General features: G+C 42.4%; 6 protein-coding genes and 1 long non-coding RNA gene across 9 annotated transcripts in view; 1 reads left to right on the top strand and 6 right to left on the bottom strand.

Moving 5' to 3' along the window:
• Positions 1–909: 909 nt before the first annotated feature.
• On the bottom strand, positions 910–9,072 carry LOC124038233 (sphingolipid delta(4)-desaturase DES1-like). Of its 2 annotated transcripts, none has more exons than XM_046353830.1 (3): positions 8,784–9,072; positions 3,636–4,378; positions 910–2,032 (listed from the first exon to the last, which is right to left on the bottom strand). In XM_046353830.1, exons 1-3 carry the CDS (start codon positions 8,863–8,865, stop codon positions 1,886–1,888), a joined length of 972 nt encoding a protein of 323 aa, XP_046209786.1. In that variant the 5' UTR covers positions 8,866–9,072; the 3' UTR covers positions 910–1,885. The 2 variants fall into 2 exon arrangements, with proteins under 2 accessions (XP_046209786.1, XP_046209788.1); XM_046353832.1 differs by lacking the exon at positions 8,784–9,072 and adding an exon at positions 5,243–5,267.
• Positions 9,073–11,779: 2,707 nt separating this feature from the next.
• Positions 11,780–27,658, bottom strand: LOC124038234 (F-box only protein 28-like). Its single transcript, XM_046353833.1, has 5 exons — positions 27,312–27,658; positions 23,172–23,281; positions 16,120–16,258; positions 15,535–15,730; positions 11,780–15,365 (listed from the first exon to the last, which is right to left on the bottom strand). Exons 1-5 carry the CDS (start codon positions 27,498–27,500, stop codon positions 14,887–14,889), a joined length of 1,113 nt encoding a protein of 370 aa, XP_046209789.1. The 5' UTR covers positions 27,501–27,658; the 3' UTR covers positions 11,780–14,886.
• A 408-nt stretch (positions 27,659–28,066) lies between these two features.
• On the bottom strand, positions 28,067–35,759 carry LOC124038235 (DNA-directed RNA polymerases I and III subunit RPAC1-like). 2 transcript variants are annotated; one of them, XM_046353835.1, is made up of 9 exons: positions 35,531–35,759; positions 32,688–32,759; positions 32,465–32,572; positions 32,210–32,342; positions 31,966–32,085; positions 31,383–31,535; positions 30,900–31,049; positions 30,672–30,788; positions 28,067–28,672 (listed from the first exon to the last, which is right to left on the bottom strand). In XM_046353835.1, exons 3-9 carry the CDS (start codon positions 32,546–32,548, stop codon positions 28,554–28,556), a joined length of 876 nt encoding a protein of 291 aa, XP_046209791.1. In that variant the 5' UTR covers positions 32,549–32,572; positions 32,688–32,759; positions 35,531–35,759; the 3' UTR covers positions 28,067–28,553. The 2 variants fall into 2 exon arrangements, with proteins under 2 accessions (XP_046209791.1, XP_046209790.1); XM_046353834.1 differs by lacking the exon at positions 35,531–35,759 and adding an exon at positions 33,041–33,347.
• Positions 33,119–35,560, top strand: LOC124038236 (dual specificity protein phosphatase 13-like). The gene is made up of 3 exons (XM_046353836.1): positions 33,119–33,847; positions 34,059–34,273; positions 34,380–35,560. The coding sequence occupies exons 1-3, from the start codon at positions 33,624–33,626 to the stop codon at positions 34,577–34,579; spliced, it is 639 nt and encodes a 212-aa protein (XP_046209792.1). The 5' UTR covers positions 33,119–33,623; the 3' UTR covers positions 34,580–35,560.
• Positions 35,760–43,510: 7,751 nt separating the features above from the next.
• On the bottom strand, positions 43,511–47,691 carry LOC124038724. Its single transcript, XM_046354804.1, has 2 exons — positions 47,029–47,691; positions 43,511–45,094 (listed from the first exon to the last, which is right to left on the bottom strand). Exon 2 carries the CDS (start codon positions 45,083–45,085, stop codon positions 43,511–43,513), a length of 1,575 nt encoding a protein of 524 aa, XP_046210760.1. The 5' UTR covers positions 45,086–45,094; positions 47,029–47,691.
• Positions 47,692–47,831: 140 nt separating this feature from the next.
• On the bottom strand, positions 47,832–56,186 carry LOC124038237. The gene is made up of 4 exons (XR_006839332.1): positions 56,142–56,186; positions 55,770–56,048; positions 54,406–55,331; positions 47,832–48,014 (listed from the first exon to the last, which is right to left on the bottom strand). It is a non-coding gene; the product is annotated as an uncharacterized LOC124038237 (long non-coding RNA).
• A 5,187-nt stretch (positions 56,187–61,373) lies between these two features.
• LOC124038238 (rap1 GTPase-GDP dissociation stimulator 1-like) overlaps positions 61,374–70,661 on the bottom strand; it is a 15,669-nt gene continuing 6,381 nt past the window's right edge. Inside the window, exons 8-14 of the mRNA XM_046353837.1 lie at positions 67,466–67,597; positions 67,111–67,245; positions 66,629–66,754; positions 64,427–64,566; positions 64,170–64,296; positions 63,161–63,289; positions 61,374–62,981 (exon numbers count right to left, since the gene is read on the bottom strand). Coding sequence (XP_046209793.1) covers positions 62,854–62,981; positions 63,161–63,289; positions 64,170–64,296; positions 64,427–64,566; positions 66,629–66,754; positions 67,111–67,245; positions 67,466–67,597 — 917 coding nt within the window. The 3' untranslated portion in view covers positions 61,374–62,853. The remainder of the gene's footprint in view (positions 62,982–63,160; positions 63,290–64,169; positions 64,297–64,426; positions 64,567–66,628; positions 66,755–67,110; positions 67,246–67,465; positions 67,598–70,661) is intronic.

Here is a 70,661-nt window from a genome sequence, read left to right on the forward strand (position 1 = left end):
TGTGTTTAATACAGATGTAGATGGAACAAACAGCTCCTTTACCCTGTTTTAGAAGCCATTGAATCCCAAATCAACCCCTAGCCACATCTATTTTAGATAAGTATAGGGGGTTGATTCAATCCGTATCGTGGAAGATCTGCTTCAAAAATGTAAAGGTAATTTACGATTGAGTAGACATATGAGGCGTCTACCATGAATGCAATCTCTGCCAACGCGGGAACATTGCCTTTAAAGATACATCTTCCATATTAGTTCTGCGGTAGATTGAATCCAGCCCTAAGTCTACTCAATACTGCAAATCTCCCTCCAAGCCAATCAGATGGCAAGATGGAGCTATTACCATACTGCTAAGGTTCATTCCAGATCTACATGGAGTGTCTAGGGTTAAGGGTCAATTTCTGATTCAGCACTGCTGTCAGCAAGCTTCCATTCTACCTCGGACAATATTCATCCGCATTATGGTTTGCATAATGTGACGCATCAATTGGGTTCCACTACCTCATTGGTAGCTACTTTAAAGTGAAACATTTGAGTAGCTTTCGGACTCTAGGATTAAGGGGGCACTGCTCTGTTCTTGAGGTCAATCACTGCTAAAGAAAGCCATTTTGTTTTCTCTCACATTAATTAGGCTACTTACGGCATTGCATACTGCTTTGAAAAATGTTAAGGACACAATCGGAAATAATCTTTCAGAATCAAGTGAAAGTGTTAAAGAAAAAAATATGAAAGCATACAGTATATGAACAAAATGAAATTTGGTTTCAATTCATTTGGCCCTCGATTGGGCTTCCATAAGAAACTCAATATAGCTACTGTCAAAAGACTTCACTAGTCTAAAATCTAAATGAGCTTTAACATGCAGTATATTTCTAAGATTTAGTATTAATTATAGAAGGAGAACCCGTGAAATAAGTCTGGAAAAGTTTATGTTCATCAGACAAAATATGATTCTTCTCCATTACAATAATTTATACATTTAAGGCCGCATTTGGTCTTTCCGTTAAAGCTCAACGAAACAAAACAAAGACAACGTTTGACCTTGGCTGAGATTCAAATCTGCATTGTCTCCAACCCATGATCGATTGAATCCCGGCCCTTGTCTTACCTAACCTTGCTTTGAACTAGCTTTCTCCCCATTGTATCAAAAATGACATTTAGCGAAGAGCAAATTAACTTGGTGCTTCAGGCTATCTGGATCAGTTATTGGACTGAGGTGTTGGCAAAAATCACAATACAAAATGGCACTTGGATCAAAATGGGCTAAACTAAAGCTAAAGCTCAGAACATAAGTCAATATGTCCACACACACAGTCATGTGCTAAGTGCCGTCTACATGGAATGAAAGGGACATTTTACGATTGAGTGAGGAGAGATCAAACTATCCACAGCAAATGCAGATCAGTAGCATTGAAATGGTTAACTGCATATTGCTATACAGCCTCTCAAGAGATGAAATAAAACCGGAGTGATCATAATAATAAACTATAATAAAAAAACAGGATCTAATATATTCTACACGTGCAGAAACAGGCGCAAAACTCAAATCTAAAGATGTCAATTATACATATAAATTAATTCTGGAATCAAATTTGACTGGAAAAAAATTGTCTACATTACAAGTTTCTAAAATGACCACAAGTGCAAAAAAAATGGGAGAAATGACAACTGTAATTGTGTGTAATGACTAGTTGAATAATTATTTTGTTTGTAAGGACTGACTGAACAAATTCTTACATGTCGCACATGTCCTGTCCACACATTCTCTTCACATTCAGTGCAAATGTGTATTAATATGCAAAAGCTGTAAAAAGTCTTGGTGGCGAGTTGGGGCTGGTGTCAGGTGCGTCAGTGTCGTTTTGTTAGAGAGTAGGAGAGCGGGAAGGATTTATTCCTGCTTGACATCTCCCTTCAGCCTCCTCTTCACACGAGAGTAGGGGCTGAGCTGGTCGTCCATAATGAAGTCATACAGGACCTTCACCCACGATGTGTAGTGGGGCAGGTCATCATAGAACTCTGATGCTATTTTCTTCACCTAGGTTTAGCGGAAGAAAATTAAAAAACATTAGTCTAGTTTGCTACAATCAAAGATGATTATAACTAACCCAAGATAGGACATACGTTGTTGACCCTGGGAACCAATTATACACAGTGGTCAGAACAAACAAGAAGGTGGGCAGAGCCAAGCACAAGCTAGCGAGATCCTGGCATGTTTTAACATTATTTGCATATTTCCATGAGGGAACACATATTTCCAGAAGTGCCCGTGTGCAATAACTCAATTCACCCTTGCACTCCTTCTCAACGATATAATTTTTTTATACTTTGGCAAAGGGTCAATTCTACAAAACGTAGTGCACTAACAGATTATTGTTTAGGGAACCAAAAACTAAGAGATTGGATGTTTAATCGATGATCAAATAAGCAGAACGTTAGCCCAGCTTCATCTTTCCCCTCTGCCTGCCACTGGACTTCCACTCATCACCATATCTGGTAGGACTGTGACAATACCAGTCTCGCAATGTTTTTCCCATGGCAAAAAATAAAACACAAAGCAGGCTAAACTTATTGGTAATTTAAAAACCTACTGTATGTAAAATATTGTATGCTAAAGCTTAAAATTTGTTTATATTTTTTTTATAAAACGCAACAACATAATGATGTTGGTTTCCAACATTAAGACTTTTCTAAAAAAGTTTCCTTGACACGGACAAGCATCGCAGTACTAGTATCGTCCAAGCCCTAATATTAGGCGGTGAGTGGAAGTTCTAACCGGAAGCTTCAGGTTTTTACCCCATGTGACATATCTGGTATTCCCCTTTCACCTCTCAGTACCAATCAGGGGAACTACAAGAGATAAAGTGAAAAAAGTCCTGAATCATATAAGAATACTCATGATGCAACACATTTACCCATAAACCAACATATAGACATTCTTTGCACAATGGTGTATCATGCTTTAAATCATTTACGTCTCCAAACACAGAATGTTCTGCGAAATAGAGCTTACGGTCAAAGCCTTCCTGTGTCTGTGGAAGTCAAGTGCTTTTCTTATGAATGAGCCTGGACAGTCTGCCTAAACATATTTGAAGGAATATGGTTGTCTTTCTTTTTCTTTTTAACATTTTTTATTACCCTCGTGTTGTATTACTTATCCGGTTTCATCGCGATAAGCAAGCAAATGCAAATAGTAAGTAAATAAAGATAATTATCACCTGAATCAATAAGGGGCTCAGGTGGTGAGCATGGCAATGGGCACTGTCAGCCAGAGAAATGGGGATTTTTAAGCAAATTTCCTGCAATTATACTAATTTCCCCTTGGAGCCAAGAGAAAATGTTGCAGTTTTAAAGCTAATTTCCTACAATTCTATGCATTTTGCCATGGCTAATGCTGTGTCCTTTTGCTGAAACATAATAAAATAAATACTGCTAAATTGTTTTTGGAATTTTTAATTCTCCCTGACTGTCTAGCTTTTATGTTAGTGATTGTCAAATATAATATTATTTAAAATATATAGGTCAATTATATTTTCTACATACTTTTGTGTGTTTACTGGATGACAACAGTTATAATGCTACATTGGTCTGTCTTCCCTCTCCATACAGTCACCCCCCAATGTTGTTTTCAACATCCATACCATAGGTAGCCTACGTCCTGGAATGCTGGGGAAGTCGTGGTGCTCGTTGTGGTAGCCCACATTGAAGGTGAGCAGGTTGAGGGAGCCATAGTAGGAGTAGGTCTCATGGCCCTTGAGAAACATGTAGTGCTCAGCGATAAAGTGTCCAGAGATGGGGTGCAGGCCCATTCCCAGCAAGGAGCCCGCCATCATGTACACCACAGGCTTGGCTCCACACAACCAGTAGAGGGCCACGTTGAAGGACAGCTGCACGGCCACGTTGGCCAGCTCCAGGCCGGTGATGGGCTTGGGGTTGATGCAGAGAGGGCGGATGGCGTAGAACAGAGGCTGGAGGATGATCCAGACAAACTTGCGGAAGCGTGTGCAGAAGAACCAGCCCTCAAAATCAGTAGGGATGTCTACGTCTATACCGTCTCCTCCCAGGTAGCGGTGGTGGTCCAGGTGGTAGCGCTTAAAGGAGGCAGAATACGGCAGCCCGATGGGCAGGTTGGCAAACATGGCAAACCAGCGGTTCCACATGGCCCTGTTGTTGCCAAATGCAGTGTTGTGGGAGATCTCGTGGATGGCCAGGGTCATAGAGTGGTTGATGCAGCTGCCAAAGGCATAAGTCCAGAACAGGACCCATTTCCAGTCCAGGTCTTTGACCAGGTAGAACGCTAAGAACTGGATGATTACCATCATGCAAACAATCCACTTCAGCCTGGGATCAGGCCCCATGAGTGTCTTTATTTCTGGGTACTTTGCTGTAAGAGAAGAGAAAGAATACAAGTTTGGTTAATTTTCAAATTTGGCAAAGCACTAATCAAGACTTCATAAAACACTGATACACAACTCCTTTCTTGTAATGTCATTCCAATTCAGAACTTTAATTGCTACAAACCAATCAGCCATTTCCTACAAATTGTAATCTTTGTAACTGTTTGCAGGACCTCAAGCCCTGGAGTATTGCATCTTTGCTACTTCAGTCAAATGGCCCCCTAAAGCCCAGACAGGACTGGCCCAGAGATCCCAAACTGTCAACTACAAAACACAATTTATAAAAGGTGCCTGCAGGAACAGTCTGGCAATTGCATTTCAGAACTACTCTAAATATACCAGTATCTTATTTGGCTAGCAGCCACACCAGGATATGAGACCACAATGAAACAAGTACTTTCAAAGAATAAGGGCGATGTAAACAAGGTTACCAAATCCACCCCCCCACTTGCAAATAAAGCAGTCTGCCAGTCTCAACTTACATTTTGTGACAATAAAGTCATATCACTGAGAATGAATCTTATCGCTCCTGACTAAAAAGTAACCTAATGTGCACAAAGGGTGGTTTCAGATTAGGCCTACGCCTGCAACCACGAGGGCCCAGACGATGATTGACAAAAGAAAAGCACTGAGGGTTCAGCTTACTACAGCAGCGGTTCCCAAACTATGGGGTGAGGGGTCCACCCCTCAAAAAAAAAAAAGTCATGTTCATGAGAACAAATTATACAGGAGGTCAAGACTGGGACATGGGTGGTTACAGAGGGCGGAGGGTTTTAGATGCAGGCCTATCAGTTTACACCACATAACAGGTAAAGGGAAGCAACACCAAACAGAAACAGACTTATCCTTACTGTCTTGATTTCACAGCTGATGGAGAATGGGTGAAATGTAGAACTTGAAGAACTCTCCATAAACACCCGTTTGAAAAGTTTTGAACAAAAACACATACATGTGAGTTATGTACAAAGGAATAGGGAAACATTTTCAGCAGGTAGGGAGAAGTTATTCTAATGATGAATGTGGTGATACTTCCTAATCCACTCACAATTTCTGAGACCTAAACATCACCAGCTTGTAGTACCTACTTAAAAAAAAATGTTTTAAGTGTTAGTAGCACCTACTACAGTGGACAAAAGTTAAGATTATTTTGTGCGTATGCGTTGGCCTAGCCTACATTATCACATGGATTTATTTAACTAGGCTATAAACTAGAAAGTGAAAGACGAGCCACACTGACCTTGAGTTTACTGTGCTACTTTATAATGGATGTGTGGACAGACAGGACTGTTCAGCCTACTCACTGCAGTGCTTCTTGATGAATGAACTTTCAACTTCGTAACAATGGGGAATGGTGGTGTTTATCAAGGCAAAGATATAACTAGTGATGGGGAGGAAAAAAACTTGACAGTTACACATTGGGATATTATTTTTCACAATATATATCGTATTGTTTTGACAATGTCGCTACATTATTTTTGTGCTAGTTGGTTGTACCTGCACCAAAACGTTTCCATCTTTTTAAATAGGTACCTAATGCTTTTCAGCACTTGTTTCCATAACCGATCAAAACTTGTTTTCTCACAACTCTTGCATGTCCATCAGCAAAGGACAGACATATGGTGAGCAATATGTTTGGGACATTAAATCGCAATAAAAATCACAGTATCGAACTGCAATACATCGTGAGAATCACAATACATATCGTATCGGCTCCTAAGTACAGTGCTAATATCATATCGCAAGGTCCCTGGCAATTCCCAGCTCTAGTTATAACCAAAATCGTACTCAACAATTTAAGTTACATTGTTGGCTTTCTGGGCAGTGTCCCATCACAAGGTAACACACTTCGGTTGGTTTCCTCAGTAGTACTGAATGATAAGGATGATAAAGGCTGACAGAGACCAGAAAAACTCAGGTGGAAGGTGGAAGGTGGCTAGCTGACAATAGTCCAGTGATCCTATCCAATTTCACTTCTTATCACTTTGTGGAGTGATCAAAATAATAGTTTGATTGGATTTTGGTGTGATGTCTGGACTAATTATTCTAAAGGTCAGATTTACCACTTCTGGAAACTGACAATTCCTCTGGGATGAAAGAATCTGTGAGAAATCTTAGAATTCAGATAAGTCTCCAAGATATAACAGAGCCACCTTTGCATAATGGTTTTCAAAATATTTACGTTACTTCCTGACCACATCGCCTGCGTTGCATGTGCGAGCATTGCAAAATAAATGTAGACATGCACGTTATTCAATAATTTAATCCCAACTGCTTGCGCACGCCAGCGCACGTCAACGAGCGTCTGCGTAGCTAGGCGCTAAAATAGAACGTGGTTCTATTTTATAGTCCTGTCTCTCCCATCTCCTCATTGGTTTTTAGGAGCATATACCCACTAGTGTAACCTGCATATTTTAGTAAGCTGTTCTAGTGGTCAATCAGAACATGTCCTCCCCCATTGTTTTTGTTTCTATTACTTTTAGTTTCTTTCCTATTTAATTTACTTTTATATATGCTTTGGTGGGTGGGTGGAGGGTGGGAGTGGAAGAATGAGGGGTTGGTGGTTGTACTGTTTTTTGTTGTTATATCTGAAAATCTAGAAATAAAGTTGTAAATAGATTTTGTTTTTGTTTTTAAATCATAGTGTTTTTATTCATATTTCAAGAGTGCTTATGTTTTTTGTTTGTTTAATAGGCTACTGAGAAAGAGAGGCCATGATGATTGTAGTTAATCTAGGGTACAAGTCCATGCAAAGAAATGCCACTTCCTGTGTAGGCTACATTGGTCTGTGTTTCGTCAAGGGGCTGTGTGGTGGGAGAGGCCTGAGGCATGTGTGATCACTGATCATGTGATTAGCATAAGCCTTTACATGCTTGATTCAATGTGATGAGTTCAGAAAGGGTCTAAATACCTTACATGGGCTGTCCTACAGTAAACTACACTGAGATAAAAAGTTAAAAGCCATCACCAGACTGAAATAGTAGCCCGTAGCCACCCTGTTTCTATGATAGAAACTATCTGTGTCCCTCTGTGTCTCCTGGTGCTGCTGTACTCCCAGGGCATACAATGAATTATTCAGACAGGATATGTTTCCTTTTTCAATGAGTTCTTTATGACATCGACAGAGCCCAGACTCAGCACAAACGGATGTTTTGCAAGTCAGCAATCAAGTTTCAAAATACAGTAATACTGCTGGTATAATGCGCTATATCAACATTGGACCCAGTGATCAGTAATCTAACTAACAATTCCAAAAGTCCCACTGAAAAACAGAGCCATACAGTAGAATCATCCATGACCATGATCATCCAAGACCATGCATTATATACAGTTTAAAAGACCACCATTATTAAATGGCTGGAGTTGTCTCATTACAGTGGTGGGGTCCTGTTTTTCTTCTCGGTCCCCTTTGATCAAAAGAAGGCCACGGGTGGTTGATGTGATGATCTTTATGGCCAAGGGACTACAGGTACCACACCCACAAGGCTTTGCCCGGCACACTAGCCCTAGAGATCAGCTGTGCCAGTGCCTCTGGCTTACGTCTGGCAACGCTGCCTTTCTAATTGTACGTGCTGCCCCCGCCCCTTTGTTCTCAGTTACAATTGTGTCACTCCACTCACATGACAATGCTCAACAGGCGAAATGGCAAACAAAATACATATCATTATTTGTAGCTAACTAGTTTCATGATTTTATATTTTACTAGCTTATGCCAACGGTATTTTTCTCCTGAATATTTACCATCGTGTAATCTCCAAATAGCTTAACGTTACAGGCTGACGAGTTAACTGTTCACTTTCAGGGAGTGGCGCAGTCAGTGAGTCTAGGGCCCGAGTCATGGCAGGGACTTTGTTGTAACGGTTTCCAGTTTGTGCTTAATTGGAGAAATAGCTAACTAGGCAATATTTAGCAACACCACACCCGTACACAGAAATCTTTACACCGAATAATTGGCCTGGCTAGCGAGACGACAAAATGTTAACTACTTGTTGGCAACAGTTATTGTTGAAACTAGATTAGCTGCTAGCCAACACCCCTCTCCCTGTCTGGCTAACAAAGTAAGTAACTAGCCAATGTTCGCTAAATAGCTAATTTACTGACGCTAGCTAATTAGCTAACCATGAATCCGTGGCTGCAATGACCTACTGCTAGCTACATAGCTAGCAAACTGTACCACACAGAAGATGAAGAGGGTTTCCGTTATTTACTAGTAGTTAGCAGCCAGCTAGCTGTGACGCAAGACAAGATAAACATTCGCTAAATTGATTCATGAGCTTGCTAAGCAAACCACATGTGGTTTCTACATTAACAAGTTAGATATCAGGTCTAGTTGTTTAAAAAAATACACATGCTAATGTTAGCTTCTAACGTTACTGGGGTGTGGAGATTGCTCACCCAAAATGTCTTTCCTCCTGTCGGCATGTGGCTGATCTGTATAAACCCATTCGTAATCCTCACGAGCGACACGGTTACCCATATCTTTTTGTTGGTGTAAGTAACAGAAAATGAACGTCTCAAAACATTTGCTTTACTAAAAGTGTCAAGTTCACTCCCTGGTTACCTAACGGACTCACACCACCCTCTCCGGCCCTGTGGGAGTGCGCAGTAATGACGATTGGTCGTTTGCGAACAAACAGCTATTTTTGGTGAACGTCGGGAACCGAATCGCATTTGTGAGTGACTCACTGAAAAGACTCCGAATGCAGATCACGCAGTGCGCCGTTCTTCTTCTTTGAGAGTGGTTTGGTGGATCGCATTCAACTTTTAAGATGCATACACTGCCACCTACTGTACTGGAGTGTGAGGCCAGTTACGACCTACGTACATTCAATTCTCTTCATTAGTCCTGTTCCTCTAAGGCAAAATAGAGCCCTAGACACCACTTCCCTCCCCCCGCTACCCCAACCCTATCCAGCCTCCTAACCCTTTCACACAATCTCAATTTTCAATTCAATTCAATTCAAGGGCTTTATTGGCATGGGAAACATGTGTTAACATTGCCAAAGCAAGTGAGGTAGATAATATATAAAGTGAGTATATAAAGTGAAATAAACAATAAAAATCAACAGTAAACATTACACATACAGAAGTTTCAAAACAATACAGACATTACAAATGTCATATAATATATATACAGTGTTTTAACAATGTACAAATGGTAAAGGACACAAGATAAAATAAATATGGGTTGTATTTACAATGGTGTGTGTTCTTCACTGGTTGCCCTTTTCTCATGACAACAGGTCACAAATCTTGCTGCTGTGATGGCACACTGTGGAATTTCACCCAGTAGATATGGGAGTTTATCCCCAAAAAATCTCTCTCTCTACATCATACAGTGCAGTGCATGGTTTCTGGTAATTTAGCCTATTTGATTGAGGGCTGGGACTTGCCTGCCCGTCCACTTTTTCTTTCTTTCAATAAAAAATTCAGTTTACACTCCTCCAACTTGAGAAGAGTGCAATTGGGTCGCCTTTGAGAGACAGGTGGAGAAGAGGACCGGGGTAAGGTTGTTAAATTGGAGAGTCGGAAATGGTAGCGAGTAGTGCGGATGAAATGGAGGAAATTCAGAAAAAGTTGGTGAAGCAAAGGCTGTGCTGTAATGTGAATAATATGTGTGTCAGTTCTGATGGTATGGGAGGATGAGGGGCAAGGACTGGAATGGTCAGTAATGGAAAGACATAGGAGGTAGGTGAAGTCAAATTAGCTTGGTTCAATTGGAAATGGTAGATTGCTCATATGTTGTGGTAGCCAGGCTCAGCAAGAGAAGATTCTGAAAATGGAAAAGCTTAATGGGAAGAAGATTAAAAGCCATGTCCCTGGTGCTTACACTAGATTGAGGAGAGTCATCACTGGGGTCCCAATATCTATGTCCACAGTAGATATTAAAGAACATTTGAAGGGAGTAAGAGTGATGATATCATAGAAGAAGAAGAAGAAGGGTGCAATTGCAGGATCAGAAGTGTCCGGTGTGAGAGAGGCAGGTTGAAGTGGTCAGAGTAGTGCAGAAGGTGTCGTATGCTGAGTCAGTGAAGAAAGTAGAGGATGGTTCAAGCATGAGGGATCCTGAGATGATCCCAATGAGTAGATTTGTGCCAGCACAGAGGGATAGGCCAACGAGTGATTTATGCTTCAGTAAGGTTGGCTTCTTAGATTTCATAGCAATGGTTATCAACTACCACAGAAATGGAACATACATCTCAGAAAATAGATGTTACGATGGCAGATGCATAGAAGTATTTGAGTATATATTTGGTATACGAAACTTGACTTCAGAAGAGTCACAGGGTGTGTTGAGGAGTGGTGTCCCGCCCTCCCAGGCCATTGGCATGGTGCAGGAGCAGATAGGGTCAAAGTAGTGGAATGGGTTTGTTATTTCATTTGTCATTTGTTATTTTCTGATTATATAAATGCTTCAAAATTCACAAGTGATATTAGCTGATGATTATCTCAGAACAAATGTTTACCACAGACTTTATTTTTACCGTTTAGCTAAAGACTATTAGTGTTTAAATACTGGAGAGTCGAGACCAAATCACGGGCGCTGGACAGAGTGGATTTCAGTTGTAACAAAAGGCAGTTTTATTGAGTCAAAAGATATCTTGTCCCGCAGTTTTACATGCACGGATCTAGTTCATATAACTCGGTAAGGAGTCAGGTGAAAAAGAGGCTTATACAAAGGTACAGTCATTTTTATACATAGAATAAAGTAGGTAGAGTCTTGTCGCCTTCTGAATGGTCCCGTAGGGTTGGAGGCGGACCTGCTCTAGCCAGAGCAGGAGCCCCATTGGTGCACAGCAGAGTCTTGTTCTGAGCACCCGACCAGTAGAGGGGGGTGAGATGTGTGTTTATACAAGGAGATATTTGTGTCAGGGGTTCGTGAGGTAGAGAACTGAGAGGGGCAGTTTTTATGGCTGGGTGTATGTGTTCGTGCGATGGAATGTCTTTGTTTCCTGGGGTCGTGAGACAACAGAGCTGAGGGGGTAGTTTTAGGGGGGTAGTTTTATTGCTGGCTGTGTGAGCTAGTTCCTGTTTTAGCAGGGGTACGTAAGAAGACTTGAGTCAGGCGGGTTTGGCTTGGCGCTGTATAATATATGAGCTATGTATATGAATGTTTACATATATGACAAATCCAAACAAAATTCATTAATTTCCCCATTGGCTTTGTCCAACGAAGTTAGCGTCATTACTATTGCGGTCTTGAACAGGACATTTCCCCTCTCCACTCAGTTCTAGCTAAATTATTTGCTTGAGAAATAGCCCGTTGCCAAGAAGCTATTTTTTTGCATTTTATTTTATTTTTTTAAATCACAGTAAGGTACTTTGTTAGCCATAAATCATAACTATATATTTTGTAGGCTGCGTTGAACATTTAAAGTATGCCAGAATGGTGGCAATAGCATTATTTTTTTATTACAACAATTGAATAGTGGTCGATACAAATGTTTACACCTAGCGCAAGTAAATACAGAATGACGAATTCACAAAATGCTCACAGCATGCATCACATAAGTAAACATAAAAACAAATATATGCACTGCAGTAAATATATGCACTGCAGTTGTAAATATATGCACTGCAGTTTCTAGCTGCTGTTCTTAACGATCATGTTTTTCTTTCGGACGTAATCCAGTCTGCCATCGAAGGACTCACTTTTGCAGTGTGGAAGCAACATTTCCCGTTTTATCCAAAAGGAAACGGAGGATACGTGACCAAATATAATTAAGATACGGGTAAGCAAATACCCACAGGGTTGCTAAACCAACACACAGCACTTTTTCTTATCGCAATGTAAATTCCTTCGAATTCTGTAACAGGAACTTGCTCTGGCATGTAAATTCATCTATGTTGCTGTTACACCAGGCTCTATAGTAGTTGCACAGCAGAGTTTAAAAGAGCAAAGTGCAGAAGACCATGTCCTCTTGAAACAATCCACTGATCAGCTACTGTAAAAAGTATAAACATTGGCATTCTAATACAAAGTATGTATTATAAAAGCTATTCTGTTAAACAATAAATACATAATCAGCCAAGGCATTTCAAGTTGTGACATTTTTCCTCAATCATACCCACAGCAGGACAGACATCTCCTTTCATGCAGTCTTTTCTATTGATGAAACTGTTCTGAAGTTCAGATGAGTCACTGTTGGGAAGGAGGGTACAGTAATGACTTGAGTTGCACGTGTTGCAGCGTGCTTGTGTGTGGGGTTCTAACACATTTACAGATCATATATGATGCAGGACTACCCAGGTAAGAGTTTAGTACCTGTAGATAATATCTGATCAGATGTGGAATGGAAACAAGCCAGACCAATACGTCAAGTAAAAGGCCTGATACTAGATCTCATACTACAGCTACCTTTTATGAAAAGGTTTTGGATAGGAGGAACCATACTGGAGGAATAGGTCACACATGTTCCTCATATGGATCAGGCTTTGTCACGTATCGGCACATTTTACAGTAAAAAGAAAAGTTATGCAAAACTACTCAAACACACACACCAATATCTCAATATGTTATCTTTTAATGCGTCATTTGTACTTGTAACGGTAAAGTGCACAACCCATACACTTTGGCCAATTTACACTCTTATACATACATTAATCCACAATTTACACTTTTAAGTACATGATGTTTATAGAACACTCATTTCTAAACCGAGACGCTGTCTCAAATTAAGCCACTAGATAATTATTTCCTGCCCAGTCCGTTTAGAATACACGCTTGAGTCCACTCAGTTGTGAACTGCGTTTCCCAGTATGCTACAGAGATTTCATGCCACAAGTAGTTGAGGTCATTCTTACGTTTCCAGCTGCATTTTGGGCTCAAGCTGAAAAGACAACTGTGTGCTGAGATCTTGAAATGTGAAAGGTGCTATTGTGCAAGAGAGTTTATAGCAATCAGGGAGAATCCTAAGACTTAAAAACCTTGTCACTTTTAGTAGAACTCCTTCCACAATGCATCTTCAGTAGGTCTTACATTGGTAGACAGACTACTGTAGTTGTACAACAGTCATTTGGAAAATCTGAATATTTCTTGAACAGATGAACTTCGTGTTACATGGGAACTTTGTGTACAAAGACACCGTAACAATAAGATCAGTAGGTCTAGTTGACAACTGACTAAATACACTGGAGTGGGGACATTTTCTAAGTGGCAAATTTACCTTCGACCTCAATCACCAGTCTGGTCAATCAATACAGAGGGTCATTTCTACCTCTTCGATAAAGCTTTGATTAATTTTCCCCAAAGACAGCAGATACTTGACTGCATATAAATCCCACTTTACACAGACTAGTATTTGATCAATGACAGGCATTTGCAAAAATGACAGATAACGGTGGAGCAGAAATACTCTAGCCCTGAAGGAAGATTTCATGGTGTCCGAGAACTATTTTCAGAAATGATTGATCTCTGAAAACTATACGTCTAGTGGGATACTATAGCTGTCCTTCCATTGCTCAATGTCAAGACTCCCTTAATTTCCCAGGCACCATGGCTTTAGATGTGCCCTCGGCTACATGATAAATAGCCATATTAGCCTGCCTGTCTTCAAAGCAACATGGAGTGCCAGACTGCAGCTTCATGCGGAACACAGAAATGCATTTAAAATCAAGTGTGTCATTTCATTAATGCTAGCTGAACAGTGTTCATTACAACAGGAACTCTCAAACTGTCCTTTTCATGAAGATGTGTGATCTCCCAGGAACTGGCTAAAATACACATTTCTATTTTTTTGGAAATAGAGACTAACTTCCTTTAATTTTACAGCGCCACATTTGGGATATAACCCTCTCGATGCAGGAATCAAATACTTTAAATTTAGCCCGTCTCAGAAAATGAAGAATATTGCTCAAGGATATTTTTCAAGCAATCCCACCTGGCCAACAGAGAACAATACAATAAGAAATTACATTTGCATCAATAAGAACAAAATTGTCTGAAAGGCAGAATTTAAACATCCTTTATCCTGAGTGGTCTCGTCTAGCCAATATTTCAAATGCATTTTAACCAACCAAAGTCAACCTTTTCAGTAGTTAAGCGATACATATTAGAAAGCTCTCATTACTTCTTGCCTCACTGCAAAGACTCTCTCCCGACTAGGAGCCAACAACAGAATGTGGATTGACTTTTGTTGATGGACAAGAAAGAGTGAACACCAAAATTGGTGTTTGACTTTTCAAACGAACCTTAACCTTGTCAACTAGTGTGCAAATTCTTAGTGGCTTTAAGAGTCAGTGGTTAAACTGGAGACTACTGGCACTCTTGCCCAAATATGCTGGCCAAATCAGCATAAACATGTCCATGGTGTAGTTTCTGTAGGAATTTGAAAAGGATATGACAAAGGGATTCAACGCAAGGGAAACAGAGCAACTCCGAACTCCTTTACCATGACCCCCCCCCTCTCCTAAAGACATTCCAAACAATGAGAATTAAAAGAAAAGTCACAGGACATGGTGGGATGTGCAATCAGGCAAAAACAAAAAACATTGTGTCCTATTTCTTGCTGCGCAGGCGTTTGGACTGGCGCGGGAGGTCTGAGCTCTTCCTGGTGCGTTTCAAGGGTGGGCTACCCACCGCACTGGTTGCCGTGGCGACGGCAGCAGAAGACGTCGTGGCGACAGCAGAAGAGCCCGTCGTGGAAGAAGCTGCTGTGGTGGAGGCGGCTACGGCCGGCCTGGCACCTCCCCCCACCGCACTGTCCATCAGTTCCCTGAGCTTGTGCTCCAGCTCAGCCAGCCGGGCGTTCTGCTCCCCGATAACCTGAGTCTGCTCCAGCAACTTCTGCTCCTGGTCCTGCAGCTGCTTTTGCTGCTCCAGCTGCTTGACGCGCACCTCCTGATTCTCCCGCCGCAGCACCGTCATGGACGCCCCGTTCACCTTTACCTGCTGCTGCACCTTGGTCATCTCAGAGCGTGACGGCGTGTTCTTGGCCAGCAGGGACATGGTGGTCAGGGAGGTGGAGGGGCCGGCCACTGGGGTAGGCAGAGAGAATAGGGAGGGTGATGATCTTAGGTACACTCTTAAATGGGTAGCGAAGTCGAACAATAAATATCGTCATGTTAAATTGTATTCATATTAAATAACATGGGTGTTTGTTGAATCTTTATTGGCCATAGAAAGGTCAGTGTAGTTGTTCATTACCTGGGGCAGATCCGATGAGGCGCCCTGACAGGTCAGCCCCAGGAAGCCTTTTTTTCAGGATGGGGACGATCTTCTCATCAAAGTACTCCATGGCCATGGAAGAGATGTCCCGTAGCTCTTGCAGCACCTCATGAGCCCGCTGGGGCGCACGTGTAGAGTTCACATAGCGCAGCACACGGTAGATCTCATCAATCACCTCAGGGAAAGACACAGTCACATGCCGGGAACCTTAAGCTTAGAATAAATTGTACGCTTAGGCTTAGAATGTTAAGAATGTGATCCTGGTATGTGTGTGTGTGTAATGTTGAGGCCAAGACTATCCAAGTTAATGGAAGTAGCTAGCATGTTCATTCTGGGATGGAACTGGTCTTCCACTTTTAAAAAAAGTATGCTTTGATAATTTAATCAAATCATTTTCCTAAACTATAGTCAATCTAAGAACAGGACTGCCATCATGTGGCCAAACAGGAGAAGCTCTAAAGTTAGTCGATGTAAAAGAAAACCATAAAACAGAAATTAGCATCTAATGTACAGATGTGACAGGTCGTTAGTGGGTGGTAGGTGAAAGAGGATGAATCTAGGCACCTTGCCAGGGATGAAGCAGCAAAGACCGGAGTCCACATATTTCATGAAGGTCATGTTGAGTAGCGAGAGACGCGTTTCTACAGCAGCCAGGATGTCAGCGTGACGGGCCAGTGAGTGGTTCCTCCGCTCCGACTCCCGCCTGCCACAAGACAAAGCACAAAATATTTTATCCCCAATTTCGTGGTTTCCAATTGGTAGTTAGTCTTGTCTCATCGCTGCAACTCCAGTATGGACTCAGGAAAGGCGAAGGTCGAGAGCCGTGCGTCCTCTGAAACAAACCAATCAAACCACGCTGCTTCTGGACACGATGCCCTCTTAAACAGAAAGCCAGCCGCATCAATGTGTCGGAGGAAACGCCATACACCTGGCGACCGTGTCAGCGTGCACTGCGACGGCCCAGAGCTTGGATTCAAACCCAGAAGCTCTAGTGGCACGTTAGACCACTGCGCGACTTGGGAGGCCTAAGCGCACCAAATATACACATTGGACAAGAGGACAGAACTATGATTACAAGTAACATTATCCCGATTGAATGCAAACTTGAGGGATCATCAAAAAGTGAAGTTGCTGAATGGTTTGGAATAAAAGTATAGCCATACAAAAAAATAGCCTCGAGGCATGAGGTAATCACTTTTGTAATGCACTGGTGGTGCTGCTGACCCTGGGGTGAGTAGGCTATAATTTTAGGCTAATCATTCACAAGTTTATGGTCAAATGATTCATTTTATTTCATTATCCACAATGCATCTTTCTTATTGTAACAAGGAAAACATGGATCTTCTTTCATGAACGATTCCATCTAGAATTGCAACGCTCCGATACATTTTGGTTTAAAGTGATTCATTTTGAGTAGGGGAAAGAATTTATATATATATTTTTTAAAGTGTCAATAAATATGACATTTTCCATTTTAAAATGAATATCTGCTGCTGAGGGGGATCTCAGAAGCTGGGCCTCTGAGCTGGATCGGTCTGAGGGGACCTTATGCCGAGTAGACCTCTGCTAGTGTGCGCCTGTCAATTTGTGTGTGTGGGCACCTGAGCCATTGGGCAGACTGAGCTCCACCTGACTATCAGATTACGGGTGTGGGAAATTTGATTTGTCACAACTTTCATTCTTTAAAAAAAAGTCAGAATCACTCCCACCCAATGATTAACTTAATTTGTTGAGCTAGTACCATGTCAATATTTATATTTTGAAAGCATGGCATTTAGTCCATTAGGCAGGATTAGGAGTCCACCTACAGCGGCAGATTAACGAGGGCGACATTGTCAAAGCTTAACTGATCAAGACACACAGACATCAAAACCTCACAATTATGCCCAAAAACAATTAACAAGCTCTTGGCTTGCATTAGCAAATGGCTTGGAGATAATAAGCGATCTCTGCACTTAGGGAAAACTGAAGCAATTATTTTTGGATCCAGACCTAAATTGTGTAGGTCAGAGTGGAGTTAGGGGGTGAGGTGCTGACTACTAAACCCTTTGTTAGCTACTTGGGATGTATCCTAGATGGAAGCTTGGGAGGTGTGAGCATGGCCAATAAGGTGCTAGGGAAGGTTAATGCCAGGACTAAGTTTTTGCCTAGATTGTCCAAGCTGCTTGTTAAGGACTCCGTGAAAGTGCTTGTTAAAGACACCATGAAAGTGCTAGCTACTGCCCTAATTTCAATGCCATTTTGACTATGCTAGTACTTCCTGGTTTGGGGGCTTATCTAAACTTATGAAGGGGAAGCTCCAGATAGCCCAGAATAAGGTGATCAGAGTAGTATTGAAGGTGAGCACCCAGATCAGGTGTTGCTGATGTGTGCTTATAAAGGTTCAGGAGTAATGCTGGGAAGGGAACTTTGTGTACTGGAGCCTAAGAATGGAATGAGTTGGCTCTGCCCATAAAAACAATGTCCTCTCTGGGCAAATTTAAAAATAAAGTAAAAAATATATTTGATGTCTTCTGTGCCCATATGAATAACCCCTATGATGTAACTGGAATGATGAGTTGTTCTTCTCTGTTTTTGTTTTATTATTTCACTGCCGTACTGTGTTCCATCTTGTCTAGCAATTTTGTCTCAAGAGGACCACAATGGAAATAAGTCTTTGTGTGTTATCCTCAATGATTTTATTCATGCGCATGTATGGCCTTTTCAAGGTGCGCTTGTTTAAAAAAAAAATGTTCAAATTATTAAAACTAAACCTTGTTCTCTCCACTGGCTTCCAGTTGAAGCTCGCATCCGCTACAAGACCATGGTGCTTGCCTACGGAGCTGTGAGGGGAACGGCACCTCAGTACCTCCAGGCTCTGATCAGGCCCTACACCCAAACAAGGGCACTGCGTTCATCCACCTCTGGCCTGCTCGCCTCCCTACCACTGAGGAAGTACAGTTCCCGCTCAGCCCAGTCAAAACTGTTCGCTGCTCTGGCCCCCCAATGGTGGAACAAACTCCCTCACGACGCCAGGACAGCGGAGTCAATCACCACCTTCCGGAGACACCTGAAACCCCACCTCTTTAAGGAATACCTAGGATAGGTTAAGTAATCCCTCTCACCCCACCCCCCCTAAGTTTTAGATGCACTATTGTTAAGTGACTGTCCCACTGGATGTCATAAGGTGAATGCACCAATTTGTAAGTCGCTCTGGATAAGAGCGTCTGCTTAAATGACTTAAATGTAATGTAAATGTTAACCAGTGGAATATGGTATTTTTAGGCGAGCACTGATGCCGAACCTGTGATAAGCATTTCCCCACTGTGTAAACACATTGCAAATAGTCTCAGGATAACTCCTGATAAAGTTCATTTTAAGTAGCTGATATTCAGAGCTTAAATAGGCTAATTGATTAGTCACAGGAAGCAGGACTAGTCAAGCCAATGAAACTGCCTGTTTTACAAACAGTAGGGCTGCCACAAGGATGGGCATTTATAAGATTACATTGTAGCAGACACTGTAGGCCACACCCCAGTAAGCATGGACCGATGCCAACATTTTTTGGACGTATTGTTATTGTCTTTTTGTGCAGTTGGGACCAGCGTTAAACCAAATCATAGACACCTGTTTGGTCCAGTCCAGCCTTGATTTGGCCCCAACTTTGATGTCCATGTTAAATGCAGATTTGGTGCAGTCTGATCAGCCTTGAATTGTAGGCACTTTATTTTTTTTATTACTTTATGTAGTTTCTCCATAATATTCCAAACCAGTCGCTTTCGAGACTGGGGTAAAATCCAAAGCTGCATTATATGAAATTGGCCATCCTGACATCCTGACACCCTAGGCAAGGCAAATAAATTGATGCCCTCATATAACCCACAGATCTAGAGTAGACCCAGTAATCCAACATTTTGAAAAGTTGTCTAAAATCCCTATTTCCCAGATATTGAAGTTATTTTCAACTTTCAATCAGAAGTCTCTTATAGACGTCTATTTTTCAAGGCCGGTTCAGTCAAAATCATGGACGTCTGATTGTTTCAGATATATTCCATAATCTAGACATTGAAATTTGTTATTTTTATTAGGATCCCATTAGATGTTGCAAAAGCAGCAGCAGAAGAGTACTTCCTGGTGTCCACAAAACATGACATAATACAGAGCATTAACAGCTCAGAAGACAGAACATCAAAGTTGGGGACAAATCAAGGCTGGTCCAGAACGGTCCAAACAGATGACTGACTGGTTCAAGGACGATCCGGACCAGCCTCTCGAAAGCGAATGGCTTAGACCGTTTGGAATTTTAGAGAGCGAGCTTCTCCCGTGCCGACCAATGAATGAATGCGAAACATTGGCCGTTATACCCCCCCATTTTTTATTTGGGGGGGGGATATCACACATTTTGTGAACTCTGCTTTTATTGCTCCTGTATGAGCAAACAAAAACACAAGGCGCACACTGCATTCCATTTCTGCTATTTATTTGATTAATTCTTCTTTGACTTGATCTATTCAGCTCTCCAGATATCAACTAAGTGCTATTCACCATTTCATTTTTAAACCTCCATTCTGGCATATTTCCATCTACATGCTTTTATTTAGGTTTCTATGCAAACTACAATCCCAGTCAAAAGTTGACACCTACTTATTCAAGGGTTTTTCTTTATTTGTATTATTTTCTACATTGTTAAATAGTGAAGACATCAAAACTATGAAATAACATATGGAATCATGTAGTAAACAAGTGTTAAAATATATTTTAGATTCTTCAAAGTAGCCACCCTTTGCACACTCTTGGCATTCTCTCAACCAGCTTCACCTGGGATACTTTTCCAACAGTCTTGAAGGAGTTCCCACATTTGCTGAGCACTTGTTGGCTGCTTTTCCTTTACTCTGCAGTCCAACTCATATCAAACCATCTCAATTGCATTGAGGTCAGGTGATTGTGGTGGACAGGTCATCTGATACAGTACTCCTGGTGGACTTGTGGTGGACAGGTCATCTGATGCAGTACTCCATTACTCTCCTTCTTGGTCAAATATCCCTTACAATGACCCAACACACCTCCAGGCTGTGTCATTGTATGTTGAAAAACAAATGATAGTTCCACTAAGAGCAAACATGCGGAAATCATCTGTCTCAAAGACACGACGGTTGGAAACAGAAATCTCAAATTTGGATCAAATGGACAGATTTCCACCGGTCTGATGTTCATTGCTCGTGTTTCTTGGCCCTTAATGGTGTCCTTTAGGAGTTTTTTGCAGCAATTCGACCATGAAGGCCTGATTCACGCAGTCTCCTTTGAACAGTTGATGTTGAGATGTGTCTTACTTGAACTCTAAAGCATTTATTTGTGCTGCAATTTCAGAGGCAGTAAAGCCAAATGAACTTACCCTCTGCAGCAGAGGTAACTCTGGGTCTTCCTTTCCTGTGGCAGTCCTCACGAGCCAGTTTGATCATAGAGCTGGATGGTTTTAGCAACTGCACTTGAAGTAACTTTCAAAGTTCTTGAAATGTTCCGGATTGACTGACATTCATGTCTTAAAGTAATGATGGTCTGTCATTTCTCTTTGCTTACTTGAGCTGTTCTTGCCATAATATGGACTTGGCATTTTACCAAATAGGGCTATTTTCTGTATACCACCCCTACCTTGTCACAACACAACTGATTGGCTCAAACACATTGAGGAAAGACATTCCACAAATTAACTTTTAACAAGGCACACCTGTTAATTGAAATGCATTCCAGGTGACTTCCTCATGAAGCTGGTTGTGAGAATGCCAAGAGTGTGCAAAGCTGTGATCAGGGCAAAAGGTGGCTACTTTGAAAAAACAAATGTAAATATATTTTTATTTGTTTAACACACGATTCCAAGTGTCATTTCATAGTTGTCTTCATTATTATTCTAAAATGTAGAAAACAGTAAAATGAATGAAAAACCCTCAAATGAGTAGGTTTCCAAACTTGACTGTCTCTGTATATGAGTGAATGTTTTTAAGCCTGCAAGCTAGTTACTTGAAAATGAGACAAAACATGATTCAACAATTGAATTCACTAAGAGAAAACACAAATGGAGATTTAAAAATCGCTGGCTCCCAAGTCCGTATGGGAGTTGCAGCGATGAGACAAGACTAACTACTACCAATTGGATACCACGAAATTGGGGAGAAAAATGGTCAAACTGAATTATTTATTTATTTTTAAATTTACATTTACATTTAAGTCATTTAGCAGACGCTCTTATCCAGAGCGAATTACAAATTGGTTTTAACTGGCTAGTCTAATATCGGCTAGCTTTTTTAAAAGTAGAAAAACAAGACAACTCATATTGCATATTTCACTCACAGATATCTTATTTCAGTCTGGGGGAGCCAGCTAGCTACATCTGTTCCTCTTCATCAGACAGCAGCTTGCGGTTTAACAAGGTTGTGTTTAAATCATAGATAGAAGCAGGCCATTGGCTGCCTTCATTACAACAGGTATGTATGAGAGTTCTGATTGGTTCCAAATTTAGTAGTTTGAGAAAATGTGCAAGAATTGAAGGAGCCAACACATGGTTTTCCTGTCAAATCAAAATCCTCTCCTCCCTCGATGGGGATCAAGCAACTTCACGTTTTAAGGCTTCTGTTCACCTTCAGCACATTTGGTCGGGAACAAGTTCTGCTTCTGGTTAGGCTATACTGATCTCTGGCTCCCTCTTTAGTAATTTGTGCATTTTTTATTTTAATCTTAAGGATTATCCCCCCCCCCCCAATTTTCACCTAAAATGACATACCCAAATCTAATTGCCTATAGCTCAAGCACTGAAGCAAGGATATGTATATTCTTGGTACCATTTGAAAGGAAATAATGAAGTTCATGGAAATGTGGAATGTAGGATAATATAACAATAGATCAGGTAGAAAAATAATAAAGGAAAAAAAAACATTGTATTTTTTTGTACCATCTTTGAAATACAAGAGATAGGCCATAATGTATTATTATTCCAGCCAAGGTGCAATTTAGATTTTGGTGACTAAATGGAATCATTGTATGTGCAAAATGTTAAACTGATCCAATGAACCATTGCATTTCTGTTCAAAATGTTGTCTCAAGACTGCCCAAATGTGCCTAATTTGTTTATTAACAACTTTTCATGTTCAAAATTGTTCACTCAAACAATAGCATGGTATTATTTCATTGTAATAGCTACTGTAAATTGGACAGTGCAGTTAGATTAACAAGAACTTAAGCTTTCTGCCAATATCAGATATGTCTATGCCCTGGGAGATGTTCTTGTTACTTACAACCTCATGCTAATCACATAAGCCTTACGTTAACTCAACCGTCCCGTGGAATGAACACCGATCCCGAAGAGCATTAGACAAGCTCAGCAACCTACTTAGATGATTTATAAAATATGGTGTTTATTTGGAAAAATACAAATCTTAAAATGTACACCAATCGATTGGTCGAAAGAACAAGACTGCCCTAGTTCCTACAGAGCTCAAGCACTTCTGACTTAATTTCCTGAACTGCAATAGACCAACTTGTACTCATTGATTTGCTACAGGACATAGGCCAAGCAAAAACATGTATATTCAAATAGCATACACATCAAATACTATAGAACTCCCTCCAGTGGTGTTGAGACTGACCTTGGAAGCTGGGCTTTGACCTGCCTCTGGCACAGGCTGTGGTAACGCTCCACCTTGAGGAAGCCTTGGTTCAGCATTCGCTGATTGATCATGTCCATGCGCTTGCATACCTGGGAAAAGAACAGAGTCGGGAAGGTATGGTTGAGTAGCATGTCTTTTACCCTCCCTCCAACCTCCCCATGACCTTGCATGACACATACAGCCTGTGATCTTCAAACTAAAGTGACAGTTTGCACTGCAGGGTGCACCAGTGGGGTGATGGTACGGCCACAGAGTTTCTAAACCCAGAAACAATGTCGCAAGACTTCCGAGAATGCTTCCGAAAACAGACCCAGGTGTGACAAATCTGTCCGTGTTCGAGAGCATCAAAACCGTGATGAATCATGAGTAAATTGTTACTGACTTACAAATAAGTCAGTATGATGTAAGGTGATTTATGTAAGGTGATTTGTAGATCAGTCAGCAGTCACCTGCACTGTCAGGTGCAATGTTGAACAAGTCCAATGAGAAGTGAAATTCTTCCCGAGTAGTTAATTCTAAATCTAAAAAGTTAACCTAGATTCCAGCCAACGTTATTACTCTAACCTGGTGAAAGTGACATACTGACACATTAAACACTGTCGAAAGAGTGCACTGCCTGCACAGGTGCAGTTCGGCGCAAGACGACTGTTAGAAACATGTCATCAGGTCTACACATGAGCCAAGCTAGCCAATGTCACCATGACATCGACTACAATTGTGATCGGGGATTTCTATTCGAGATGCAGTTTCTTCCCATCATACTGTACTGTCTTCAGTATACTCATACTAAGAATTAATTCCCCTTGACCACACCCACAAATTGGGGAAACAAAAAGAGCTTAACTTCGTTATGGATTTTTTGTTATACAGAAATAAAACATGCCTGAAAAGCTGCTGTGTTGTTCAATGTACATGTAGCCAGGTCAAAAATGCTGCAATACACCCATGTAGGGAAATCGAGCATGTGAGAAGAGCCATATGGCTTCAGGCTATTCAGCATGGGAGAGTGGGAAATGTGCGGACCCGGTGTCTAAGTAGGCTGCACGTAGGCGTAGCCATGCGTGTGGAAATAAATACAAATATCACAGGTAAGACATTTAACTTGTTTAGTATTGTCTGTTTGTAACTCCACGTGTAGCTGAAAAGTCCATGTATTTGTGTTGTTGGTCTTCGCTAGCCCACCTGGTCTCAGACTACACGTAACATAGTAAATGTAAATCCGGGACACTCAAATTAGTTTGTTACATTTGATATGATTGGAAATATATTATATACACACACATCAAATGTAACATTAAACACACATACATACATGACAGGTTACTTAAGGCAAAAAAAACAAAAAGTAGGGCGGATGGGTGAGCATATAAACATCTAGCAACCAAAAAGTTGCATGTTTGAATCTCACCACAGACAACTTTAGCATGTTAACTAACCCTGTCCCTAACCCAACTAGCGTTAGTAACCACAAACCCTAATTTAACATTGTACGAAATGGATGATTGACATGCATAAATTAATACATAGCATACACTAATTGGAGTGTCCCGTATTTACATTTACTATGTTACGTCTACCCGAGTCCAATTGGGCTAGCTTAATGTTGAGTAGCTAGCACTCACATGGCTGCTCGCAGTCATGAAAAGGGGCATGAGGGAAGCCCTGCAATAGAGTTTTTTAAGTAGTGAGAACACATGCAATGTTTTAAAGTACTCTTAAGACATGTACTTTTCTTAAATGTAGTTTTGTAATGACTGAACCAAGTGTAACAGAATAACTTTACGTCCGTCCCCTCGCCCATACCCGGGCGCGAACCAGGGACCCTCTGCACACGTCGACAACAGTCACCCACGAAGCATCGTTACCCATCGCTCCACAAAAGCCGCGGCCCTTGCAGAGCAAGGGGAACTACTACTTCAAGGTCTCAGAGCAAGTGACGTAACCGATTGAAACGCTATTTAGCGCACACCGCTAACTAAGCTAGCCGTTTCACATCCGTTACACAAAAGCAGACAAGAAAAATTGCATTTGAACATAGGTTGTGTTCCCACAGATGTGCGGGGCAGCGACATACCTAAAGGCTAGGAAAACAAGTGTGCTCGCATACTCAAAGAAATCGGACATTAACTTTGACGGTTTTGCCAAGGAGATGTCAGTCGCGCAATTTTACATCTAACAATGATAAAATGTGCATGAAAATTGTGTCATCTTTCGTTAAATGAAAGACCATTGAAGAATCCCTACACTAAACTGAACTTTGGCTGGCCTGAAAGTGAAACTGGCAGCTTTTTTAACTTTGCAGATATGAAAGCGATATAAAATTCCCAGTTTATGCTACAAAACCAAATTTATAAACATGTTCTATTTGACTCAACATTCCAAGACATTCACTAAGGCATTTTTGGTAGAATAATTGGATGCAGTTCAATGCATGATAAATATAATTCCCCCAATTAATTTCTTGGTAGTCCCACAAATATTGCTATTAGGTTGTAAATCACAGCTGGCCTGGTACATTGTTTGCTGCATCCATTCAGGATACACTGTTTCAGTTTCAATGACTCAATATCTCAGACAAAAACAGACAAATGTAACTAAGACTGGGAATGTCACTACAATCAAACTAGCAAGGGCAATGATCACAAGTCAGTCATAACGTGGCTAATATGCTAGCTACCCATTTATGTAGCAAGCTTAAAACACAGAGGCTAACGTTAGTTAGCTGCTAGGAGGATGTCATTGAGTGACCCCCCCCCTCCAAATTTTCGGTGGCTATACACAGCTAAAGACGCAGGGGTTATTTGGTTTGCAAGCAAGAACTTGAACGACTTATCCAGCTCTAAAATTGGCATAGACAGTCAGAGTGAATTTGCCAACACGAGATGCTTTCATCTGTGTGCCGGAGTGCAGAATAACTGATGAATTTACACAACACCTGCTGAATATGACCGGAGTCAGTAAGCTTCTTGCTCTGGCTAGCATTAGTTGTATGCTCTCTCCCTCAATTATGCACAAGATCAACCTTTTCATGGTTTGAGCAATAGGACTGCAAAGTTACCAAATGTAAGAGAACTCTCGTGGTATTGACATCTGCAGAAATCCATTCAGGTGTATTTGTGTTCTATTGACCTAGTCGTGCAGTTACAACTGCCTGTAAACACAGTCCAGTTCAAAGTGAATGATGGCAGGCCTGTGGCAATTTCTTGTCTGCATAAAGACCTACTGTAGCTCTGATTGGCTATGGTGCACCGGTCTGCGTAGACTCCGGTCCTGGAGGAGACAGATGTTTTTATTTACTGCAGTGTCTATTCAATTTTCCAAACACATGGCCGCTTTTACACTATTACTATAACATTTTCACAAATGCCTTAGTAGACAATTCCCAAACATTCTACAAATTACCATATCTAAGTGAACACCTGTCAGGTAAGTGTCATTACTGGGGATGTATATGAACAGACTTGAATAAGATTTAATGTTGCTATAATGCTGTCAGTTCCACTTTAACACCGACTGGCACTCTACAATGGCCAGATCGAAAAGGGCTGCGGTCGAGCTGAAATAGCCTACTACTCCTCCCCAACACACACACACACACACATCTAGATGTCAATTGGCCTATTGCTCCACTGTAAATTAAAGAGAAGTCTTACTGTACTTGGTGGAAAGCAGAAACAAAACCAAACTTCAAATGTTTAGCCAGCCAGTTTAGTGTGGACATTCAGAATTACACTGATTTTTGCTACATCTTGACAAACATACTAAGTAACTAGATGACGCATTTAAAGTAGAGGTTTAAACAAACAATATAGCCATTTGTTTGTTTGAAATTGGCATGTTTGTCATGAGTTCCAGCCAGGAGAGGGCCCTAGCTGGCTAAAGCAACTGGGAATGAAATTGAAATAAAAGCCGATGCAAATAACCTAAACTAGCTTAGCTAGTTGGCTATATTTCGGTACCCTTGGCTATTATTATTACTAAGTGGGAAAGGCATCCACATTTAACATATAAGCAAGCAGTGACTACTACCTTTCGTTAAATAGCTAACGTTGGCAGGAGCTAGATTAGCCAGACGCTGCATTGGTATTTGCTTAATGGTTTGTTTTTGTTTTCTCTCACCAAGCGTAGCAGGCTGATTTCGTCGTAAGACAGGAAATTGAGAATAGTCTCAATCGCCACAATGGGAAGTCCTAAAAGCGGGTTGTTCTGATGTAGTTGATCCGGTGGTGGTGTACACAATCTCGGTAACGCCGAGTCGCAATCCAGGGCTCCAAAACCTCCCTCGACTCTTTCTACAACGGCAGCCATCTTCAATTGCTAGCTAGGGGAAATGACGTTTCATAGGGAACATTCTCCGAACAACGCTCGAAAAAGTCTCGCAAGACTGTACACAACTATTTCAATTCACTTGAGTAAACAAAGTAGCAAGATTTTTTGCATGAACCCACTTGTCCCTACAAACAGCTGTGTCCAGCCCTGGGTTATAGTGTCACAATTATGTCAATCTGATTTACACTTTAGTCATCTCATTGGCTACAACTGATATTGTTCAAGAAGCAATCATCAAGCTGCGTTACCCAATCTTTTTTTCTGTACAGACACCTGCGCGGTTTGCTGATGTCAACGTTGTGAACAGTGTCCCATTTGGCAGTGGGGTTATACTATGTGACAGCATAAACTACGGACAACGAGCACAATTGCATTTTATCGATGGCAATTTGAATGCACAAAAATACTGTGACCTACAGATGCAGATACCCACAGATGTCAATGTTCCCTTGGGCAAGGCACTTAACCCTAATTGGCCCTGTAATTAATCTAGATAAGAGCATCTGCTAAAATGTAAAGTATGCACAGATGTTGCAACATCAGTATTTAGAGTAATTTGTTTTACCTTTATTGTTTAATGAAACAAGTCCATACAGAACACAACACAACTGTGCACCTGGTTGAGAAGAGCCAATCCCGCCATTGACAAATTAGTTTTAAATCCATCTTCATTCAGTAAAGACATCAACCTATTTTTCTTGTATACCCAAAAGGACAGAATTCAGGCAGAATTCTACAAATGGGCTAATGACATGGGTGAGCCATAAGGATTTGCAAGTGACATTAGCATGAATCAGAATACAAAATATATAAGTAGCACAACTATTTGAGGATGACAAAGTCATGCTGGGTACATAGTTGAACAAACGAATCCATAGTCTAGTTAATCTAAAATAAAGCATCCTCAGCATTCTTCTGCTATTCCAACTGGTGTTGTATTCTACTATCCAAAGCATGTTGCACACCGGCTCAACATACGCATATATCCAACCCCTGTAGGGGCTATTTCCATTTGGTCCAACTTAATAGCTCTTATTCCATCTCTGTAGAATCGAGTTCACTGAGGAATCGCTGACACTTGGTCATGAGAACTTTGATGGCCTCTGTGACCAGGACATCAGGTGCCAGGATGCCAGTGGATTCTACAGAAACTGTATGGGAAAGAGGAAAGACAGGATGGTTGACAGTGTTCATGCACATAATGCCAAACTATACTAAACAAATAAAGCCAATTTGTAAGTCGCTCTGGATAAGAGCGTCTGCTAAATGACTTAAATGTAAATGTAAAGTACTAGAATCACTGAGGAAAATCAATTAGCTTCTACAGTGCAAAACAATACGGGCAGTGTTACCCTCGTATTAATTTAGCAGCAGTGCATTGCCGCTGCTAAATTGTTGCCACCACAAAATATTTAACAGGAAAAAATATATAGCTATGCTAATGATCAGTCTTCTGATCGATGGAAAGGCTTTCCCAAAAACCATGAATTAAATGTTGAATAGGTTACTTTGTAGCTAGTTCTATCTACCTGGCAGAATTATATAATTATTATTTGCAGCAATCCAGTGGGCATTTGTTTTGCAAACTCCATCACGTTCATATGTACCTGAATTAAGGGATAACTGAAGCAAAAGTCAATTAAATACATGTTTCCCAGACCTCAAAAGTAGTCTCCTGGTGTGGTTTTAACATTTTTATGTACAACAAAAAGGGGATGTTCGGAAAAAAATTTTTTTTTTTTTAAAAAAAAGGACTGAGTGAAAACCTAAAACAAACCTTGCAAAAATATTCCAGTGGAAACTCTATGGGCTATGTACTAAACTTGAACATAAGATTCAACAAAAGACAAACTGAACAAGTTCCACAGACATGTGACTAACAGAAATTGAATAATGTGCCCCCGAACAAAGGGGGGGGGGGGTTCAAAATTAACAGTCAGTGTTCTTGCTGTGAGATGTTACCCCACTCTTCCACCAAGGCACCTGCAAGTTCCCAGACATTTCTGGGGAGAATGGCCCTAGCCCTCACCCTCCCATCTAACAGGTCCCAGACGCGCTCAATGGGATTGAGATCCGGTCTCGTTGCTGGCCATGGCAGAACACTGACATTCCTGTCTTGCAGGAAATCACACACAGAATGAGCAGTATGGCTGGTGACATTGTCATGTTGGAGGGTCATGTCAGGATGAGCCTGCAGGAAGGGTACCACATGAAGGAGGAGGATGTCTTCCCTGTAACGCACAGCGTTGAGATTGCCTGCAATGACAACAAGTCGATGATGCTCTGACACACCGTCCCAGACCATGACAGACACTCCACCTCCAAATCGATCCCGCTCCAGAGTACAGGCCACGGTGTAACGCACATTCCTTCGACGATAAACGTGAAGCCGACCATCACTGCTAGTGAGATAAAACTGCGACTTGTCAGCGAAGAGCACTTTTTGCTGGTGATGTCTGGTGAGGACCTGCCTTACAACAGGCCTACAAGCCCTCAGTCCAGCTTTTCACAGCCTATTGCAGACAGTCTGAGCACTGATGACGGGATTGTGCTTTCCTGGTGTAACTCGGGCAGTTGTTGCCATCCTGAACCTGTCCCGCTGTTGTTACATGTGGTCTGCCACTGCGAGGCAGACCACATGTAACAGCCGTCCGTCCTGTATCCCTGTAGCGCTGTCTTAGGCATCTCACAGTACAGACATTGCAATTTATTGCCCTGGCCACATCTGCAGTCCTTATGCCCCCTTGCAGCATGTCTAAGGCAAGTTCACACAGATGAGCAAGGACCCTGGGCATCTTTCTTTTGGTGTTTTTCAGAGTCAGTAGAAAGGACTCTTTAATGTCCTAAGTTTTCATAACTGTGACCTTAATTGCCTACTGTCTCTAAGCTCTTAGTGTCTTAATGACCGTTCCACAGGTGCATGTTCATTAATTGTTTATGGTTCATTGTACAAGCATGTGAAACTGTGTTTAAACCCTTTACAATGAAGATCCGTGAAGTTATTTGGACTTTTACGAGTTATCTTTGAAAGACAAGGTCCTGAAAAAAGGATGTTTGTTTTTATACTGAGTTTACTAGACATTATGACTGTACATTTCACAAATTCACGAAACAGAAACATAGTGATGTCTAAATTCACTGTATACCTACAGATAAAATGGTCCCGCACTCTTGCAAGTTTCACAGCATTCTTGAGGTCGTCATGTCGGAGAACCTCCCTACTGCAGGTATCTAAGCGGCTGTTCACCACCTTGGCAACAACCTTTCCTGAGACGGAGATGGAGAATTAACTACATGGAACTTAAATAGCTACAGTAAAAGTACAATTTCAGTATGTGCAAAGGACAATGCTTCAAAATGTTATAGCTACTGTTTTACCCCCATGGTTCTCCACTTCAATGACTCCAGGTGAGAAGCAGCGTTTTAGTCGCTCTGCTTTCTCCCCCTCCACTGTTTCCATTAGTGTGATCTCAGGAAGGAGTCTGTAACTGGCTGTAGCCACAGGTGAAAACTTGGCGTGATCTTGACCTGGAAACATAGAGCATAGGATTAAGCCACCAGAACAGCTAAGAAAGATCACTAATTTCAACAGAATATAACGTAGATCTGTAGCGACAGGCAACGGCGTAGCGAGGGTAAATTAACATAAAGTATTTTTATTTGGACGAGTGTTTACCCACCCATTGCTAAAAATGCATTGAAAATACTGGGAGAATGAACTTATTCAGACAAATATCAGCATTTACCCACATTATTTAAATTGTATACTACATCACTGGTTACAGGGCTTGAGAAAGGTTAAACTGTCATCAGATTGCCATTGTGCAGACATTATAACATTTTGCAGGAAAGTCCTCTCACCAATGCCTTTCACACAGTGCATGACTATATCCAGCTCCTGTCCAGGCCGGAGCTGCGCCAGAAGGATGTCCCCATGTACTGGACCGATGTTGGCATCTGCAAACACATCAGCTTGGTTCCCAATAGGGGCCCACTTCATGTCCTTAGAGTACACTGAGGAAAAACAGTGTAAAAAAACGTAATACAATTCTACTCATTTTACCATGGGACACAGACATTTTTGCAGTTTTAAAGCATATCTCCTGCAATTCTACACATTTTCCCATGACTTATGCCATGTTAATCATATGAGAGTGACTCAAAATCTATAGGGCATGTGCCCTGCGTGCCTGGTCGGTATTCGACAATGATTAGGACAGGTTTAGATAACTGGCTTGACTAACTTGACATGGCTAATTGAGTGAGTCAGTGACTGACATAAAAACTACTGATGCACAACCAAATTTTAAACTTGCACTTTGTGTATTCTACTATTCTAACTCTCAACAGTAAGTTGAGACTCCCACCGACATCCTAATGGCGCCCCTGAGCGTCCAGTGACCACTTATGCTTGGCGCTGGCCCTAGTCCACGGCCTTACCTACCCATGTGATTCAGGTAAAGTTCCCGGGGGTCAGCGGAGTCTTTGGTGGCTCTGGGGTTCCTGGTGCATTTGATCTTCAGTTGAAGTTGAATTGTGTCGATTTCTGTGCCTTCCTCGTCCCCTGGGAAAAGCATGAATGCCTTAAAACTGATGTAGTTGGCAGTGACCCTCTACAAGACAAGTCTTGGAACTGTGTGTTAACATTGTCAGAGGAGGTGAAGACAAGGTATGCAGCATAAATGTACCTGCGCTTCTGTACTCGAACAGTCGTGGGTCAGCCTTGATAGGGATCAAGCCCAGCCTGTGGGCAAGGATCTCATCCTGAATGATAGATGTGTTGTTGTAAATAAGCACCTTCTCAACAGCCATGGTGGGGACCTAGGAGAGGGCGTATTAATACACGTCATGTTGCTATGTACCATATAAAACATAATAAACATGGACACCACTTATTATATAATTTTTATTTAAAGGACGCTATTTGAGTAGTTAGTAGCTACCTCTGCAAGCAATATCCTTCGAAAGGCATTGGCGAGAGCAGCATCTATGCCCACCATGTCGAACTCCAGAGAAGTCTCATCCATTTGCACCACGTCGATTCTGAAATTCTGCAATAAATACATAATATTGACGTAAAGGGTATTATTGGCATTCCACTTAACAGACCTGAATGTAAAATTAGACCAGCATGATAATAGTTAGCTAACTCGATAAGTTAGGTACCTTTTGAAATTTCTGCAAGTTCCATGTGTCATCGTAGCCAGGATAATTGCCAGGGTAATCTGTTGTATGAACCTGGAAACATTTGAACAATTTTAAAGTACTTATACGTCGCAGATCAACTCATCTATTGACGTATTAAACACAGTACATATATTTCATGAGAAATATGCTGCGTGCGAACTGTGTTGTATTTTCTACCGTACTAACGTTAGCTAGCTAACGCGTTAGCTACACATTTGTTTCGCAAGCAAATGTTGGCTACCCGTTAATTCCAATAACATCTGCACATATATTTCAGACACAAACAGTATCTTAATTTATCAGATTTTATTGTATAATCTTAAATCACTTACATTTTTTATATCAAATTCACCTAATATCACTCTATTCCGAATTTCATCCACGTTGCTCATGGTCGCTGCCATTTTAGATCCTGTTTTCAATGACGTCACAAGCTTCGCTCTACTATATTGTGGCGCTCTCAAGCGTCAAATAAAATGAAAACTGACAACAAAGACACAAGGGAAAACTAGTTATCAGTACATTTGCTGACAAACCTAAATGCGTTTTAGACTTTCATTCTTCATTCAAGAATCATGCTGTCTGCTGCTGTATGCAGCCAGAGATGTAGTAGGGTTGTAAATAGCATTCTTCCTTCCTTCAATCCTGCAGACATTTAAGCCATTGGGCTTCAATGTCCACTAGAGGGGGTGTAAAGATGGTGTTATAGATTTAGTCAACACCACTGACTGTTCCGTTTGTTCATGTCAGTCACTTGCTGTCATAACGCAAGCTTGAAAACACTTCCTACCTGGCACACCAGGCAAGCAAAAACAAGTGTGCCTAGGGAGAGTTTGCAGTACAGAGGCAATGGTCTGTTTATGTTCGAGGCCTGTATGAGCTGAGGACTATCACTGTTTATGTTTAGGCTTTACAATGGCCAGTGAGGGAGTTTCAAGCACAGTGTCCAGCAAGACAGGTGAGCTACTGGGTTGTGTGTCAGGTGTCTCAGGCTCATGTGACACTGGGCAGAGTTGTGAATGTGAGCCAGATGTGTGTGAGCCTCCATCTCTAAAGGAGCTGGAGGAGGTGCTACATTCAGCCCAGAGCTCCTGTAGGCACGGAGACGAGGTGTGGCCCAACCTATACCTGGGGGATATGTGAGTACACCTGCTTTTCCAGTCATAATTACACAGACACACACATGTGCATGCACACACCTATACTTACACATCACGTATATTTGGAGATGGTGTGTGTCTCAGCTACATGTCTCATGATAGGTATGGGCTGAATCCGTATGTACTGTTGGTGTGTGTGTGCGTGATGGTGTGTGTTATTGTAGTGATATCTCTACGTTGTTTCTCCTAGGTATATGTCTCATAACAAGTATGAGCTGTGGAAGTTGGGCATCACTCATGTCCTGAATGCAGCCCATGGTAAGATGTGTTGTAAAGGCAGTGATGATTACTACGGTACCACAGTCAGCTATTACGGTGTTCCTGCCAATGACCTACCCACCTTTGACCTCTCACCTTTCTTTCACCCTGCTGCTCAGTTCATCCACCAGGCATTAAAGTCAGGAGGTAAGCCACGACCCATACAGTGAGCTGGTGTGTGTGTGTTGTCTGTGCGTGAGTGTGAGTGACTGATGCATGACTGTATGTATATATATGTTATTGTCTTCCCTAGGCAAGGTGTTAGTGCACTGTGCTGTAGGAGTGAGTCGGTCGGCTGCGTTGGTCCTAGCCTTCCTCATGATCCATCATCATCATCCTCTGCTGGCAGCCATCCGGCTGGTGCAGCAAAAAAGATGGGTGTTCCCCAACAGAGGCTTCCTAATGCAGCTTATTAACCTGGACTACACTCTTCACACAGAGAGAAGGGACTGAATACACACACACCAGACCTGGGATAACTATAGTTTTGAATATTATTTGTGGAAAGTAACTAAACCTGTGACTATAGATCCCAAAAAATGACTACTTTTTAAAACTATTTGAATACAGATCTCAGAAAGTAACCACTCTTTAACTAATGGTAGGGTTATATCTGGAACATAAACTATTGGATTAGCTACCTTCAACTAAAAGCATGACTGTATCAGGTAATGCATGTTGCAGATACAAATAGAATGAATAGAGCAAACACAATTCCCTACACTATTCAAATCTACCTTGTAGTCGATCATATTTGTTGTACATAATGCATTTATATCTGAACATTCTGTTCATTTCCAATCTCCTGAACAGGCCCCAGGTGTAGAAAATCAAGTCAAACCAATGATATTTTGTACAGATAAATATAAATAAGTTGTGATGCTCAACTACATATCCTCTGGCGTGTTGATTTTAATGTGTTGATGTTCTCTTTATCCATAACCAGAATGATTTTGCAGCGCATGGTGATCAAACAGGTTTCATGTTATATTCAGAGGTGTAGAGAGGGTGAAGTTTATGAATCCCCCAAAAATGTAATTATACAGATATTATACAAAAAATGCACACAACAGTATTCATAACTTCTTTTTTTAGAGTGTTTGACTCTTTAAAACATGGAACTGGGAAGGTCAAAAGCTGCAATTAATTTTATTATTCCATAAAATAATTCAAAGCCATTTGTAAACATTGCAAACGGGAAGTTGGATGCTCAGAAAAAAAAACATTTTGAACCTCTTTGTCCATCTGAGAGTTCTTGTTTCAAACACACACTACACAACAAATCCACGAAATATATCATATGTAGTGTGCAACTCTTTTTTATATATTTGTTTATATCAAACACACGCTATCATTAAAGGGATAGTTTACTCAGAATACAAATTAACATGATTTTCCACCTACCTTTTCTGTAGTTGATTCAAGAAGGCAGTTTAGGGATATTTAGTTCCCTTAGATAATTAACTGACATATTTTAGCAGTTACTGTTAGTATTCTCAGTAACATTAAATTCTCATACTGGAAATTTTCACCAGTCGCCAACTGGTCGATCTTCAAGTCATTATTAGTCGATCACCAAACATTTCGTTTTTTATTCGCGGTGCAATTGATTCAGAAGCCCTGCGCACCGGGTAAACAAAGTGTTCCCATTTTGAACCATTTCATTTGTCTGAAAACCAACTCCGCCTCTCCCGGCGGACCGGGAGGTCTGTGGATCGTGAGAGTGCGCTGGCCAATCGGATAGCTCAAATCACCGTGCCTACAGCGCTTCCAAGACCTCCAGACACAGCAAACATTGATATTAGCCTACGTAAGATTTAATAACTTTTAAAACCATGGCCACAAAGAGACTGTCAAATAATACACCAAATAGCTGCTGTTTTTACGAATGAGTTCATGATTAACTTTTTATCCAGCACTGTCAACACTATTACAAAACATAAAATGTGCTTGAGGGGCCTAGCGACTGTGTATCGATAGCCCTGCGTTTTTATTATTAGCAGCTCGTAATGTCTATTTTAATATGAGGAATATTTAACTTTCTCTGGTCATAGGAACAACATGAATTTGTGCATCGCAGATGCGGTGCGATTAGAGTTTCGCCATCAGATGGGAAACAGATGCAACATTCAAAACAACTCGGAAATCTTTGACTTCCGAATTCAGTGTTTTCAAGACAACTGGGAACTTGAAAAAAACGAGCTCCGTCTGGGATTTTTTTTTGAACGGTCATCCAAATCGGGAATCTTTCTAGATCTTCAACTTTCCGGCCTGAAGATCTTTGACGTTATGATTTGACATCGTTTTTTTCTTCTTCAGAGTTCCCAGTTGTCCCAGCACCATTACCACAAGATGCTTGTACCATCAGTCCAGTAAAATCAAAAAGCGAATTATTTAAATTAATGCACAGCAGTAACTCTCAAGTGCTACACCCACCGATCGATTTTGTTGCCAAAAGTTGAGTTTTGAAATAGCCTGTAATATGGTCTGAGAATAACAATATTGTCAGGCCAGGCATATAGCCAATATGCTGTGATAATGTATCAGGCCTACTGCCCAGCCTCTTTCCTACAGAACAGATTTTATTAGGTTAATGTTTTTAAAAATGTAAGTCATGTTTAAAAAAAAAGTGGTAGACCTCGGCTTGATTTTTTACTGAGGAAGTGATCTCGACTCAGAAAAGGTTGGTGATTTAGATGAATTAAACTAACTGTTGTAGTTTGTTTCTTCATCAAATATTTGGCAGCCATCAAATATATATATTTTTGTTTTCAAATAACTCGCAAATGTTCAAATACCTTCAAATATGATTTGTTTTTCTGAAACCTGTATTTGAATGCCAAAGGAAATAATTACGTTTCGTGTATTTAACTAATAATTGCCTATATTCAACTGCCTTGAGTATTTATAAAGTTGGTATTTTCAAATAAACTACGAATACAACAATTTTCTTCCCAGGTCTGACACACACACACACAAACACACTTAATTTCTTTATTTTTTTTGTGTGGGGGGTGTATTATTATTGTATTGCTGCATTGTTGGAGCTAGAAACATAAGCATTTCGCTGCACCTGCAATAACATCAGCAAAACTGTGTACGGCAACCAATACATTTTGACACCCACACATGATAAACACGCATACACAGTACACATGCTCACCCCTCCATTCCTCCCTCCTATCATCTGGTGACCTCAGCTGTGACATAATGCCTGTTACATGACTCTCTTTCTTTCTCTGCTCTTTCTCTCTCTCTTTCCCCTTCTCTCTCCATTTCCATCTCTCATTAATCAACCCTGTATTGTAACCCTCTCTCTGATGGATACAGTGCCTTCGGAAAGTATTCAGACCCCTTGACTTTTTCCACATTTTGTTACGTTACAGCCTTATTCTAAAATATATTACATTAAAAAAAAAATATATCTACACACAATACCCCATAATGACAAATCGAAAAAACTGGCTTTTATAGATTTTAGCAAATTTATACATGAAAAAAAAAAACTTATTTACATAAGTATTCAGACCCTTTGGTATGAGACTCGAAATTGAGCTCAGGTGCATCCTGTTTCCATTGATCATCCTTGAGGTCTTTCTACAACTTCATTGGAGTCTCTTTTGGTAAATTAAATTGATTGGACAGGATTTGGAAAGGCACATACCTGTCTATAAAAGGTCACACACTTGACAGTGCAGTTCAGAGCAAAAACCAAGCCATGAGGTCGAAGGAATTGTCCGTAGAACTCTGAGACAGGATTGTGTTGAGGCACAGATCTGGGGAAGGGTACCAAAACATTTCTGCAGCATTGAAGGTCCCCTAGAACACAATTGCCTCCATCATTCTTAAATGAAAGATGTTTGGAACCACAAAGACTCTTCCTAGAGATGGCCGCCTAGCCAAACTGAGCAATCGGGGGAGAAGGGCCTTGGTTAGGGAGGTGACGAAGAACCTGATGGTCACTCTGACAGAGCTCCAGAGTTCCTCTGTGGAGATGGGAGAACCTTCTAGAAAGACAACCATCTCTGCAGTACTCCACCAATCAGGCCTTTATGGTAGAGTGGCCAGACGGAAGCCACTCCTCAGTAAAAGAAAGGCACATGACAATCAATGCTCACTGTCATGTTGAGCCCGCTGTGAGTTGTGCAGCTGAGCATTGTCTCCTGGGAATATATCAGTTGAAACATTAATAATGAGATTACACAATTTAAAAGGTACTTTTTTTCTCTCAGATTGGTGTCTATTATATTACTTTCAGGCGTGTACTACTAATATATTAAGAACTATGAAACCTTTACATAATGAATAGTGTCATCTGTCCAGTAAATTCTGGAGGATGCTTTCGTCACTGGTGAGGAGGTATAGAATTACAGAATGCTAAAATTGGAAGCTAACTGCAGGGGTGTGTGTGTGTGTATGCGTGCATGTGTGTGTGTGTATGAAGAGGAGCAGACGCGGTAAGAGGAGGGGCTGTGCTGCCTGTTAAAGGTAAGTTGACTTGGATCAGATGGGAAAGAGGTTTTGTTTGATTGTTGTTGACCAGACTGTTTTCTGTTCCGCTTAGATTTTTCTGTCTCTGTAACTAACACACACCTCCTCTCCAGACGGTGTCAGTATGTCTCTAAAGAACCGGTGCTATGAATCTCCATCTGTCTCTGAGCTGCTGGAGTTCCTGTTAGCCCACTGACGGACCACCAGCCATCCCTCTCTCCTCTCATCCCTCGCTTGTCTCAGTTCATCCTTCTCTCCTCTTATTCAGCTATCCATCTCGCACACAATTACACACACACACACACACACACACACACACACACACACACACACACACACACACACACACACACACACACACACACACACACACACACACACACACACACACACACACACACACACACACACACACACACACACACACACACACAGAAACACAATGGTTACTAAGGTATAATGCTCTGTGTGTCCTGAAGGCTAGGGGTTTGTTTACTGTGCCATGGGCATCCAATGTTCTGGCCCTGGGGTATCTGATGGTCTACAAGAGCCTTCTGACCAAACTCTGGCTTCCTGGAGCAACTCATACAGCTGGACCTCCTCAGGCAGCAGAGGACACAGACAGAAACATGAATGAGAATACACACACACACACACACACACACACACACACACACACACACACACACACACACACACACACACACACACACACACACACACACACACACACACACACACACACACACACACACACACACACACACACACACACACACACACTGTATACGTCTGGCCCTTCTTTAAACACTGTGTTAACAAACCTCCAAAGAGCGTCAATGCCATACAACACTCCTTCCGTGGCCTCCAACTGCTCTTAAACGCTAGTAAAACTAAATGCATGCTTTTCAACTGATCGCTGCCCGCACCTGCCCGCCTGACTAGCATCACTACCATGTTGACGGTTCTGACTTAGAATATGTGGACAACTACAAATATCTAGGTGTGCTAGACTGTAAACTCTCCTTGCAGACTCATATGAAACATTTCTAATCCAAAATTAAATCTAGAATCGGCTTCCTATTTCACAACAAAGCCTGTTTCACTTACGCCGTCAAACATAACCTCGTAAAACTGACTAGCCTACCGATCCTCGACTTCGGCGATGTCATTTACAAAATAGCCTCCAACACTCTACTCAGCAAACTGTATGCAGACTATAACAGTGCCATCCTTTTTGTCACCAAAGCCCCATAAACCACCCACCACTGCGACCTGTATCCTCTCGTCGGCTGGCCCTCGCTACATATTCGTCGTCAGACCCACTGGCTCCAGGTCATCTATGTCTTTGCAAGATAAAGCTCCATCTTATCTCAGCTCACTGGTCACGATAACAACACCCACCCGTAGCACGCTGTCCAGCAGGTATATCTCGCTGGTCATCCCCAAAGCCAACACCTCCTTTGGGTGCCTTTCCTTCCAGTTCACTGCTGCCAATGACTGGAACGAATTGCAAAAATTGCTGATGTTGGAGACATATCTCCCTCACTAACTTTAAACATCAGCTATCTGAGCAGCTAACCGATCGCTGCAGCTGTACAGCCATCTGTAAATAGCCCATCCAATCTACCTACCTCATCCCCATATTGTTTTTATTTACTTTTTGCTCCTTTGCACACCAGTATTTCTACTTGCACATCATCATCTGCACATCTATCACCCCAGGGTTAATTTGCTAAATTGTCATTACTTCACTACTACGGCCTATTCATTGCCTTGCCTTCTCACGCCATTTGCACACACTGTACATGGACTTTTTTCTATTGTGTTATTGACTGTACGTTTGTTTATTCCATGTGTAACTCTGTGTTGTTGTTTGTGTCGCACTGCTTTGCTTTATCTTGGCCAGGTCGCAGTTGTGAATGAGAACTTGTTCTCAACTGGCCTACCTGTTTGAATAAAAGTGAAATAAAACATTTCATTAAACACACCTTGCAGTTTCATTTAAAGGGGCAATCTCCATTAGTACATCCATTTAAAAAAACAACTTTTAAATGAATTAGATATACCCGATCATATTCCAATAGATACAGTAAGCTTTTTTTACTCCCTTGATTATAAACTAAAACTGTGTCGCCTCAGAACATGGTTACATTTCTCAAGCTCTCAACTGCAGGTTGAACCTTCCGTAGGTGAAAAATATTGATCATTTTGTGAATTATCCGCTCCAGTGATGTTGTTTTTGAGCTTCACAGCAAGGTAGACAATGAGACAAAACATATTTGAATTCTTTGTAGTGACTAAATTACAGTGTGGCATTCTAAATACCTGATATTAGTGTCACCAGAGGTTAGTTTAACCTCAGTAATAAAAAGGGGGGAAACAGTTTCCTAGATGCTACCATCAATTCAGACTTCATCTAAGAGACATTATCTGGGACATACACTTTATTAGGTAACACCAACCCGTTCACGAAAATGGATCACTCCTTCAGACAGTGAGTCATGTGGCCGTGGCTTGTTGTGTAAATCTGGCAGACAGATATCGAGGCATTCAGTTATTGTTCGATTTAATGTTAGAATGGGCAAAACCAGTGACCTAAGCGACTTTGAGCGTGGTATTTTACACACAACAGTGTCTAGGGTTTACCGAGAATAGTACAACAACCATAGAACATCCAGTCAGCGGCAGTCCTGTGGTCGAAAACAGCTCATTGATTAGAGAGGTCGAAGGAGAACGGCAAGAATGGTGCAGGCTAACAGGCGTGCCACAAACAGACAAATAACGGCGCAGTACAACAGTGGTGTGCAGAACCGCATCTCGGGAACACACAAGTCATCGAGAAGCTCCAGTGGGCACGCGATCACCAACACTGGACAATTGAAGAGTTGAAAAACATTGCCTGGAACATGACAGTGAGTTCAGTTAACTTGAGGGGCCTGCACAGTTCCCAGACCGCAACCCTATAGAGCATCTTTGGGATGAGATGGAACGGGCTGTTCGCAGCATGAATGTACCGCCGTCCAATCTGCAGCAACTGCATGATGCCATCACATCAGCATGGACCAACATCCCTGTGGAAAATTTACAACACCTTGTATATTGCCCCGAAGAATTCAGGCTGCTCTGGAGGCAAAGGGGGAGGACGTCAATCTGGTACTAGATGGGTGTACCTAATAAACTGGTTATGTCCTAATATACATCAGTGGAGGCTGCTGTTTGGAGGACGGCTCATAATAATGGCTGGAATGGAGTGAATGGAATGGTAGCAAACACTTGTTTGAAAACATTCCATTAACTCCATTCCAGACAATATTTTGAGCCGTCCTCCCAACAGCAGCCTCCACTGATATACATACATACATAACCATTAACCTTAATACAGGTTTCTAAAGACCTGATAACAGCAGTCATATTCTACTGATAAGGACTGCTATTAACGTATCATCACGCCCTCCACTACAAACCCAACACTGATGAACAGCCTGTGCTATGATCTGAAACTGCAAAATATGATAAAGGAATTGTATTCAAATTATAATATAAAGAACATAAGAGCCCTTTAATGCCAAGCTTGGTAATTATTTAATACACAAGAATAACTTTCTTAAACATTATATTACTGATTTAATGATAAAACAGTTATTCCTGCATTGTAGAAACAGTAAAAGCTACTTTAAATCTGGTTATAATTGATAATTGATTGAGCAAAATCTCTTTCCAACGCAATATGGAAGTGACATACTTGAAAGGTTTATGAAACTGACCGGCTAGTTGTAAACTCATCCATTTTACAATAGGCCTACCAATGCAGTACATTTTTATGGCACAGTAAATTGATAAGATACTGTTACAGTGGTGATAGTTAACCTTTAACCCTCTGGTTAGATACAGTACATGACTAAAACATTGGCTGTGGTTTTGAGACAATCATCATTCAGAACATATAACACATTAGATCCGTTACCCATAATGTTTTTGAGACATATTAAAGTACAGGGTCAAATGCAATAAATGTTCATATGACAATGTTGAAAAATTGAAAGAAAGTATTATTCACAAATAGGCTATTTGGCCTTTAGTTATGTGCATTAATATATTGAATGATAGCTGAAAAATCTCATCAGATTTCTTGATCAACGTTTTCCAGTCTGTTAACCCTTTCTCTATGTCACGGTATTCTCCGCTGCATCACAGTGTTGGATGAATCTTCTGAGATCACAGAATTTGAGGTTAGTTAAAAACGTATTTTATATGCCAGTAGAATGAAGTACTGCTAAATCAGGATTGTGATAACTTCTCTATATTTTCAATGTGAATATGAGGCAGTAGAAATAATGTGAAAAGAAATGCAAAAAACGAAAACTACTGTATGCTTCAAATATTCACACATAATTGGATTAAATCCTAGCATTAGACATGAGAAAGATAGACACATATTTCCAGCCATAGTGATTAGAAGTCTATGGTGTAGTGATGCTTTCTGTTGTGTTGTTAATAACTTTTAGCTTGTCTGTTTACCGAAACCCCTAGTTATTCCCCCCTAGTAAATAAATCAACTCTAAATGATAAAGAAATAATTGTATCCCTTTGTTTGACTGTTGTGGCAGCGCTCTGTTCTATCACTGGGCATCTATGCTGATGATGAAGGTACAATTACGAATGAATTCCATCCAAATACAACCTTTCACTCTCTGTCCATTCACCTCTTTTATCAATATGATGGTAGGTTCTTGTACACATGCCAATATTCTGACTGACACACAGATGATCTTATTCACTATGTGAGGCTGGTCACACTGTCTCTGGTGTTTTGGGGTCACATTTGATGCATAATAAAGCTGCTGCCAACTTGACCACTAAGCACAGTGTTCAGGTCTCCCCCCCCCCCCATCAGTCCACAGCCGTGCTGGAGCTTGCGCAGCAGGCTGGGGTCCTGATTGAGCCCATCACCCCGCCCCTCTTCTTCCTGTCGCCGGCGCCACTACTGCTCTTCCGAGACGTGGCGGTATCCTGGCAGGAAAGGTTAGCAGCGCGGCCAGCCGTCTCCTTGATCTGCAGCTCCAGGTGCTTTTGGATGGCCAAACCAAGCTCCTCAGGGTCCACAGATGCCCCGTACACCTCCCACGTCATCCCTTCCGCATCCCACTTCACCTCCTTCACTGGGGACTTCTGGGATGTATCCGTCTCATTCCTGCTCTCGTTCCCATTCTCATTCCTGTTCTTCTCCACCAGGCAGACCTGGGGGAACACATGGGCCAGGCATGCCTCGTGGATCTTCCCAGTCTGCACCCCCACGTCCCTGAGCTCCCTGTGGGATGTCATAGTCCCTGTGTCCCTGGTGGCTCTATTGTTGCTGCTAGGACAACTATTCTCCTGCTGCTGCAGGGCTCCACTAGGGGGCAGAGTGTTGGCCCAGGAGCAGTTGAGATGGCAATTGAGGTTGCAGCATTGCAGCAGGCGCTTGGCATCCAGTCCTGTCTCACTGCCAGAGGACATGAGACAAGGGAGGGAGATGAGGGTAGGCGCCGGGTGAGGTGGCAGCACCCTCTGGTCTCTGAACTTAGCTTCGGTGCCTGGAAAGCGTGGCATCAACTGGGCAGTGGCGAGGATGGGCTGGGGGTGGCAGTACGCCGCAAACGTGTCCTCCAACGCCCCGTGGTGATGGACAAAAGCGCAGTAGCAGATGGCCTCCTCACATGAATGTTGTTGTTGGGTCTCATCGCCGACCTTAGTGGCTGTGTTAGAGGGGCCAGGGGCACCGACCCTGACACTCCCGGCCTGAGGCTGCTGTGTGGGGCTGCCTCCTCTACCATTTCCCCCTCTGCTGGTGGTGTTGACAGTGTTGCAGTTCTGGACCTGCATGGGCTGCTTGCAGGCAAACCTGGAGAAGGCCTGAGGAGAGGCATCCTGGAAAAGGTAGTCTCTCCCTGGATACAAGGGGCAGCTGGTCTCACAGCGGGGTGGGGGGGCAGAAACCTCCCTGAGCATGTGGAGGGTATGTGAGTGACTCCTCTGGACAGGCAGCCTGGACAGATCCAGTCCTCTCAGGTCTTTCTGGGATGATGACGAGGGGTAAGGCTCCTGGCTCTCTCCGAAGGCTGATAACACGTCCCCGCTGGCTTGGTGACCATGGCTGGTGATGCCCTCTTCATGGTGATGGGCTGTGTATGATGACTCAGCCATACTGTGAGGGCGAACAGTAGTCCTGGGGTCCACATGTTGTTGGATGGTGTGCTGGACAGCCTGAGTAGGCCCCTGGCTGTCATTCTTTCTGTCTCTGTTAGAGCATGGAGCTGTATGCTCACTGGAGCTCCTCCTGAGTTCCTCCTGCCCCAGGGGACCTGTCAGCCCATCTGTGGAGCTCTGGGAGAGGGGTAAAAAGGGGTCGGTAAAGAGGGCAGAGTCAAGGGAAACACTGCCCTCTGGTGGGTATAACTCAGACACAGGATGCCCACTCTCTGCCATGGGAAAGCCCTGGAACACAATGGAAATTAACAGAGCATCAACAATATGGCTCAGGGATATAAGCTCTTATTGTATGATAAGGAAAGCTGACACAGTTTATGCATGAAGACGCCCTGATGAAACCAGTCATCTGGTACCATGCTAATTGCTTCATTATGAGATGAGTCATCATCCTGCTGGGAGTAGTCTAGTGTAATGCCAGACTTGACAGCTAGAATTTCACAGTGTTTTTTTTCTTCATTTTTATAATTGAAGTTGAGTCTAGTCCCGAGTGTTTTCACAGTGTTAGTGTAGTTGTTTTGTTGATTTACAAGAGAGACACAGACACGACCATTTGGTCTCTGCAGCTTAAACGTTAAGGCCTTGATGATCTCTTGTACACAGATTGTGGTGCCAGCCTAAACCAAAGGGTCATTGGTTTTGTCCACTACAGAAGGGGGCATGCCATGAGCAAACTGGTCAGGTATCTCTCACTCACAGTGGCAGAGATTAGGCCGTTCAGATTAGGTCTGGATCAGCCCCTCACTGATCCATAAGATTACAAGAGAAACACAGGATTGTCTATGTCTTCTTTGAGAGCATTAGGGGGTGTCTTCAATGTAGGCTCTCTAAAGCTTTGGTAGTAGATGTGTTATCTTGTGGCATGGCGTGATGATACGATGTCGGCTAGAGTGCTGAACCTCAATCACAAAACCTTTAACTTTTAAGTCAAATACCCTTAAATTATATACACACAATACAAAAATGGTCATGTACCTTCTATGGGCTTTTGAAAAATATGCATTTAATTGTCCATTGATCTCTTGTTATTCTACTTTACATATGAGGCCTCTAGGGGCAGTTTAAAAAGCATCACCAATGAGTCTGCTCTACCCTTGGAGCCAAATGTCCCATGGTGGCTCTCCATCCCACCCCAGTCCCATGGTACACCTCCTCGTTATTTACATGTAGGGTCTCTGTGAGGGGCTCTACAGGCTGAATATGAATATTATAATGAATATCTGTTACAGTCTTTTTGGGATAACATGCATGATAGTGTTAGTCTCATGTTAGTCTCTGTGCATTATTCAGTGTATTTATTGAAGGAATCTGTGTTGACAGCTCACAAGCTGAATGTTTTCGCAGTGAATTACAACATATGTAAATCGTATTGTCTACAGACAAGACAAACCCATTCAATTCAATGTTTACAATGTTGACAGGCAACAGCAAACGCTCAAGTCATTTAATGTCGTGCAATGAAATCACTGTATGGCCTGGTGTCAGTGGGCAAAGTATTAGCATGCCTTTCTTTAATATTGACTGACGAGCCACATGTTCCTCACAGCTAACAAGCTGCTGCTGATCCGAGGCACGGAGTTGTCTCTCTCCTATAAATTGGCTACATCTAAGCTGGTTTGAACCAAAGGTCACTTCTGACAATAGACGGATCAGGCAGATGATATGCCATAAAGTGTAGGAACATGTGTCCAGTCAGTGAAAAATAACGGCGTGCTAACACTTTGCCCGCTGACACGAGAACAAAACACCTGATCTGTGGTAGTCTGAAAATAGAGATGTGAGACGTCAATTGAATGAATTAGTGGCCCTTTTTTTTTTACAGTAATGCTTATTTTTACAATAATATTTCAGAATATACCTCCTCACACAACGCAACAAATGGATATTCTTTCTGCTATGCTATACACACACACACATCTAAATAATAACAATGCCTCAACTACCTGAACTTTGTATGAGACTAGGGACAGCTTGTGACTGACTGCATGTATTGACTCACTCAGGGGCCTACATCAATCCCCCCCGCACCCCCCCACCCTACACACACATGAATGCAGTACATACACACGCACACACATGCAAGCCACGCATGCACACACACACACACACACACACAGATTTAACCATTTCATCCTGAAAAGTCTGTTGTAACCCCTGCTTACCTTTCAGGAAGAATATGAGATCCGTGCCTTATGTTCCTTTTCTCTCCTCCTCCTCTCCCTCTCTTTCTCAATCACTCAGTGTCAGAGTCCAGTTATCCCCCAGGATCCCCGGAGAACCCCTGTTAGTCCAGGATGTTGGAAAGGAAAGCGCTTCTCCTTCCCTCACATCCACAGGTGACTCCCCCCCCCTCTCTCGCCACGCACCATCCACAGCGCCCTCCCTTCCACTAGTCTCCTCCTCTTCCTTCTCCCTCTCTCTATCCTGGCTGTGAACAAGATGGAGGAAACCTTGAGATAATCCTCTCTTTCATCTGATTACAAATGAGAGGCTGCGAATCTTTAAATCCCTTTCCAGGAGACAGGGGTAGTGTGTGTGCGAATGTGTGTGTGTCTATATGTGTGTGTGTGTGTGTGTGTGAGACGTTGTTAGAGATGGGTGGTGGTGGTTGTTTGGCTTTGTGTGTGGTGTACAGGGGGATGGTAGATAGGACTAGAGGATTGGGTGGAGAGGGGGAGGGAGAATGATAATGAGGAGATGCACAGATAGTCAGGCAGACAGCGTCATTGTCACTCCGTCCACCTGGGAGAAAAAAATGAGACATAAAAATGCATGAATGGGTGTTATCGAATAGAAGGTTTCACGGCGAAAAAACAGCCGCCCCTCACACAGACAGTCAGCCTCTGTCTCTCTCGCATCCTCTTCTCTCTCTCTCTCTCTCTCTCTCTCTCTCTCTCTCTCTCTCTCTCTCTCTCTCTCTCTCTCTCTCTCTCTCTCTCTCTCTCCCTCCCACTCATCCTCCTCTCTCACACACACACACACACACACATACATGTACACACCCACACACACATTGTTTTGACTCCTACCTCACCTACTCCTTTACACACTCCCCATCAATCTCGCCCACTCTCCATCACTCTGTCCCTGTTGCTATGGAAACTGCAATACTCAATGGGACTCTGATGAATGTTCATTTTCTATGTTGCTGTGAGGCGACAGATAGCAAAACATGTCAGCCGGGAAACTACAGTGCTCATGGTTGTCAAGTAACAAGAGAACAATGTGATTTTATGTCAATTTTTTGTGCATGGATGTCACATGCCATGGTATGTCCGTGTTTTGCATGACAATGAATTAAAAAGCAGGAATGTAATTAGCTTGAAAAGTCACATTAAAATGGAAAGTAATGGGAGTATAAAACAGTATTTATTGTAGTTCATACGGCTATGGGTAGAAGTTGCCCTTAAGCACAGATCTAGGATCAGCTTACTCTTCCCAAATCAAACCTTAACCATTAGGGGGAACAATGAACAAGTAAAGGACCACTCCTCACCGCAGTAACAGGTGGAAAATAAAAACAGACAGGGGGTTTGGGTGTAAGACAGAAAATGTGTGATCAAACAAAAGGCAGTCATAACAAAGCCTGTCAGACATATCACATTTCTTGTTTGGGTTATTGTAATTGTACATCTGTAGAAGCTCAAATGGAAGAATTATATGTATCTGGCAGAAGGAGCACAAGTAACCTTTGATCTGGGTAATTAGCGGTGCTTAGTGCATGCTGCTATGATGAAAATATATATATTTTTTTGCATTGTTAATTGAGGTGTGGGGAGGGGTTGTGTGTGATTGGATGGGCTACACTTGTGCGTCGGTATTTCAAGTACAGGGGTTGGGATTGTTGTAGTAGAAGTTCTGGGAGGAGGGGAGGGAGGTTGAGTTAGTATTAGGAGCAAAAGTCTCATTACGGCAGACTGAACATCTGGAGAAGGGCAGTACCAGGGATAGACGTGTGGGGATTAAAGGTTAGATTTCAAAGAGAGAGTCAGCGAGGGATGGAGGATTGTGGAAGATCCTACTGGCCAAAAGCCTTCACAGCTAAGAACAATGTCAGAGAGGGCTCCTGTACCAATTACAGTAACAGTTTTAGGACCTAAATAGTATCAGGCATAAGGAAGGGTAAGGAGACAGATTGAGACACATTTCATTTATCAGTGAGTTTCTCCAGCTGGCAAACCATATTGTTGCAGACTGAAATGAAATGAGATCCTCTATCATACAACCCTGATAGTATCTCAGCAACAGCAATGCCCTAGCATGGCCGTGATATCTTTCCCGGCATTGTCAGAGACAGGAAAGCCTTAGCTGCATGCATTCAGATATAACATGGCTGATACACCCGGCTCACTGAATAGATTCCCTACTACTCCCTGCACACACAAACAACTCTCCAATTCTTTGTCCAAACGACCCATGATCATTTGAATAAGCATTACAAAAACACCTTTTATCAGCAGTTACAGCTAGAACATAACGTTCTCAGAACCATGTGTTATTTTGCATACAACCTTCCCACAACTTTCTAGGAATGGTGAAGGATAGTTGCTTGGCTTTGATACAGTCTCAGCACATTTAAGGAACTTGACAGCAAAAACATTATTTTCTTGGTATTACAAAAAGACACATTGGTTTCCTTACCCTGTAAGTAGTCTATGGACAAGGTATGACAGCAATCCATGCTTTGGTTTAGTTTCCCTGGCACTGTTTCCACATGTTCATGTTTTAACATTTTGTGGCATAAATCCATTTCAAGTAATGGGACCTATATAAGCATTTTTCGTGCTTCATATCCAAATCATCCAAAAGTATCAAAAATTGATTGTGAAGCTCAACAAAGTGACTTATAGATGTTTTGAGAATTGCGTGAAAAATGCTAATATCGGTTCCATTACTTGAATGGGATTTGTCCACAAATGCTAAAACATTAGCATGTGGAAATAGTGCCATGGAAACTAAACCAAAGCATTGATTGCTGTCATACCTTGTCCATAGACTACTTACAGGGTAAGGAAACCAATATGTCATTTTGTAATTTGGGTGAACTATCCCTTTAAGAAAACATTCCATTAAAAAAAACAGAAGAAAACATTTGTAACATTCAGAGAAAGTTCTATGAATGTCATTTAAAAACATACATTCCTTTCTCAGAACGTTAAGAAAACGTTCCATAAAAACCACAAGAAAACTGAAGTAATGTTCAGAGTACATTCACAGAATGTTATTTAAAAACATTAATTCCATTCTCAGCATCAGCAAAACTCTCTCTTGTTAAGTGTGTTGAAGTGTTTTCGCCGTGCCCATTAATTGGTCACAATTGGTCTTATTAATGAGTGCATTTTCCCTTTGAAATGGGGTCTGTTTGAATAGATTAAAATGAACTGCTTTATATGTGTAAAAAAATATATTGCATGCTAGCTCCATTCTGGTGGCGCAGTGGACTAATTCCATGGATGGAGAATAGATCATTATAGGTTTGAATTTCACTGATGCCATCTCACAATAAAAAAATACATGTTTTTGCATGATTCATGCCTATGGAAATTAATTTCCAAGTGTCCTATCTGTGCTTGGAGCTCAAAATAAGCTAGCAGCGTTATTAAAAGTCTTATTTTAACATTCAGTGAAATGTTTAAAGAAATTATACAAAAACCTCAAAATAACATATCATTTACATTCTCAGAGCATTAATAAAACCTACCAGGAAAATTTTAGAGGAACCAGAATAAAACATTCTCATAACCTCTCTGCAACCTAAAAATAAATGTTCCCAGAACAAGCAAAATGTTAATTTCTGTTCTGAGAATGTCTTAAAAAATTTCAGTTTTACCGGTCAGGAAACGTATGGCTTCATTCCAACAACCAATGTGAAACCAAAAAACAAACGTTCCCTCAACGTCCAAGGAACCAAATGTGCTTGCTGGGATGGCAATGTATAAATAAACTTTGGAGCAGGCATTGATATCCTGTCAATGCTGTATTTGAGTATGCCCCAACAAAGACCGTCATAGATAAAGTTACACCATCTCCTCAGAGTTCCATTGGGCTGAAGCAAACACATAGGAGGTGCAGTAGCAGTAAAGCATCTATGGTTTGAGAAACTACCAGACAGTTAACATAGTAAGACTAGAAACTTCATAGCACAATTTAAGCGTCAACTATAGGCTAAACCATTTCTCTTGAAAAGAGAAAACTACTAGTGTGATACCAGCACCATCACATATCTGTGCCTTGAATCTCTAACATTATCCATCACAATAAGTAATTCTCCTGGGTCAAGTTTCATGTTACATTTTGTGTATTCAGTCAAACTGTTTTCCCCTTGGGGGACAGATTCTGCAGGCCTGACCTGCACTCTTCATCTGCAGGCCTGACCCAGCAGTTGTCACCTAAGGGCTCACAGTCACCTTCTCAGGACACTGACTCAGCCGCACCCACACAAGTATATGATGAGACTGTGACATAGGCTACTCACATGCCTACACCAGAGTCAACGCTACAGTCTAGAGACATTGTTGCAGGTTGGCCGCCGTTACCCTACAAGAGATAGGCGGGCACCAAGACGCTTGGACTTGTAAGGTTGTATATAATTGTTGTTCATAATGTGGACAATTTGAGTAGGTGGGGAGGAGATGTGGTGTATTGGGGTTGTCCCATCAGAGCATCATGGGAGTTGGATGTTGGTAGATGATCACGTTCTAGATAAATGGTTGAACTAATTCCAGTCTCATCATTTAATTGTTATAAAGACGTGGTTATGAAACCCACAAGACATAACAAAAGATTGGCGATGAGTAAGTCTGAACCTACAGGAACTATTCTGTCTGGAAGAAGTCGGTTTTTGCAAGTTTAAAAATGTTATATCCCATGGTACAGTCTAAGTCAATGTTAGCACTGCGTATTACTAGCAGAGACAAATGCAGAGTCTAGCTAGCTAAGAGAGCGTGTTAGCATCGTCAGGCATGGAAGAAAATGATTCGAGATGGATGAAAAGCAGGAAAGCAACGTGATTAAAAAGGGAGGAATATACCCAGCTAGTAATGAGGAGTCGGCCCAGAAGCGGCCCTCTTTCCAGGGGCCTGAACTGATTGAATCGGACCAGAATTGATGTCGGACTCGGTACACCTGGTGACCATGTCAGCGGGCATGCACCTGGCCCGCCACAGGGGACGCTAAAGCGCGATGGAACAAGGACATCCCGGCCGGCCAAAACCATGCGTCGCCTCACGGGTCTCCCAGTTTCGGCTGGCACGGGTATCAAACCAACATCCGTAGCAACGCAGTTTGCACTGCCTTAGACCTCTGCGCCACTCGAGATGTCCCATATTGTCTTTACCAGAGATAAATAACAAAGAACGCGCTTTCCTTCACACGCTTGGAAACACTACAGCCAAAATGGGAGCCACTTAGAAAAACTACAACTTCTCCCTCATGTTTCCAAAAACCAGCCTGAAACTCTTTCTAAAGACTGTTGACATCTAGTAGAAGCCCTAGGAACTGCAATCAGGGAGGATTTCGCCCTGTAATAAATGTGCCAGCCATTGAAATCAGTGTAATGCTGAATTATTTTGGGGGGGGTGGTTTGTCATCGGGGTTTCAGTTCTGTTATATTCACAGACATTATTTTAGAGTGTTTTCTATCCAAATCTACCAATTATGTGCATATCCTAGCTTCTGGGCCTGGGTAGCAGGCAGTTTATTTTGGGCACACTTTTCATCCGGACGTCAAAATACCGCCCCCTAGCACAAAGAGGTTTAACAAGATAGAGGATAGAGAGAGTTTTGTTGATGCTGAGAACTGAATGTTCTCTGAACATTACTAAAGTTTTCAAGTGTTTTTTCTGGAAAGTTTTGTTAACATTCTCAGAACAATTTGAGAACATGACTTGAAATAGAACCATGAGGACACCTGTAGGAAACGTTATGCTGAAGTACTTAAATTCCCACAGAAGAACATTGTTTCATAGTGTTCTCTGAAACAGTCTGAGAATGTTCCTAGTACACTACCAAAATTGAAATGAAATGTAACCATGTTTTAGGAAACGTTCTGTTAAAGTAATGAAATACTAAGAAAATAAATGTTTTTTTTGTCAAGTTCCTCAAATGTGCTGAGAATGTTCCAAAGCCAAACAATTAACCTGCACCGTTCCCAGAAAGTTGTGGGAAGGGTGTATGCAAAATAACCATAGGAAAACCATGCTTTCACCAAACTGTGGACCTGATGAGTTGTACGCCATTCACCTGTAGGAACTTAGCCATTTCTTGAAACACTAGCTGTGGTCCGTTGTCGACAATGAGTTGGAGTGGAAATCTGAACCGATCTGAACCGGCTGATAGCAATTGGCCAGAGGTTGCCATCATGAGGTCTACTACTGCAGAGAAGTCCATTGAGAATATTGGAGAAGTGTTTAGTCGGTTCAGATTTCCACTCCAACTCATTGGCGACAACGGTCCACAGCTAGTGTTTCAAGAAATGGCTAAGTTCCTACAGGTGAATGGCGTACAACTCATCAGGTCCACACCCTATCAACCATCAACCAACTGGCTGGCGGAGAGGTTCGTACAGACCATGAAACATCTCAGGGTCAAGGGACACTGCACCAACGCTAGAACAGTTTCCTGCCATCCTACAGGAACATGCCTCATGCAATCACAAGGGCTTTGCCTGCATCGCTACTCATGAAGAGAGAGCTGCGCACAAGTTCGACCTATTCAAACATCCGAACTCAAAGGAGACAGTCCTACGTCAACAGGAGAGTCAAGTCAAACGTTGTGAACTGAGAGCAAAGGACAGAGCTTTCAATCCTGGAGAAACTGTCTTAGCTAGGAACTACCTCAACGGACCAAAGTGGGTTCCTGCTACAATCATTGTGCAGACTGGTCCTGTGTCCTACACTGTCCAGACTGCAGAGGATGTCATCTGTAAAAGCCACACAGATCAGTTACTGTTGAGAAAAGCAACACCGACAGAACCACAAGTCATGAGTGGTCCAGAACTGTTACTAGGTGACACCTTGACCCAGTAGTCATCACCTAGGTGTTTAAAGTCACCTTCTCAGGACTGTTGTTCATAGTGGGGACAATTAAAGTAGGTGGGGAGGAGATGTGGTGTATTGGGGTTGTGCCACAGAGCATCATGGGAGTTGGATGTTGTCATATTGTAGATAAACGGTTGATCTAATTCCTGTCTCTTGGGAAACCCACAAGACAAATCACTAATGTCCATGTTTATGTCCACAGCAAACAGCAAACAAAATGAAAGTGCCGCATGCGCTGCATTTGAGCCCCTGTGCTGTGTACATATAGGACATTCATACGTGTGCATAAAGGCACAGGACCATATGGTACAACACAGCAAAACATTTGACCTATTGGACACTCTTTGAAACCCTTATCCGCAAACAAACCCGTAACAATCTCATATAACCACCTGTCACCGACTGAATTAATTTATAATACAAAGCCATGCATGCATGTGGTAATTAGAAGGATTGGAAGGCATTATAACTTGTCCTGTCCAATTTAATGTCTCATTTTACCTTCATAAAGGGTCAGGTCTGTGTTGTTCCAGTGCTCCTCTCTAGTTTCTTTGTTCTGTTGCTTTAGCTACCTCAGCGTTAGCCACAACACACCTCTATGGCTGTGGAGCTCACACCTGTTCCAGTGCTCCTCTCTAATTTCTTTGTTCTGTTGCTTTAGCTACCTCAGCGTTAACCACGACACACCTCTATGGCTGTGGAGCTCACACCTGTTCCAGTGCTCCTCTCTAGTTTCTTTGTTCTGTTGCTTTAGCGACCTCAGCGTTAGCCACGACACACCTCTATGGCTGTGGAGCTCACACCTGTTCCAGTGCTCCTCTCTAGTTTCTTTGTTCTGTTGCTTTAGCTACCTCAGCGTTAGCCACAACACACCTCTATGGCTGTGGTGCTCACACCTGTTCCAGTGCTCCTCTCTAGTTTCTTTGTTCTGTTGCTTTAGCTACCTCAGCGTTAGCCACGACACACCTCTATGGCTGTGAAGCTCACACCTGTTCCAGTGCTCCTCTCTAGTTTCTTTGTTCTGTTGCTTTAGCTACCTCAGCGTTAGCCACGACACACCTGGCTGTGGAGCTCACACCTGTTCCAGTGCTCCTCTCTAGTTTCTTTGTTCTGTTGCTTTAGCTACCTCAGCGTTAGCCACGACACACCTCTATGGCTGTGGAGCTCACACCTGTTCCAGTGCTCCTCTCTAGTTTCTTTGTTCTGTTGCTTTAGCTACCTCAGCGTTAGCCACGACACACCTCTATGGCTGTGGAGCTCACACCTGTTCCAGTGCTCCTCTCTAGTTTCTTTGTTCTGTTGCTTTAGCTACCTCAGCGTTAGCCACGACACACCTCTATGGCTGTGGAGCTCACACCTGTTCCAGTGCTCCTCTCTAGTTTCTTTGTTCTGTTGCTTTAGCTACCTCAGCGTTAGCCACGACACACCTCTATGGCTGTGGTGCTCACACCTGTTCCAGTGCTCCTCTCTAGTTTCTTTGTTCTGTTGCTTTAGCTACCTCAGCGTTAGCCACGACACACCTCTATGGCTGTGAAGCTCACACCTGTTCCAGTGCTCCTCTCTAGTTTCTTTGTTCTGTTGCTTTAGCTACCTCAGCGTTAGCCACGACACACCTCTATGGCTGTGGAGCTCACACCTGTTCCAGTGCTCCTCTCTAGTTTCTTTGTTCTGTTGCTTTAGCTACCTCAGCGTTAGCCATGACACACCTCTATGGCTGTGGAGCTCACACCTGTTCCAGTGCTCCTCTCTAGTTTCTTTGTTCTGTTGCTTTAGCTACCTCAGCGTTAGCCACAACACACCTCAGTGCTCCTCTCTAGTTTCTTTGTTCTGTTGCTTTAGCTACCTCAGCGTTAGCCACAACACACCTCTATGGCTGTGGAGCTCACACCTGTTCCAGTGCTCCTCTCTAGTTTCTTTGTTCTGTTGCTTTAGCTACCTCAGCGTTAGCCACAACACACCTCTATGGCTGTGGAGCTCACACCTGTTCCAGTGCTCCTCTCTAGTTTCTTTGTTCTGTTGCTTTAGCTACCTCAGCGTTAGCCACGACACACCTCTATGGCTGTGGAGCTCACACCTGTTCCAGTGCTCCTCTCTAGTTTCTTTGTTCTGTTGCTTTAGCTACCTCAGCGTTAGCCACAACACACCTCTATGGCTGTGGAGCTCACACCTGTTCCAGTGCTCCTCTCTAGTTTCTTTGTTCTGTTGCTTTAGCTACCTCAGCGTTAGCCACAACACACCTGTTCCCGTGAAAACTGTGGATTCGGAGTAACGCGTATCGGCAGTTCCAAAGTGCACTATTGTTCATTCGCAGGTGCTTTTTAGAGCTCAGTTCCTTTTTTTTCCTGGCCCTGCAAACACACCTACTCACGCAAATCAGAGACACACCTACTCTACATCTGCATATTCAGTTTCACACTCAGGCTCACACCTTGACCTAGAATGCATCCCAAGCCAATTTGTTTCTCCTATTCTGGCTTCACAGTTCACAGTCCCTGATAGAAGAATCTGCCTAGTATGCATAATTATCATCTGATGGCTTTCTATGAATTATGCAAAGCACTGTTTCATTTTGAAACCCAGGAGAACATTATGAGCTGAAATAAAGGAACTCATATCAAAACTGGAACAAAATATTATAATGTAAGACACAGTTTGCAGAATCTACAAAGTGTGACTCCTCATCAACCATATATACTGGATGTGTTGTTATTGGGTTGCTTAGTCACACTTTATCCACACCCTTCACATTGACAGAAGTTTTTAAAGCTTTGGGATCGTTAGCTATCAGATGCCATAGCCTGTAATCCACAGAGGTCAAAGGGCGAGGGTCAACCACCACCAATTGAAATGAAGATTAAGGCGATGGAGCTTCAGTGCCTTTAGAAAGTATTCATACCTCTTGACTTATTTCACATTTTGTTGTGAATGGATTAAGGGCTTGTAAGTAAGCATTTCAAGGTAAGATCTAACCTGTTGTATTTGGCGCATGTGACAAATAACATTTGATTTATTTTACAGTGTTTTTTATTTATTTATGAGGTTGAGTGATGCCCAGTGATGTGCACAGAAAGCCCTCTTCAGGTCATTGCACTGTCTCTCAGCAGCATCAGTTAACATTTGGAAAATGTTAACATTTCTATTCTAAGGTACTATGACTGGATTGATGTGGGCAACTTGACAGATAAGGTTCATGGGAAATGCACCTTGAAGACTGAAGTACTTGGAAAGAAAATACGTTTGTGGCCCGCAAGGCTGTTCACATCCTGATCAAACCTACAGATAAAACAACAACTCTTTGAGTCAACAGGGGGTGTTATTCGCAGTATGATTTCCTCTCTTATCCCTTACCCAACAACATCTTCAAACCCTCTACTCTGTACAAAAGCAATGTGGGGTGTATTGTGTAAACATGAGACCCACTTAACAGAGACCAAGGACAAACCCTATCACTTGAGACCTGTGTCACCTTGGAAACTAGTTATTTCCCTCCCAGTCATGTCAGAGGAGAGTGGAACTAAGGGATTCCTATCTATGCATTAAGATCTGCAAGACCTGCTTCCCACAGGAATGCTGAGAGGCCGGATGGTGGCTATTATAGGGGGCTTAGCAAGCAGAAATCTACAGAAGGTCAAACAAAAGATGCTTGTATGTGATCCCTCACCTCCTGTGGTATATAAAAATGCTGGGTTATCATCTTTGTCCGCCATGTACAGGTGTAGGATCGTAATTTGACAAGTATTATCGCAGCAAAATAATCCTGCAGCAACAGGATTTGAACATTTAGTCCATTCACTCTTTTCCGCAGATGTAATGTTGCTTGATCGTGGTTAGGCAATTAGCTGGCCAAAATTAGGCTATATGAAAGTGCAGTACTGTTAATATAACCATGTGTTAGTGCAGGTTTTTAGTGAATTTATGTAAATCCTGTGGCGGAGGGAACATTCTCAGCGACAGCAGAGTAATCAAATTAAGATCCCACATCTGTATACTGTCTGTCTGTTATACAGTGCCTTCAGAAAGTATTCACATAGCTTGACTTTTTCCACATTGTGTTACAGCCTGAATTTAAAATGAATTAAACTTAGATTTTTTTTGTCACTGGCCTACGCACAATACCGCATAATGTCAAAGTGAAATGACATTTTTACAAATTAGTTCAAAATGAAAAGCTGAAATGTCTTGAGTCAGTAAGTAGTCAACCTATTTGTTATGGCAAACCTAAATAAGTTCAGCAGTAAGATATTGCTTAAAAAGTCATATAATAATTTGAATGGACTCATTCTGTGTGCAATAATAGTGTTTTTAATGACTATCTTGTCTCTGTACCCTACACATACAATTATCTGTAAGGTCCCTCTGTCGACCAGTGAATTTCAAACACAGATTCAACCAAAAAGACCAAGGAGGTTTTCCAATGCCTCGCAAAGGGCATTTATTGGTAGATGGGTGAAAAATGTCAAAGCAGACATTGAACATCCTTTTGAGCATGTTGAAGTTATTAACTACACTTTGGATGGTGTAGTAATACACCTAGTAACTAGAAAGATACAGGTGTCCTTCCTAACTCAGTTGCCTGAGAGAAAGAAAACCACTCAATGGTGACTTTAAAACAGTTACAGAGTTTAATGACTGTGATAGGAGAAAACTGAGGATGGATCAACAACATTGTAGTTACTCCACAATGATTTAAATTTAACTAGGCAAGTCAGTTAAGAACATTTTTTTATTTACAATGACAGCCTAGGAACAGTGGGTTAACTGCCTTGTTTGTTCTGGGGCAGAACAACAGATTTTTCCCTTGTCAGCTCAGGGATTTGGTCTCACAACCTTTCAGTTACTGCCCCAATGCTCTAACCACTAGGCTCCCTGCCGCCCCAAATACAATACTAACCTAATTGACAGAGTGAAAAGAAGGAAGCCTGTACAGAATACATAATTTGCAAATAAATTCATTAAAAATCCTACAATGTGATTTTCAGGATTTTTTTTTCATTTTGTCTGTCATAGTTGAAGTGTACCTATGATGAAAATTACAGACCTCTCTCATCTTTTTAAGTGGGAGAACTTGCACAATTGGTGGCTGACTAAATACTTTTTTGCCCCACTGTATAACAAAATGTGTATCTTGTTTGCAGCATGGCACTAAAGTAATACTGCATAAAATGTGGCAAAACAATTCACTTTTTGTCCTAAATACAAAGTGTATGTTTGGGGCAAATCCAATGCAAAACATTACTGAGCACCACTCTGCCTATTTTCAGGCATAGTGGTTTCTGTATCACATTATGGGTATGCTTGTAATCGTTAAGGACTGGTGAGTTTTTCAGGATAAAACATTTACGGAGAGGCAAAATTCTAGAGGAAAACCTGATTAAGTCTGCTTTCCACCAGACACACCTTTCAGCAGGCCAATAACTTAAGGTATGTGAGAGCCGGAATTCTTACTGGTAGGTGATCAAATACTTATGTCATGCAATAAAATGCAAATTAATTACTTAAAAATCATACAATGTGATTTTCTGGATTTTTGTTTTAGATTCCGTCTCTCACAGTTGAAGTGTACCTATGATAAAAATTACAGACATCTACATGCTTTGTAAGTAGGGAAACCTGCAAAATCGGCAGTGTATAAAATACTTGTTCTCCCCACTGTAGTTAAAAGCTTCTGCTCTTTTTTTTAGAAGCTGTGGGGAATGCTGTATTTGGTCTATACATGGCATGTAGGTTTCGCAAACTGGGATTTCGGGGAGGAGAATGGGCAGGGTATATGCAAATGAAATACTAATGGTATAACAGTTTAAAAAGTGTAGTGTTTTATAGAACTGTGTTTTTATTGCAGACATTACTTTAGTATTTAGTACAGTGTTTCTGTGTGAATATTAATGTAGTATTCACTATAATAATCAACAGTATTCTACAACATTCTATAGTAAAGTACTACACACCATACTACAGTGTGTAAGTGTTGTATTCTACAGTATACTACGGTTTACTACAGAGTTCTGTAGTATTCAATAGTAAACTGTAGTAGTTTTTCATGGGTGCTTCCTGTCTATCTAGTGCTCACAGTCTCTGGGGAATGCTCTGCTAGAGTACAAAGAAGATGTAAGAGTCCGTGACATACGAATGACATTCAAATGTCACACGACTTGTACGCTTCCATAGATAACTTGGTATACTGTGATACACAGATCTAACATGGATGGCTCTTACAGATGTCTATTTCTAGTGGTATGTGGTCCTAAATGTTTATCCCACACAGATGACTTGGTACATACTGCAACAGAAATGGAAGCCACTGATATGACGGTCACACTCCAGGTTCTAATTCCAATGTTGCGAGATGTGCAGTGCGACTCCAATAAAGACAACCTGGTATACAATCATGTTGGTTATAGAGGTGGTTATCTGATTAGCTCAGGGTGCAGAACTTGGGGCAGGTTGGCAGCAGTGTTAATGACACACTCAGGACTCAGCTGTGCTCTGCCTGGTGTGCACACACACACACACACACACACACACACACACACACACACACACACACACACACACACACACACACACACACACACACACACACACACACACACACACACACACAAGAATACTGTCTGGGCCCATGGCCCAGTATCCCACTCTCCTGTGGAGATCACCCATATGTTGGCCACTGTGCAATCTGTGAAAATCTGTGGCTACCCAATGATACACGTACAAGCATGTACTCACACACATAGATCACACTCGAAAACACACACACACACACACACACACACACACACACACACACACACACACACACACACACACACACACACACACACACACACACACACACACACACACACACACACACACACACACACACACACACACACAGAGAGAGAGAGAGTACTGTAAGTGTGCACATACTGAGACTCATTTCAATAAGGAGCCCTGGAGAAGCATCTACTGTACCCTAAAACTATGTTGCCACCTAGTGGTTAGAGTGGTTGTCTTCCTTTCTAATGTGCTACATTGTTGTTTCCCTGTCCTTCTACAGGCGGGACATACAAGGGCTTTTTACACAGTATGTATGGTGTAAAGCACAGTACGGGCCTTTAAAACCCAACTAAAACATGACCTCTCCTGTAACCACGGAGGCTTTACCACAACTCATTCTCCTCACAGGGAAAGAGCTTAAGGGAGTCTGTGTGAAACAATGTGTTAATCAGTGTTTCGAGTACGTTAGCAGTGTGAGAAGAGCAGCCATGATGTTCGGAAAATGACAAGTAGACAGCAGACCCAGTATTGAATTGTAGGGGGGAAAAAGACCAGCAGCCCTCCTCCAGTTTTTTTCACCTGTCCTATGTTTTCAGATCAGTGCAGACGAAGGAAAGGAGACAAGGACAGGAAGTCTTTTAGAGAACTGAAACACACCCACAGTCATTCATATAAAAAATATATATATAAAAAAAGAGTCACAGGCCATGGCCATTCATATTTTTATTTTATTTCCAGTTGTTTCTGTAAGCCACCCTTTTTAAAACATCAAAATAGTTATATTTCAAAGATAAATTCAATAACAACAACTCAGCTCCCATTGAGTAGCCTATTAGGTACTATTAAGGGCAGACAGAGGGACGGAGGGCTGTTTTCAGTTGATATTCACTATGTAAATGCTTTTGAAATAGCCAGCCAGTCTCCGTTGGGCTCTAGACACCTTAACAAATTGGTCTTAAAAGGAGTTGGATGAATCAGCGGGGCTCTGAGTGCAACATTAAAGCTCCCTTCATCACGAGCCCTTTGCTGCCCCAGCATTCACACAACATATTGATCTCTTTTCATCAGAATGTTGGAGCTGGCACCCAGTGGGAAAGCTGCCTGACACTCTCACAGCTCTGTAATGATTACCCTGCCCAGTGCCCACCCACCTGGGCTCTTAGATAACTAGGACTGAGCTAGATGTGTCAGTGGGAATTGTTTGGGGGGATAAATGTCTGGAGATCTTCCCTCTGACAACATGGGATAAAAACCTCTTAGGTCTACAGTTACTGTGATCTTCCTGGTACCTTAGATGACAATCAAAGAATACTTTGGAATAAACTCCAAACGCCTCACACAATTGTTAATCAGATTAGATTTCTTACTTCCTCGCGCACAGTTTTAACAATTAGAATGTACTTTGGTAAAAGATCATGATTGACATATTGACTTTGAATGCTTTTCTTGTCCTGTACACTGTAGATATTGCCAAGAGAATCTCACTATACGAGATCCACAGAGAAGAGACAGGCATGGTCATATTCTTGGAACATTTACATCCATATACATTGGTCAATACAGAGCATATATAGAACATCACATTGATAAACAGTGTCAGATGTTAGTTTTATGTTTTCCATTGAGGGTTAACACATTAGATGCTATGAATAGTAGCCATCGTTAACTCTATGGCGCATACATACGCAAACATTTCCTTTGACAATATACACTGATCCCTACAGGAAATCTACATGGTGTACATTCAACTGATTGGTGTACTGATTAGAATAGCTATTTCACACATACAGTAAACACTCTTTCTACAGATGGTCATGATGAGTGAACCGGGGATGTTGTGATTCGTGTGCGTTTTACATGGGTTGGCTCATTCAGCTTGTGCTTCGAACATCGGCAATCACCTTGTTACCTCTCTGTCAGTTTGGGTTGGTCAGTCCTTGTATATCTCTGTGTCCAACTGTGTTCTCCATAGGCCAGGTGAATGAAAACCCAGCTTTGGAAGACTGTCAATATGTCTTTTCAAACCCTCCACCTCTTTTCCCCTTTCAGAGCGAGGGATGGGTTGTTCTCTGGTGAAGTGCGGTTGATGGGTAGGATGGTGTGGTCATGGTAGTAGGGGTGATTGTGGTGGCACGTGGTGCGGAGAGTCTATGATCACATTGGCCAGGGCAGTGGTCCGGTCAGGACAGTCTAGTTCGTTTCAGAGAGCATGGCCAGCACTGTGTCGGCCTGTGTGGCTAGCTTGGTGCTGGAGTGACCAGAGAGCTTGGTTAGCGTCTCCTTCAGGTTTAGAGATTCCATTTCTTCCTTCATCATGCCTGAGAGAGTGAGAAAGAAGTAGAGAGAGGACATGCGTATATATGTGTGTGTGTGTGTGTGTGTGTGTGTGTGTGTGTGTGTGTGTGTGTGTGTGTGTGTGTGTGTGTGTGTGTGTGTGTGTGTGTGTGTGTGTGTGTGTGTGTGTGTGTGTGTGTGTGTGTGTGTGTGTGGTACCTACTGGAGTTGGCCAGGCTACAGATGAGGCCTAGGGCGCTGAACTTGACCTCCACTGCCCCCACTGGGTCTTCCAGCATCTTCTGCAGTGTAGGCAAGAGCTCTGCCTCCTGGAAGGATTCCTGCATGGAGTCTGGAGAACAGCAGGACACACACGTACACACACACACACACACACACACACACACACACACACACACACACACACACACACACACACACACACACACACACACACACACACACACACACACACACACACACACACACACACACACACACACACACAAAGAGGGGGAATTAGTATAAACTAGAATAAGCTTACAGTAATTCGCCATTGTAAAATATGAGCTGATATTATTACATTAGCAGTATATTATTACATACTGATATAATATATACTGACATTATTACAAAAATACACTTAGTATACCAAACTTTAGGAACACCTTCCTAATATTGGCCTCAGAACACCCCCATTTTGCCCTCAGAACAGCCTCAATTCATCGGGGCATGGACTCGACAAGGTTGTGTCAAGTTGGCTGAGTGTATTTTGAGTGGTGGACCATTCTTGATACACACAGGAAACTGTTGAGCGTGAAAAACCCTGCAGTGGTGCAGTTCTTGACACAAACCGGTGCACCTGGCACTTACTACCATACCCTGTTCAAAGGCACTTAAATCTTCTGTCTTGCTCACTCACCCTCTGAATGGCACATATACACAATCCATGTCTCAATTGTCTCAAGGCTTAAAAATCCTTCTTTAACCTGTCTCCTCCCCTTCATCTACACTGATTGAAGTGGAGTTTTACAAGTGACATCAATAAGGGATCATAGTTTTCACCTGGATTCACCTGGTCAGTCTATGTCTTCATGTTTTGTATACTCAGTGTATTAGTTTTGGTTACTGTCAGTACCTGTATCTAGTTATATTATGCTAGTCCAAATGGTAGGTTTAGATGTATTGGTCTTTCCCTCTGAATGCTCTCAAAGGATAGAAAAATCCCTCACCAATGTCAATGGCAGATGCAATCGCCAGGGCAACCAGGGCTTCATTCTGCATGATGACGTGTTCACTGGTTGCCATAGAGATGAGGTGACGCACCCCATCTGCTTTGGTTACAGCGTTGATGACTTCCTGTCAATGTCAGGAGGGAGAGAATCAGCCTCTAGAAGAGATGGGGATTACGTACTGTATGTATGGTGTGTGTGCGTGCGTGTGTGTGTGGGTATGTGTGTGTGTGCACGCGCATGTGTGTGTGTCTCACCGGAGCACGACTGTGTCTAATAAGGGCAGCCAGGAGGCGGTTTGCCTCTCCCCTGACCCCTGCATGGTCCCTTGCCTCACACCACTCCATGACCCTCGCCAAGAGAACCTCATCTTTGCCCAGCACCGTAGCTGCCTCCTCTGACAGAGGTCGAAAGGAAGGAGCGGAGGAAGAGAGAGTCGGAGATGGAGAGTGGGTGTGAGAGATTGAGATAAGGGAGAGAGTAGAGATGAGAGAAATATGTTGGGTAGAAAGGGATGATTGAACGAGAGGGATATAGAGGAGAGAGACAAAAAAGAGAAGGCAGGAAAATAAATAACAGAAAGGATCAGAGAGGGTGAGGACATTAGAAAGTGTCAAGGGAAAGGGGATTGCAGAAGGTGGAAAGAGAACCACAGAGGCGGGCAAAGAAACAGAGAGTCAAGATTGAGGTGGGCTAGTGAGTAAAGAGAGCAGGAGTGAGAAAGCAGACTCAAGAGTGGTGACTCCCTTTAGACTAGTGTATTACCTCAGTAGATTCCAGTAATCAAGGGGAGCCACAGTACCCTGCAATTTACCGTGACAGGTCATAGTAGTGCCTGTGGCGGCTTGGCATTTACTCTATTGTTTGGTGCTGAGAACTCCCACAGACAGTGTAAATAGGCTGTGGTTCCAACAGTGCCGTTGGACATAGTATAACATTACAACATCTAATGGAGCTGAATTAACTATCAATTACAGGTAGTTGGTTGTGGGAACAACAGCCCTGTTTCGCACATTGATCACAACTAAAAATGACTCCCACCACATACAGTTGCAGCCACGTGTATTTGCACGCTTGCACATTTCTTACAATTCCCTACTTGTTCAAAAAATACTTTGAGATTGAAAAAGGTCTGTCCTTGAGGTTTGATAATGCTGTGTGGTTGCTTTGCTGCCTCTGGCACTAGGGGCCTTGAATGTGTGCAAGACATCATGAAATCAGCAGATTACAAAGGTGTCTTGGAGTGCAGTGTTCAACCCAGTGTCCAAAAACTGTGTCTCTTGAGGTTTGTGGGTCTTCCAGCAGGAGAAGAATCCCAAAACACACGTGAAAACAAAAACACCCAGATATGGTTCAAGAAGAAACGTTGCACAGTTCTGGAGTGGCCAACGATGAATCCAGATTTGAATCCCATCGAAAATCTATGGAAAGATCTGAAAACAGTTGGTGGAAGGCACATCTCAAACTTTAAAGAATTGGAGTAGTTGAAGAGTAGGGCAAATTGCCAGTAGAAAGGTACAGCTCATTGATGGCTACAAGAAGTGTTTGTCTGCAGTTATCTTGGCCAAAGGCTGTGCAACCAAGTACTTGATCCGGGTGCCAAACATTTTGTCAATGCCATTTGTTTCTATTTTCGTAATTAAAATGGTAAAAGTAACGATGCTACATATAGGGTTTTTTTGTTGAATTTTAGCATCGTATTTTCAGAAAATGTCCATAACATATATCATTGTACCATCTAAATCACTGTGAAATATATTTTCACTAACAAAAAAGAGTGTTTTTACAGCTGTTTGAAACTGGTGGACCAAAACCTCCGTTTGAAGCTGATGGACCAAGACAGAAAGGTCCATCAGCTTCAAATAGCGGTAAAAACTAAATTTTTGAAAATATTGAAAATAGACGGTACAATGACTCCCTACACTATTGTTTTCTCACATAAACTGAAGAATTTTACAGCCAGGAAATGAGTGCGAGTTCCACTAAATAAAACAGCCAGAAAGAACAGTTTTCCCAGTTTATCAACAGATGCCACTCGGGCGGGAAAAATCAATAGGCAAATATCACAGCCAATCACAACACTGGCAGGTAAATAATACTCTGAAACATTATCATTCCACTGTTAGTGCCAGATATATTATCAACATTTTCTGAAATTATAACGCAAAGATTTTTGCAAATCATTTGTGTAGCACCTTTAAGTTTCCCGAAAATAAATTGGTTGTGCAATGTTGAAAAAAATATATATTTTCCTCAAATTTCTACATATTTGAAAAGAAATAGGGATTTTTTAAAAGAAAGTGCAAGGGTCCCAATATGTTTGGCTGCTACCGTATAATTACCTCAATACCGGCTAAATGCATCATGCCTTTATGATTTTAGCTTAATCAGATACAGTATAACCCACACATCTACACTGAGCACACACCCATCCTCCACCATACACCTTTTCCAGTCACCTTGGCCATCCACCATCATGCGCAGGGTGCCCAGCAGTTTGAACTGCACTGGGGGCATGTCAGAGCGCAGCAAGGTCCTGATTCTCTCTGTCACCCCGTCCTTCAGCATCCTCACCTTATTAGTGGCTGAAACACCAGGGGAAGAGGGATCAAAGGTCAGAGCTGACAGTCCTGGGAAGAGCTTACAAGAGAATACCATTAGTGATTAATTTCATGGTGTCAGTTTGTAATTCAGTGGTGGGGTCAGTGTGTGTGCGTGTGTGTGTGTGTGTGTGTGTGTGTGTGTGTGTGTGTGTGTGTGTGTGTGTGTGTGTGTGTGTGTGTGTGTGTGTGTGTGTGTGTGTGTGTGTGTGTGTGTGTGTGTGTGTGTGTGTGTGTGTGTGTGTGTGTGTGTGTGTGTGTGTGTGTGTGTGTGTGTGTGTGTGTGTGTGTGTGTGCTTGCACATGCATGTGTGTATGTGGTTATCCATCCTAATATGCACCTGGGATGGCCAGGTTTCTGAGAGCGCTCAGTCCGGCATGCTGGACGGACACATCGCCTTCGTCCACATGCTGCTCTAGCAGGGTCAGGATATGAGGAACCACCCCCAACTCCAACATCTTCACACAGTTACTGTCTAGAGAAGGTTGAGAGAGGAAGGTCGATAGAGAGAGGGTAGAGAAGAGACAGTAATTGATGAGAAGAGACAGAGAAAAGATACAGAGAGAGAAAGAGGTGATCAAATATGAAGATAGACAGGGGCTTAGAACATCAGAGACGGAGGAGAATCCATTCTCATGTCAAAACCAAATCAGACCATGCAGATAAGTCGATCTGAAGGCATTTTGCCATCTTACCGTTCCTGGCAAAATTGGCGATGGCCAGGGCTCCAGACAGCTGCAGCTGAGTGTTGGAGGACTGCAGCCAGGAGAGCACGTCCTGGTACACCACCCCTGTGCCCTCGCCGAAACACTTCTGCATGGACTCATCTAATGCACCAAAACACAGCACACAGGGAAAGGCAGCACATCAGACTAGTCAACCACCAACTATACATTTTTTGTGATCAATATTTCATTTATAATTTAAATTGTATTTATTTCACCTTTATTTAACCAGGTAGGCTAGTTGTGAACAAGTTCTCATTTACAACTGCGACCTGGCCAAGATAAAGCAAAGCAGTGCGACACAATCAACAACACAGAGTTACACATGGAATAAACAAACATACAGTCAATAACACAATAGAAAAAAAGTCTATGTACAGTGTGTGCAAATGAAGTAAGTTAAGGGAGGTAAAGGCAATAAATAGGCCATGGTGGCGAAATAATTATAATTTAGCACAATTTAACACTGGAGTGACAGATGTGCAGACGATGAACGTGCAAGTCAAATGGCAAATGTACCTACGGGGGAAGGATGGCCAGCCACACAGGAGGATTATTTTTTACTAAAGTGGAGATAAAGGCCATGCTAACCGAGATTGATGCAGGCCATTTCGGAGTGAAGTGCAACATCGACCTATACGCTGATTCGGTGAGTGAGTTTATAAAGAAGTACATTGGAGATGTTGTACCACTGTGACTATTAAAACCTACCCTAACCAGAAACCGTGGATGAATGGCTGCATTCGCGCAAAACTGAAAGCGCGAACCATGGAAAGAGGTCTGGGAATATGGCTGACTATCAACAGTGTAGTTATTCCCTCCGCAAGGCAATCAAACAAGCAAAATGCTGGTACACGGACAAGGTGGAGTCGCAGCAGGGTCTACAGGAAATCTCAGACTACAGAAAGAAAACCAGCCACGTCACGGACACTGACATCATGCTTCCGGACAAACTAAACACCTTCTTTGCCCACTTTGAGGGTAATACAGTGCCACCGTCACGGCTCGCTGTGTTAACCCTCAAAAGGCTGCTGGCCCAGTCAGCATCCCTAGCTGCGTCCTCAGAGCATGCGCAGACCAGCTGGCTGGTGTGTTTACGGGCATATTCAATCACCCCCTATCCCAGTCTGTTGTCCCCACATGCTTCAAGATGCCTACCTTTGTTCCTGTACCCAAGAAGGCAAAGATAATAGAACTAAATGACTATCGCCCTGAGGCACTCACTTCTGTCATCATGAAGTGCTTTGAGAGGCTAGTCAAGGCTCATATCACCTACACCTTACCGGCCAACCTAGACACACTTTAGTTTGCATACCGCCCCAACAGGTCCACAGACGACGCAATCGCCATCACACTGCACACTGCCCTATCCCACCTGGACAAAAATAATATACCTATGTAAGAATGCTGTTCATTGACTACAGCTCAGCATTCAACACCATAATACCCTCCAAGCTCATCATCAAGCTAGAGGCCCTGGGTCTCAACCCCGCCCTGTGCAATTGGGTCCTGGACTTTCTGACGGGCCGCCCCCAGGTGGTGAAGGTAGGAAACAACATCTCCACTTTGCTGACCCTACAACACTGGGGCCCCACAAGGGTGCGTTCTCAGCCCTTTCCTGTACTCCCTGTTCACCCATGACTGTGTGGCCATGCACGCCCCCAACTTAATCATCAAGTTTGCAGACGACACAACAGTAGTGGGCTTGATTACCAACAACGACGAGACAGCCTACAGGGAGGAGGTTAGAGCACTCGGAGTGTGGAAAGTTTTAAGTTCTTGAGTACACATCACAGACAAAAACAGCTTCTATCTCAAGGCCGTCATACTGCTAAACAGCAATCACTAACTCAGAGAGGCTGCTGCCTACATTGCGACCCAATCACTGGCCACTTTAATAAATTGATCACTAGTCACTTTAAACAATGTCACTTTAAATAATGCCACTTAAATAATGTTTACATATCTTACATTACTCATATCACATGTACAGTACAGTATTTTATACCATCTATTGCACCTTGCCTATGCCGCTCGGGCCATCGCTCTGGCTGGCCTCCTTCAACCACTCCCTGTTCCTCATTGCCCCTGGTCCCATATATCCCTGGACTTTGTCACCGGTCTCCCTCCGTCAGATGGCAACCCCACTGTGGTAGATAGGTTTTCCAAAACTGCACATTTCATTACACTTCCCAAGTTACCCTCAGCCAAGGAGACAGCCCGGTTTATGGTGCAGCATGTCTTCCCGGATCCATAGACTTCCGGGTCGACATTGTCTCCAAACGGAGTCCTAAGTTCTCGTCCAGGTTCTGGAAGGCATTCTGCACCCTCATTGGGTCATCGGCCAGCTTGTCCTCTGGGTTTTATCCTCAGTCCAACGGCCAATCGGAGCGAGCCAATCAGGACCTGTAGACTACTCTTCGCTGCCTCGTCTCTGTCAACCCCACCACCTGGAGTACACCAGCAACTCCCTTCCCTGCTCGGCCACTGGACTCTCACCCTTCGAGCATTCCTTGGGTTACCAGCCCGTGCTCTTCCCTGAGAAAGAGGAATAGGTCAGCTGTCGCGTACCTGGAAGAGAGCCTGGTCCACTCTTCTTAAGACTACCTCTAGGTATCGGCGACAGGAGGATCGCCACCGGACCCCATCTCACCGCTATCGGCCCAGACAGAGGGTATGGCTGTCCTCCAGTGATTGCCCCTACAGGTGGAGTCTGGAAAACCTTTCCCTCTGCTGTTAGTCTTCTATTGCTCCGTACCCTCTGTATACATCCCACTTTCCATGGGTCTAGGATTAAACCTTTGTCTCACAGCCCTTTGTCTCCTGTTTCCAGTTCGTCTTGTCTCATCTTGTCTCTTCAAATGTCCCAGCATGTTTTCCGTGTGTTACCTTCTCTCTTGTTCTTGCTTATTAGTCTTCCCGGTTCTGACCTTTCTGCCTGCCCTGACCCTGAGCCTGCCTGCCGCTATGACTCTGCTTTGGACTATGAACCTCTGCCTGCCCTTTTGTCATGAAAAATATTTTGAGAACCGAACCATCCACCTCCTGTGTCTGCATCTGAGTCATATTCTGAGTCGTGAGAGATGTGAGCTGATAGACAGTGAAATGGTGTGTGTGTGTGAGTGAGGCATGGACACAGAGGGTTAGGTTGAAGGGGAGGATAGTA

This window comes from Oncorhynchus gorbuscha, linkage group LG06 (genome assembly GCF_021184085.1).
Source record: "Oncorhynchus gorbuscha isolate QuinsamMale2020 ecotype Even-year linkage group LG06, OgorEven_v1.0, whole genome shotgun sequence".
NCBI classification, from domain to species: domain Eukaryota; kingdom Metazoa; phylum Chordata; class Actinopteri; order Salmoniformes; family Salmonidae; genus Oncorhynchus; species Oncorhynchus gorbuscha.

Excerpts from the sequence above, each read along its gene's own strand:
- LOC124038233 (XM_046353830.1), bottom strand. The coding sequence starts at position 8,865 with ATGGGTAACCGTGTCGCTCGTGAGGATTACGAATGGGTTTATACAGAT. Across the intron at positions 4,379-8,783 it reads CAGGAGGAAAGACATTTTGG|CAAAGTACCCAGAAATAAAG; the intron begins GTGAGCAATCTC and ends CTTCTCTTACAG. Across the intron at positions 2,033-3,635 it reads CAGGACGTAGGCTACCTATG|GTGAAGAAAATAGCATCAGA; the intron begins GTATGGATGTTG and ends CGCTAAACCTAG.
- LOC124038234 (XM_046353833.1), bottom strand. The coding sequence starts at position 27,500 with ATGGCTGCCGTTGTAGAAAGAGTCGAGGGAGGTTTTGGAGCCCTGGAT. Across the intron at positions 15,731-16,119 it reads GCTGCTTCATCCCTGGCAAG|GTGATTGATGAGATCTACCG; the intron begins GTGCCTAGATTC and ends TCTTTCCCTGAG. Across the intron at positions 15,366-15,534 it reads CCTCATCGGATCTGCCCCAG|TGGCCGGCCCCTCCACCTCC; the intron begins GTAATGAACAAC and ends TGCCTACCCCAG.
- LOC124038235 (XM_046353834.1), bottom strand. The coding sequence starts at position 33,112 with ATGGCAGCGACCATGAGCAACGTGGATGAAATTCGGAATAGAGTGATA. Across the intron at positions 32,573-32,687 it reads ACTTGCAGAAATTTCAAAAG|AATTTCAGAATCGACGTGGT; the intron begins GTACCTAACTTA and ends TATTTATTGCAG. Across the intron at positions 31,050-31,382 it reads GCACTGTGTGAAAGGCATTG|GTCAAGATCACGCCAAGTTT; the intron begins GTGAGAGGACTT and ends CTATGTTTCCAG.
- LOC124038236 (XM_046353836.1), top strand. The coding sequence starts at position 33,624 with ATGGCCAGTGAGGGAGTTTCAAGCACAGTGTCCAGCAAGACAGGTGAG. Across the intron at positions 33,848-34,058 it reads AACCTATACCTGGGGGATAT|GTATATGTCTCATAACAAGT; the intron begins GTGAGTACACCT and ends TGTTTCTCCTAG. Across the intron at positions 34,274-34,379 it reads CCAGGCATTAAAGTCAGGAG|GCAAGGTGTTAGTGCACTGT; the intron begins GTAAGCCACGAC and ends TGTCTTCCCTAG.
- LOC124038724 (XM_046354804.1), bottom strand. The coding sequence starts at position 45,085 with ATGGCAGAGAGTGGGCATCCTGTGTCTGAGTTATACCCACCAGAGGGC.